Below are 72,089 nucleotides of genomic sequence, written 5' to 3' on the forward strand. Positions count from 1 at the left end.
TGTGTAGAATTGTTATATATGTATATAATTCCAAAAGTGGTTGCCAATTTACACCCCCTCCAGCAGTGTATAAATGACATTGCCTTTTAATTTCTCATCCATCTAAAGAGTACACAAATGTTATCACGATATGGTTTTAATTTGCATTTCCCTGAGTATTCTTTCATATATTTGTTAGCTATTTATATTTTTTCTTCTATGAAAAGCCTATCTTTGTCTTTTGGCCATATTCTTTTGATTGATTTGTTTCCTTCTATTTGATTTTTAGGAGCTCTCTGCATATTCTATATACAAATTATTTCGTGACTACATGTAAGGTACTTATCTTTGTTTGATGCTTGTCTTTTCACTCGTGGCCCTGCCTTTTTTAGTTAGAAGGTTTTTTTTTTAATTTTTTAAATGTTTTTATTTTATTTTTGAGAGAGAGACACAGTGAGAGTAGGGGAGGGGCAGAGAGAGATAGAGACACAATCTGAAGCACGCTCCAGGCTCTGAGCTGTCAGCACAGAGCCCGACATGGGGCTTGAACTCACAGACTGCAAGATGATGACCTGAGCTGAAGTCAGACGCCCAACTGACTGAGCCACCCAGGCGCCCCTAAAAGTTCTAAATGTTAACAGTCGGGGGCCGCCTGGGTGGCTCAGTTGGTTGAGCGTCCGACTTTTGATTTCAACTCAAGTCATGATCTCACAGTTTCACAGATTTGAGCCCTGTGTCAGGCTCTGTGCTGACAGCATGAAGCCTGCTTGATATTCTCCCTCTCTGCCCCTCCCCTGCTCTCTCTTTCAAAATAAAGAAAGTTAAAAAAATTTTTAAACAAATTTATGAATCTTTTCCTTGGAGACTGATTGCTTCCCATCGTGGGGGTCGAACTCACAACCCTGAGATCAGGGGTCGCATGCTCAACAGACTGAGCCAGTCAGGTGCTCTTTTTTTCCTATTTATTACGTACTATGTTTCATTAAAGTTTTTTTTTTTTTTAAGTTTATTTATTTTGAGAGAGAGAGCGCGTGCACAAGTGGGGAAGGGACAGAGAGAGAGAAGGAGACAGAATCCCAAGCAGTGCAGAGCCTGATGCGGGGCTCAAACTCCTGAATCGCAAGGATGATTGATGACTTGAGCTGAAGTCCGACGCTTAACCGACTGAGCCACCCAGGGGCCCGTGTTTCATTAAAGTTTTAAGAAGATTGCTTCACAAAGATCCTACATATCTAAGATTTTATTCATTTACACTTTTGATGCTACTATAAACAGTATCTTCTAAATCACATTTTATCTGTTGCTGGCATGTAGAAACACAGCTGCAAACTTGCTAAGTTCTATTAGTTCTTGTAATTTATAGATTCTTTTTTTCCAGAGAATCATACTGACAATTTCGTTTCTCCTCTTCTGTATCAATTTTCCACTGGTGTATGACAAATAATGTCAAACTTAGTGGCTTACAACAACACGCACATTATCTCCCAGTATCTGTGGGTCACTCAGCTGGGTCTCCCTTCAAAGTTTCACAAGGCTGCAAGCCAGGCGTCAGCTAGGCTGTGTGCCTTTGCAGAGCTTAGGGTCCTGTTCCACGGTTGTTGGCAGAGTTGTTATTGGAGGCTGTAGAACGGATATCCCCATTTCGTGGCAGGCTGTCAGCGGGAGGTTGCTCCCAGCTCCTGGTGGTCCTGCAGTTCCCCGCCATGTGGCCCATGCATAGGCCTTTTCATGACATGGCAGCTTCTTCAAAGCCAGTAGAATTCTCCCCCAGTTGGCTAACAAGGAGTCTTACGTAATGTACTATAATCACAAGAGTGACTAATTCTTTCGCTTTTGCCACAGAACATAACCCAACGAAGGGAGTCACCTTTACCATAGTCTATTTGCTAGAAGCAAATCTCAGGTTCTCTCCACACTCCACTGTGAACTGATGTCGCTCATAAATCGTAAAAATTTTGCATCCATGAACTATCCAAAGACGAATTCTGACCCATTTCTCCTTTTTTTTCCCCCTTCTGGAAATCTGATTGCACAAATACTACTTTTTTTTACTTTTTTAAAAGTAGGCTCCATGCCCAACATGGGCCTTGAACTGAGATCAAGAGTCGCATGCTCTACTTACTGACTGAGCCAGCCAGGTGCCTAACAAATGTTGCCTTCTTATACCAATCTTTACCTTGCTTTCGTACCTTTCTCTTTTCTTCTCTCTACTACATATGGATTTCTTGAGATCTATTTTCCAGTATCTAATCTGTTGTTACACTTCTTCACTAAATTTTTTTTCCAAAATCCAATCACTTTCGTCTCTTGCTCTATACTTTCTTATATATAGTTCATAGTATGAATATTTAAAGGCTTTACAAAGTCTGCTTTTGTTACCTGTTTCTGCTTGTGTGCAATCACGCTGCTTTGTTTCCTTATATGTTTTATAATTTGAATCCTGAGTTTATGATGGGTTCCTTCACAGGATTTTCATTTGCCGGGGGCCTGAAACACTACTAGGCTGGGGCTGCTGTAAACTAAATTCTTGTTTTGAGTCTTTTAGAATCTTCAATCCTTTGAGTTGTATGAAATTGAGTCACACTGCTAAGCACCATAATAGAAAAATAAACAGTTCTAACTTTGGCATGAAGACCTAAAGGGCTAGAGGGGGTTAGAATAAGCTGTTTATTTTTACAAGGTTGCTTCTCGCTGGTGACCCAGACTTACACAAGGGTCATTAATTTATGGTGAAATATATAAAAATATATATGTATATATATTCAAATATATAAAACATATGTGTATGTAGATATACATATTCACAGCATATAAACCTGTCTATAAATCATCTCAACTGTTACAGCATCCTGACATCATCAGATATGTGGTTAATAATTATATTTCAAAGAAGTATGGTCACTGAAAAGAAAAATGTTGGAGAAAGCAGCCTTAAACTTATTACTAATTCTAAGATATTCTTCTTGTTAAGAATTACTAGTTGATTCTGTGAATGTTGACTTTTCTTCATGCAAGAATATTCTTCAGTTACTATATATACTTTTAAGCAATTTAACATTTATACCATTCAAATCAGATGTAATAATTAACATAATATAGGAAAACTTCTAGTAAAATTATTTAATTTAGTTATAGTATCTATCTCCAGCTTGAAACAAAAATTTCCATGGTCTTCAATTGAACTGTATGCCACTTTCTTTTAGAATGTCTTGTTTTTCATTAAAATAATTTCTAAACCACTCTATATGTTCAACCTTCTGTTTAACACTCAGATATGGATTTTTGGAAAGGCCACAGGTCACCAGCTCCATGAAGTGGCGAATTGGTCCTTGTTTTGGAAAATCTTCCAGATATTTATCCAGAAATACATGTTCATGAAATTCTGAACCATCATCATCAAAACCTAGGAAATGAGATAAAAATACATTACAATTTTCATGTAAAACCTCTCTCATAAAATTAAGATTAATGGGTTTACAGTTAAAGGCATGAACTCTGTAGTAAGACCTGGGTTTTCCCACCAATTTAACAACTGTGTGATTGTGCAAATTAAGTAAAGTTCTCTGAACATCAGTTTTCAGGTATAAAATGAGGATTAAAATAGAACCTTCCTCAAGGGGTTTCCGTAAAGATTACATAGACACAAAGCTTATAAAACTCTTTTATAAGGCTTAGCATATAATACATGTTTAAAGGGTAGCAGCAGTTGCTGCTAGTGAGTATTTTAATACCTAAAGCAACTACTAAGAAAACCATATAATTAAACTAAAAAAATTTTACATAAACAAAACAAGATAGAATCCTAAAACATGTTCAAGCAGCCCACAGGAAGCTAAAAAAAAGAGGAATGAGAAATGGAGAAAATGAACAGAAGACAACTAATAAAATGAGAGACTTAAGTCCTAACAAATCAATAATTACTTTTTTTTAAAAAAGATTTTATTTTTAAGATTTATAATAAGTGGGGCTTGAACTCACAACCCCCAGATCAAGAGTCATACACTCTACCAACTAAGCCAGCCAAGCACCCCAATCAATAATCACTTCAAATGTAATGGTCTAAATACACCAATCAAAAGACAGATTGGCAGAGTGGATATAAAAACATACATGCAACTGTATGCTTTCTATAAGAAGCTCACTTCAAATACAACATAGGTAGGTTGAAAGTAAAAGGATGAAGAAAAATATATCCTGTTAACATTAATGTTTAAAAAGAAAAGAAAGCATGAGTGGTTATATGATTATCACATAAAATAGGCTTCAGAGCAAAGAAAATTACTGGGGAGAAATAAAAACATTACATAACAAATGGGTCAATCCACCAAGAAGATACAGTGCTCTGAATTATGTATGCACCAAACAACAGAGATTCTAAATATGTGAAAGAAAAAAATGATAGAAATGAAAGAGAAATAGAAAAACCCACAGTGATAGTTGGGCATTTCAAAAGGCCACCGTCAGCAATTCTGAGAACTGCACAATAGAAAATTAGCCATGACAGAGAAGAAGTGAACAACATCAACAAACGGTATCAAACTGACATCTATACAACACTCCACCAAACCATTTCAGAGGACAAATTCTGTTCAAGCATTCATGGAACATTCACCTAGCTAGACCACATCCTAGGTCACAAATGAAAATAACTGGAGTAATACATAGTAGATTCTCTGATCATAATGGAATCAAACCAGAAATCGGTAAGAGGAAGACAATAGCAAACAGTTAAAACTTAAATATACTTAAAAAGAATTCATAGGTCATAGAAGAAATCTCAAAGATAATTAAAAAAAAAAAAAACTCTGAATGAAAATGAACATACAACATATCACAATTTGTGGGACACAGCTAAAGCAGTCCTAAAAAAGGAAACACACAGCACTAAATGCACTTACATAAGAGGAAAAGTCTCAAATCAATCATCTTTTTTTAAAAAATTTTTTTTCATGTTTATTCATTTTTGAGATAGAGAGAGACAGAGCATGAATGGGGGAAGGCCAGAGAGAGAGGGAGACACAGAATCCGAAACAGGCTCCAGGCTCTGAGCTGCCAGCACAGAGCCCAACGCGGGGCTCGAACTCACGGACCGTGAGATCGTGACCTGAGCTGAAGTCAGACGCCCAACCGACTGAGCCACCCAGGCGCCCCCAAATCATCTTTTTTTTTTAACGTTTATTTTTTGGGGAGAGACAGAGTGTGAGTGAGGGAGGGGCAGAGAAAGAGGGAGACACAGAAATCGAAGCAGGCTCCAGGCTCTGAGCTGTCAGCACAGAGCCCGACAGAGGGTTCAAACTCATAAACCGTGAGACCATGACTTGAGCCAGGTGGCCCACTCAAATCAATAGTCTAAGTTCCACCTCAAGAACCTACCAAAAGAGCAAAATAGTCCCAAAGCAAGCAAAGGAAGGAAGTAAACATTTAAAATCGATAAAACTGAAAACAGGAAAATAGAGAAAAATCAGTGAAACAAATACTTAGTTCTTTTTTAAAAAATCTTTATTTTTGAGAGCAACAGAGAGAGTGCAAGTGGTGAAGGGGCAGAGAGAGAGGCAGAGAGAGAATCCCAAGCAGGCTCCTCACTGTCAGCGCAGAGCCAGACGTGGGGCTCGATTTCAGGAACCATGAGAACATGACTCGAGACGAAATCAAAAGGCAGATGCTTAACCAAGTCGGTGTCTTAATCCACCCAAGTGCCCCCCAATACTTAGTTCTTTAAAGAAAACCAGTAAAATTCATAAGTCTCTATTAAGTCTGATAAAGAAAAAAGGAGAGGAATGAAATAGAAATGAAGAGGGGATTATCACTACAAATCCTGAAATCATTCACAGCATAATAAAAGAATACCACAAACAATTATATACTAAAAATTCAACAACCTGGGGAAGAAAAAAATGGACAACTTAAAAATCGATTAAACTACCAAAGTTCAAACCAAAATATATAACCTGAATACTTATAACTATTCAAGAAATTTGTAGTTTAAAAGGTCTCAAAAAAGAAATCCCTAAGCCCAGATAGCTTCACTTGAGAATCTTATTAAACACCGAAAGAAAAACTAACATCAGTTTTACACAATCTTTTCCAGAAACTAGACCCCTCCAAACTCATTGTATAAAGCCAGTATTACCTGGTTACCAAAACCAGACAAAGACACAACAACAAAACAAATAAAAAGAGAGAGAACTACGAGCCATTATCTCTCATGAACTTAGAGGCAAAAACTTTAAACAAAATTAGCAAACAAATCCAACAATGTATAAAAAGACTTAAATGCCAGGATTAAGTGGGATTTATGCCAGCTATGCAGGGTTGGTTCAACATTTGAAAAACAATGTCATCCATATCAACAGGCTGAAGAAGAAAAGTCATGTGACACAACACCCATTTTTGATAAAAACTTTCACCAAGTTAGAATAAGAAAAACAATTTCAACTTGCTAAAGAGCATCTATAAAAAATCTACAGCTAACATCATACTTCATGGTGAAAGACTGCAGCTTTTCCCTTAAGTTCATGAGCACAAAAACAAAGTCAGCTCTTACCAATCTTACCCAAAACAGTACTAAAAATTTTAGCCACTGCAGTGAGGAAGAAAAGGCACAGAGATGGCAAAGGAAGAAATAAAACCATCCTTATTTGTAGATGACATGTTTGTCTACATAGAAAATCCCAAAGAATCTACAAAAAAAACCTCCTAGAACTAATTAGTGAGTTCAGTAAGGTTACAGGATACAAAATCAACACAAAAAATCAATCACGTTTCTATTAATGTAAATTGGAAGACTCAACCTATTAAGATGTCAATTCTCTCCAAATTTATCTATAGGTTTAATGCTCTTCCTATCAAAACCTCAGTGAGGTTTTGCTACAGATAAGTCTATTCTAAAATTGGTAAGGAAAGGCACAATCTTGACAGAGAAGAATAAAATAGAAACAATAATGCTAAGACTTACTGAAATAGCTATAATAATCAAAAGCAATATTGGCAGAGGGACAGACACACAGATTGATGGAACAGAAGTGAGGGCCAGAAATAGACCCTGTTATGGACTGAACGGTGTCCCCCCAAAATCAACAGGTTGAGGTCCTAATTCCCAATGACTATATTTAGAGATAGGACCTTTAAAGAGGTAATTAAGGTTAGACGAAGTTGTAACAGTGGAGCTCTGATCCAATAGCACTGGTGTCCTTATAAGAAGAGGAAGAGACACCAAGAATGCACAGAGAGAAAAAAAAATCACGCGAAGATACAAGGAGGAAAGTATCTGCAAACCGAGAGGGCCCGGAGAAACAAAACCTGCTGGTACCTTGATCTTGGACTTCCAACCTCCAGAACTATGAAAAAATCAATCTGTTGTTTAAGCGAGCTATCCATGGTATTTTGTTATGGCAGCCCTGCCTGAGTAAGAACAGACCCACACAATTAGGCCCAGTTTTTTAAACAAAGGCACAAAACCAATTCAATGATGAAAGGGTAGCCGTTTCAACAAACGGTGCCAGAGCAACTGGATATCTATTGACAAACACACAGAAAGAACCTCAACCTAAACCTCACAGTTCATACAAATGAACCCCAAATGGATCACGAATTTAAATCTAAAACTATACATCATATAGAAAAAAAATAGGGGATGGGTGCCTGGATCAGTCGGTGGAGCAGGAGACTCTTGATCTCGGGGCTGTGCATTCGAGCCTTATGTCGGGTGTAGAGATTACTTAAAAATAAAATCTTTTTTTTTTTTTTAATGTTTATTTTTCAGAGAGAGAGACACACAGAACATGAGCGGGGGAGGGGCAGAGAGAGAGGGAGATACAGAATCCCAAGCAGGCTCCACACACGGCTTGAACTCATGAACCACGAGATCATGACCTGAGCCAAAGTTGGACGCTTAACTGACTGAGCCACCCAGGTGCCTCAAAAATAAAATCGTAAAAAAAGAACAGAAGAAAACATAGGGGAAAATCTTCTGGTTCAAGGGCTGGCAAAGAACCTGACACCAAAAGCACCATCCGTAAGAGGAAAAACCGGACCCCATCAAAATTAAAAATTTTCCTCTGTCAAAGACCCTGTTAAGAGGATGAAACGACAACTATAGACAGGGGAAAAAATATTTGCAAACCGAATATTCAAGAAAGGGCTAGTATCTGGAATGTATATATAAAAAAAACCTCTTAAAACTCAAAAGTAAGAAAACCAGACACCCCAATTAGAAAATGGGCAAAAAACAGAAACAGACATGTCACTGAAGAAAATAAACAGATGGCAAACACACACATACAAAACACGGTCAACCTCTGCAGCGATGAACGAAATGCAGATTAAAACCATAATGAGCTATTAACACACATTCATCAGAAGGTAAATAAATCTAAAGACAACAAGTGACGACATCAACTGCTGGTGAGAATGAGAAGCAAAGACTGTTCGCACATTGCTGGAAGGAATATAAAATGGCACAGCTACTCTAGAAATCAGTTTAGAAGTTTCTTTAATTTTTTTTTTTTCAACGTTTTTTATTTATTTTTGGCACAGAGAGAGACAGAGCATGAACGGGGGAGGGGCAGAGAGAGAGGGAGACACAGAATCGGAAACAGGCTCCAGGCTCCGAGCCATCAGCCCAGAGCCTGACGCGGGGCTCGAACTCACGGACCGCGAGATCGTGACCTGGCTGAAGTCGGACGCTTAGCCGACTGCGCCACCCAGGCGCCCCTAGAAGTTTCTTTAAAAAGTGAACATGCAACTACCATATGACCCAACAATGTCGCACCTAAGTATTTACCCTAGGGAAATGGAAATCTGTATTCATACAAAACTCTGTCCACGAGTATTTATAGTACCTTTATTCACAATAGCCTCAAACTGGTAACAACCCAGGTGTCTTTTATCAGGTGAATGGCTAAACTATATGGCATATTCAATTAAAACAAACAAACCCACAAACGTACTAATACATGCAACAGCTTGGATACATCTCCAGAGAATTAATCAGGCGGAGTTGAAAAAAAGCCAATCCCCAAAGGTTACACATTATATATGATTCTATTTGTATATATTTTTAAGTCTATTTATTTATTTGGAGAGAAGAGAGAGAAAGAGAGTGCTCGTGCAAGCACACAGGGGAGGGGCAGAGAGACAACCCCAAGTAGGCTCCAAGCTAATGACGTGGGGCTCAATCTCAGGAACCGAGAGATCATGACCTGAGCTGAAATCAAGAGTTAGATGCTTAACTGACTGAGCCACCCAGGTGCCCCTGTATATATTTCCTGAACTGGGAAAATAATAGGAAATGTAGAAGCGTTTTAATGATTGTCAGAGATCCAGGACAAAGGAGGGGAGGCAGTGGGTGGCAAACGGGTGTGGTCATAAAAGGTGTATGTATACAAAGAGCTCCTTGAGTCGGAGCTTGACTGGGGTGGTGGTCACATGACTCTACATGTGATAAAATTGTACAGAACTAAATATGTACACACAAAGGACTACTTGTAAAACTGGTGACATCTGAACATGGTTGAAGAACTATCAATGCCAATGGCCTGGCTGTAATGTTATATGTAGTCTGGTTATGTAGGAAGTAACTATTGGGAGAAAATGGGTAGAGGCTGTCCAGGATATTTATTATTTCTTCAGTGGCATGTAAATCTACAATGATCTCAAAATAGGAGGCTTGAAAAATGCTTTGTGGGGCACCTGGGTGGCTCAGTAAGTTAAGCGTCGACATGGGCTCAGGTCATGATCTCGCGGTCCATGAGTTTGAGCCCCACCTCAGGCGCTGTGCTGACAGCTCAGAGCCTGGAGCCTGCTTCGGATTCTGTGTCTCCCTCTCTCTCTGCCCTTCCCCTGCTTGCACTCTGTCTGTCTGTCTGTCTCTCTCTCTCAAAAATAGTGAACATTAAAAAAATAAAAAAATGCTTTCTAATCACACTTGGAGTTAGTTTATATTTACTGAGAGATTTTTAAAAAATTTATTTGGACATTTAAAGATCTATACATTATTTTTATTAAAACAAATGTAAATAAAAGGGGCGCCTGCGTGGTTCAGTCAGTTAAGCATCCGACTTTGGCTCAGGCCATGATCTCACAGTTCATGAGTTCGAGCCCCGCATCAAGCTCTGTGCTGACAGCTCAGAGCCTGGAGCTTTCTTCAGATTCTGTGTCTCCCTCTCTCTCTGTTCCTCTCCTGCCTGCACTCTGTCTCTCTCAAAAATAAATAAACTAAAAAAATTAAAAAAAAAAAAAAAAAAGCAAAACAAAAGTAAATAAAAAAAAATCAAGGTGGTAGATTAACAAATGGCCACATATCACCCCTATGTTTCTATTCATGCCCTTTACAGTGTGGCTTTGCCATTCTTCCCATAAATAGGTGCAGCCTGTCTCTCAAACCGGTGAATTCAGGGTTGGCCAAGTGACCTGCTTTGTCAATGGGGTATTACTAAACACAGTGCAAACAAAGGCTTGAAAAACACTTACACATCAATCCTTGCTCTTCCTTACTGTTAGGAACTCTACCGCGGCCATGTGAAGAAGCCCAAGCTGGTCTGTGAGATGGTGAGTGACATATAACCCAGGTATCTCCATCTTCCCTGACAACAGCCAGCACCAACAGCCAGACATGTGAGACCAGCCACTCTAGAAGGACCCACCCTCAGCGAAGCTGCCAAAACCATCCAGAAAACCCCAAAATTCATGAGCAGTTCCAAACTTAGTTGTTGTTTTATTAAGTTCTGGGGTGGCACATTATGCAGCAAAAACTTGATACATTTCGGAACACAATTTGGTGGCATATCTATGGCTAAAGAACATTCAAGAGCAAGACTGTTAACTGGGTACTGGTAAAAATATGATTAAGTTTAAAGTCAAAGTCAAAGCTAAAATAAAAATGTTTTTATTATCAATCCAATATAAAATCACTACTACAAAATCTAAGTGGTAATAATGCCACCTAACTGCTCTTGCAAATCTCTATGCTGGCAAAGCAAAACAGAAGGGACAAACCAGTTCTTAAAAAAAAACAAAACAAAAAACAAAACAAAAAAACTGAAAAAAGATACTTCAAATCAGAAAATAATTTATATGTTTTACACGGCAAAACAACAAACCGCAATTTTTTTACATAAATGAAAAACACAACACTGGGAAGCGAAGTTATAAACACAGGACACGTCATTTTGTCATTTTCAGTATTACGTTCAGAAACCGGCATGGCCTGCCCTTAGAAATAAAACCCCTTTCCCCAAAAGCATCAAAGTAAATCTTCATAAAGCTAACTGTTAGTAGAGACAGCATGACGTTTTATTCATCTTAAAATTTAAAAATAAGAATCTAGAAGAATCTTATTGAACTGCTGAGGCTCCAAATTCTAATGCCAGTCTCTTAAAGTATTCTGAAGTTCCTAAGTGTATATTGAGGGAAGTGATCAAAGTGAGAAAGTTTCCACAGTTCCTTTCCTGTTTTTCATTCAGATAACAATTGGCTTAAGGAGCTGGAAATGAGATACCTCCCTTTCCCACCCTGAAGCATCAATAATATGTACCATGTGTATGGAAACTTGTCACATTTATCTCCCCAACCTAACCAAACTACGTGTTTTTTTCCTTTTGTAAAAAATAAACTCTCTTAAAAATCAGGTCAAATTTAAGATAAGTTCCTGTGGAGTATGGACATTCAAGATTTTGATGATCTTAAGTGTTTTATTGATGACAATGTATACCAACCCATACTTTCCTAATACCCTACTTGGTGGTTCCTAGAAAATACATATCCTCACTAATAGTTTAAGATTTAAAATCCTTACAGTAAAATCCTCTCACAATATTGTTGTTGTAGGAACAGGGAATGATGAGGTTGATGATCCTTTACTTGTATAATAACCTCACTTGTTTCTCAGAAGAATCCCATAAAATAAGTCCTATTATTGTTCCCATCATTTCATAGACAGGAGAAGTGAGGCTTAGAGAGGTCAAGCATACAACTCACTCAAAACTGGAACCCTTAACCACTGTCTCTCCTAAATAAAGTCACATTTATTCTACCTCAATATTGGGTTTTAAAACCATGTTTTTAACTGTGAGGACTTGGAACATCCAAATTCATCAAATAATGAAATCTTCCCTTAATATTACATACTGTATTCTGTTAATTTTTTTCTCTAAAATTAAAAAAAAATTTTTAATGTGTATTTATTTTTGAGAGAGAGAGAGAGAGAGCGCGAGAGAGAGAGAGCGCAAGCAGGGGAGGGGCAGAGAGAGAGGCAGACACAGAATCTGAAGCAGGCTCCAGGCTGTCAGCATGGAGCCTGACGCAGGGTCTGAACCCATAAGCTGCGAGATCATGACCTGAGCTGAAATTGGACACTCAACTGACTGAGCCATGCAGGCGCCCCTCTCTGAATTTTTTTAATGTTTATTTTTGAGAGAAAAAGAGCACAAGTGGGGGAGGGGAAGAGAGAGAGGGAGACACAGAATCTGAAGCAGATCCAGGCTCTGAGCTGTCAGCACAGAGCCTGACGTGGAGCTCGAACTCACGAACCATGAGATCATGATCTGAGCTGCAGGTGGTTTCTTAACCAACTGAGCCACCCAGGCCCCAGCTTTTTACTCCTTTTAAAATCCTATGTCCATACAGGAGGGGAAATGAATTAACCATTATTCACATGTCTTATATGCCAAGAACTGTGCTGAGCAAACCAATAACTTTGTTTTATTTCTTATACTCTTCCAGTGAGGTATCTTTAATTTTACAGATGAGGAAACTAAGGTTCAAGAGGTTAGTTTCCTCAAAGGCAAATGGCTAAGCAATGGGAGAGTTCAGATCTGTACTCTGGTTTGTACAACTGAAAAGTCCTTGGGGTTTTTTTTCCTGACACCTACCAGAGTATGGAAAGCATAATACTTTGGCAAATATACATGTTATGTAACAGATGAAACACAGCATCCTTTATTACTGCATATACCACACAAATACACAAAATATTACGAATTTGCTAAAGAATTGTTAAGTCTCTAAAAAGTTTTCCTAAACAAAGTAACACTTCATCAAGATAGAAGACAAAATATTTCTGATATTTAAGTTTCTGTTCCATTTATTAATCCAAACAAATCAAATGTCATCAAAAATAAAATATTAAGGTGACCGTATAATACTACAAAGGTTAAAATATGGACTATACTTTCCCAAGATTTACTGAGGTGTTTGCAACTCCTACCTAATTGTACCATAAGAGTAAACGAACCTCTTCTAATTGAAAATACATCTAAAACATTTAGCTGATGATAATATAAAAAATACCACAAAACATAAGTAGCACAGTAATACTGTTTTCCTTTTGAGTGAGGAAGAGGTGTCATCTCCAGAATAATCTCCAGGAAAGTAGGTAATAGCACCAAAGCATCTAGGTATGCTGCCAGAGTTCCAAGAAATTTCGAAGCCTTCCAACATTTTTGCTTTGAGTGGTTTTCAAGTACAAGAACCTTGCACCTCATTAATGCAATGGTTTTATGAGTAAAAGATAACCAGTTAAGGCTTTGTAAGAGTTGTAATGTTCTCTAAAATTGAAATATGATGTCACTCCCAGGATTAAATGTATGAGATTTTCCAGATAATCCTGGCTGAGCAACCAGAGAACTGTCATCATTTGCAGTCAACACTTTCATGTCACAAAAAGCGATTCATGATGCATTTCTGCCATATAACTTTACTTCTTTAGTTTCCTTATCAAACATCTAGAATTCAGGGAAGTTCTAACATTCCTTTTATTTTATTTTCTAAAGATTTTATTTTTAAGTAAACTCTACACCCAACATGGGTCTTGAACTCACAACCCTGAGATCAAGAGTTGCATGCTCCATTAACTGAGCCAGCCAGGTGCCCCTCTAACGTTCCTTTTAAAAACATTGTGAAATTTCTTTTCAGACACCACGAAGAAATTTATACAAAGTTCTGAAATTCATGTAAGTATCCAGACTCTATGACTGAACACCTGCCAGATTTAATCTCCATCACTGAATTGTATAAAACTCTGAAATTAAGATTTACCTGCTTCGTTGTTAATCGGAAACTCCCACAGTTTCCCCTCTTTGGTCCACTGGATCATCTCTTCAAAACCATTCTGAAGGGGCTGTTCGTTTACCTCAGCTAACTGCTTAGCAAATTCCACATCCCAAAGTGAAGGTGCTGTCTCTGTATAATAAAAACATTTCAAATAATCACAAGTCAATGCGTATATATCTTTATTTTTACAAAAATGTTATAATCAACTCCAAATTGGTGAAACATTTCAGGTCCTGAGGGATATACATAAACAGTATATAACGGAAGGTCATTCTCTGAGAGCTCAAACTGTTCAAAAATGACATAAAAAGCCTGCAGCAACCACAATTGCAAGCCTTGGCTTCTGTTTTACTACACTGCTAGGCAAGCAAGCCCTGAAGTCTCACTGCCCCCTCTACTGGAAAGGAAAAAAAAATATGTATTTTGTTTAAGGATGTTTCCATGAATGTGAATATTTTTTATAAGACATGTGACTTTGATATTTAAAGTCCAGCCTGTTTACCTTTTAGTCTGTCAAGATAAGTCACCAATATACAACTAATAAAGACCAAAGAAATGAAATTAACATAATAACCATACTACTAACGGATACGGAGCACTTACTCTGTGCTAATGCTTTTTCTACATTAGTTCATTTAATCCTCACAACCAACCCTCTAAGTAAGTTAATATCATGTTAGCTTATAACCACCATCATATCACATTTTAATCATCTTATTTGCTTTGGACATGTAAGACACTTTGCAAGAATGAACTGCATTTCCACCAGTCACTGTTGGTGGGAATGTAAAATGGCACAACCTCTTTGAAAAATAGTTTGGCCGTGACTTTAAAAATTAGAAAATACACTTCGCATACAACCATTTGACTCCTAGATATTTACCTGAGAGAAAACATATGTCCACACAGACTTGTATACGAAAATTCATGTACAGCCACGTCTGACTGCACACTGACTGCTAGATATTAAGTATGTTGGCCTAGAACATCTCATACAGAGAAAAGATCATAGCAGTTAGGCTTAATTAGCCACATTTCCAGAGTAATCATAACAGCAAAATAATTATCATAGTCCCATTTTATAGATTTATTCAGTGGACACCGATGAACCTATGTCTTTTCCATGATCATCAACACCATCATCATTACGTTTTTTTCTATTTAAAAAATTTTTTTAATGTTTTATTTTATATTTGAGAGAGAGAGAGAGAGAGAGAGAGAGAGAGGCAAAGCGTAAGCAAGGGAGGGACAGAGAGAGAGGGAGACACAGAATCTGAAGCAGTCTCCAGGCTCCAAGCTGCCAGCACAGAGCCAACGCGGGGCTCGAACTCACAAGCAGTGAGATCGTGACCTGAGCTGAAATCGGACACTTAACCGACTGAGCCACCCAGGTGCCTCAACGCCATCATCGTTGTTGCTAATAGCTGCATCTATGTACTGAATGCCCACTGTGCTCCTGACACTTCAATTACACATTAGTTCATTGAATCCTTGACAGGTATGTATCAGCCCTATTTTATAGATGGAGAAAGGAAAACTCAAAGAGGTCAGTATGCCAGAATATGAATTTGAATAATCCACATCAAATACTGAAACTCCTTCCATTAAGCTATCTGGCCTCTTGGCTCTAGATTACTCCAGGATAAGGAGGAGGGTCTATGACTATATCCTTCGCAGCAGTGGTAGGAACATGGAGGGAGCAAAATGCGGGAATCCTGGGATAGAAGAACTCATTCAATCAATCAATAATTACTGAATGTAAATTATATGTCAGGCATTATTTTAGGTGATAGGGAAACAGCAGTGAATAAATGCTAAATTTAAGTCTGCATGTTGCTGCTACTGTATTTAATTGGGAACAAAAGACGTTCTTTAGACTCATGCAAGTATAACTTATTAAACAGTACCTTCATTAGAGTAAATTTTCATAAATTTGCATATTACTTTCCTTATTAAAGTACAATCATTTTATACCGTTTTATAAAATTTCAGTACTTCCTTGCCAGCTAATTTCAGTTTTAGGAACAGGATTTCTGATCAAAAAAAGCAAATTGGCTTCTTCAAGAACACAAGTGCCTCTTCTGGTTGTTCATTAGGTGGACAACAGTGACTGCCCTGACAGTAAATTCCCTTTAAAAAAGAAAAAAAATGTTTATTTATTTATTTTGAGAGACAGCAAGCTCAAACAATGCAGTTTTCACATAAGAGAAAGGAGGTTGTTCTCTTAGCTTTCTTTTCAGTTTTAAATGAACAAACACTGATTGATTAATGTAAATATCATATTAAAATTAGATAAAGTGATCTCATATCACTTGAGTTTTCCTCTATGGATAGATATTCTATAGCTCAATTTGTTCAAAAAAAAGCATTTACAATTTAACATAACTAATTCCTATGATCTGTAAGCCACTTGGCTAGGTGCTGCTGGGTACACAAAAGTCAGTGAAACCTAGGCCCCAACATCTAAAGGTTTATTGAATATTGGGAAAAATCAGATGTTTATATAAGTAAGTGATAGATTAAATGAGACACTGGAGGCTGGCCTCAGAACTTAAAAATCAATTATAAAATTATTTCTATGAAGTCCCAAAAGCTAACTTAGAATCTTTGGAAATGAAAGTCACTTGTAAGCTGAAGACCATTTGCATTGAATTTTCTCATCTATTTTAAGTTATCACTAAACCATATTTAACGTCAAGCAAGAGGACGTCTCGTATCTCTTTGAATTAGACTTCAAATGATGAATTTGAAGGATCGGACTTCTTACCCAAAGAAGAAAGGGGGAAGAATAAAGAACAAGGACTAACTATGTATTAAGAAAAAAACATGAGACTGCTAAATAGATCTCCTGAATGCTCTTCTTCCCAGCTCCGAAACGATCTCCAAATCACCTCACTAAGTTACTTCTACAAATGCTATCTCCTCTTCTGGACAGCAAGCTGCTCTAGGGCCGAAGCCACAGTTTAGCTTTTGTGATAGCACAGCTGCAAATGGTAGGTGATCATTAATGTTCTAACCCAAATCAGCAGCCAACTGATAGCTCTGGATTCAGGAAGCTGGTAGGAGTTACCTCCCGCTGTCTCATAGCATGCAACATTTCAAGGGACACACGTGACCAAGACTGGCAATGTCAACAACTACGTTCATAAGCAGGACCCAGGTCAATGACAGGATGGCTTATTAAAATACTTGACATTATGTAATCAAAACGTGAAGGACGTTGTTGAAAGATGGAATGTTTGTCTACTTGAGAAACAGTGTTATTCTTTTTTTATGTTTATTTTTTTTTTTTAGAGAGTGAGCGAGGGCACGCGTGCATGGAAGAGAGAAAGGGAGAGAGAGAGAGTCCCAAGTAGGCTCCGTGCTGTTAGCACGGAGCTTGATGTGGTGCTTCATCCTGAAAACTGAGAAATCATGACCTGAGCCAAAACCAAGACTTGAACCCTTAACTTATTAACACCCCAGCACCCTCCAATGGTGTTGTTCTTAACAAACCTGTTTCGGGTGCCTCTTCAGTAACGGCCTTAAGGTCAAAAATATTAAGTCTCTTCCCCTTGAGTATATTTTTCCTAAGGCTGGAAAAGAAAAAACAATTTAAGTTAATATTTTTATACACTGCCAACAAAAAATTCTTTAGAAAAAGAAAATTGTATATGAAATACTCAATGTAGAAGTTTAAAAATATTCCACTGACTCACACCCAGACATTTTAACTAAATTTCTGCATCTTTAGAACTGACAACGAAAAACCGGAACAAATGCACTTGAATTTTTGCATCATGATACAATAAAGCGGGTTAAGTAGTTTAATGTCTAAAACAGCTAATTGAAAAGATTAGTTTGAATTGCCATAATTTTTATGTGATCCATTTCATATTAAGGTTTTAGAAAACTCAACATTAGACAGCTATTAAAATATGCTAAATTAAAAGTTGTTGAAGTCAACATTTGTCTTAGTTTAAGGGCAGAAAACACTGCATGTTTAATTACAAACTATAATTATAAAAGATGGCACAGATAAATCAAAACATTCCCACTTATAAAGCAATCATTCTGTAATTTTAACATAATGATTAACTTTCTTTATATAACATTTTTAATTAACTATTGAAATTAATGTCAGAGAGTTAACAGATAACTTTTCCTTGTATATTTTAATCAACTGCTTCATGTATCAACTTACATTCACACTTACATAAATTTACTGGCAGATTAAAAGCCAGTTTAAAAAATGGACAGTTACTTTTAAAATACTTTTGAATACTTTTCTGGATCACATTACTTTTTTCTACAATATCACACTAACTGAAAAAATGCAAATACCATATTAAAATTAGATAAAGTGATCTCAAATCACTTCAGGTTTTCGCTAGCAGGTCCCCAAGTATTTTAAACAAAGGTATTTATGCTCCAGAACCATCCTCAGGGCTTGCATTCTTCTCTGCGCCCAGCAGTCCCCAACTTTGCATCAGGTCAACAGGATGATGGATTAAGGTGACTCATGGTAAAGAGGGAATCATCTGGTAAAGTATGGAATTTTAGAAGGTACTAAAGGGGAAAGGAAGGGAACAGACGTTTTCATTGCATCTACTATATAGAGTCTGCACATTCCTTTCCTATTTCTCTAGAAAGCCATTTAAGTTGGCATCTCCTAGATGAGGAAACAGACCAACGAGGCTATGCAAGTTGCCGCAGTCCCAGGATTAGTCTAGCACAGTGCCAAGACTCTGAGGTATGCTAGGGCCAGTGGTCTGTGCCTCACACTTCTCTGTTCTCTTACTGAAGGAATCAGCCCAGGGCATATTAATGGTGGATTGTCTCAGGCTGTCCCAGGACAGAGCAGGGAGAACAACTTGGTGTCTTACCACTGCTTTCCCTAACTCTAGAGTCCTTCAGTCAGTTTTTTAATATAGCCATTATATGCACATAAACCCCTGTCCCACTTTTTTAGCTATTCCCTTCCCACTTTCTAATTTTTCTTTTAAGATTTTACTTAAAAAAAATTTTTTTTTAATGTTTATTTTTGGGAGAGAGAGAGAGAGAGAGAGAGAGCGCGAGCAGGGGAGGGACGGAGAGAGAGGGAGAGACGCAGAATCTGAAGCAGGCTCCAGGCTCTGAGCTGTCAGCACAGACCCCGACATGGGGTTCAAACCCATGAACCATGAGATCATGACCTGAATCCAAGTCGGACACTTAACTGACTGGACCACCTAGGTGCCCCTGTAAGATTTTACTTTTAAGTAATCTCTACACCCAACTCGAGGCTTGAACTCACGACCCCCAGATCAAGAGTCACAAGCTCTACTGACCGAGCCAGTCATGCGCCCGCCACCTTCTAGTTTTTAATGACAGCTAATATCATTAAGAATCAAATTATGATATAGCATTCTGACATAATTGCATGGAATCATGGAATCATTTCAACAAAGAATGATTCAAACAAGACTGAAATTAAATATTCTTTTTTAAAGTAAGTTCTATACCCAATGTGGGGTTTGAACTCATGATCCCAGATCAAGAATTGCATGCTCTACTGACTGAGCCAGCCAGGCGCCCCTGAAATTAAATATTCTTGAGGAATCTTAAGTAAAACTCCAAATACTCATTCTATTTTATCTAATAATATGTCATAGGTATAAAATCACTTTAAATTAGTAATTCAAATAATTTCCCAAAGTCACTGTAACCTCTTGAACTTCCTTTGTTAACTGCTGACCATCTTTTACAATTTTCCTGTACAAATTCATAGTTTAACTTCTGAAAAGAGCTAACTCAAGTTGCTGGAATTATAATTAAAAGAAAATCCACGGAATACATAACACATCAAAAATACTCCACTGTAGGCACCTCCTCCTACAAAGATCAGTTAGTTTTTGTCACAGCGTGCTATAAATATCTGGTTCCCTGTCCCCAACTTTCACTTTATGGGCTTGAAGGAGAGAAAGCAGAAACTTCATGTGAATACAGACAGCTTTGTATTATAAAATAATTATGTAAAACATGGCTTAGCATCTTCAAGTCTGCAAATTACCAAATTCAAATTGCCACAAATAATCTACCACTTTCAGATATTATAATGGATCTTCCTTTCTTTCTTTTTTTGATGATGGCTTATTTCACTAAGATATGAATAATGATAATTATATAGATAAATATAAAGGTTATATGAATATACATTGTTATGTATGAATCAGAATGAAAAATAATGCTTCTCACAAAATGTTCATTTGTTCAGCATTAAATCAGCTCCACTTATCCTAAATCAGGAGACCTCTATTCATCGTGGGTAAATGGGAGAAAGGGCCCAACTTGATTAATGGTATAGAAAAGCATAAGACTGCTAAACCCAGAACACCTTTTCCTCTGTAAGACATGGTACACGCAGAGTGAGAAAACAGATATAATTGCATCTATAATGCTCAAACACCTATCAGCAATAACAGGCACAGAATAAACTAAACCTACAGAGAAACAAACAAAACCAAAGAGACTGCAAAGAGCCTGAATACCTTTTTTTAAGATCATTGGTCTTCTTCTGGCCCACGTAATCGTTAGATCCTTCATCAAACTGAATTTGATGCACTGGTCTTGTACTAACTCTAGCTGTGGAAGATTTGGCAATTTTCATATCTGATATTATGTTACTGACACTGAAATAAGAAAAAGGTCAGTTATTAGAAATTTTAGCTACAGAATAGTAAAAAACTTTCTTACACATGAGATTCATATCACTTTGTTTATACTTCACTTCTATGCAGTAATATAGCATTAAATGTTATGTTTAAATGAAAGATTTTTTTTAAGTTTATTTATTTATTGGGTGGGGGGCAGCAGAGAGAGAGGGAGAGAGAGAATCCCAAGCAGGCTCCACGCTGTCAGTGCAGAGCCCAATGTGGGGCTCGAACCCACGAACTGTGAGATCATGACCCGAGCTGAAATGAAGAGTCAGGTGCTTAACCGACTGAGCCACTCAGGTACCCCTTAAATGAAAGATTACATGTCACACACACATTATTAACATTCACACTCCACAGACCACCGAGATTTATGTTTCCTTCTGAAACCTAACTTTTGAAGGTGTTCTTCAGAAATGTGAATTTAAAACATGAATTAAAAGTGTTGTTTATTTAAAAAAAAGTGTCACTAACGAAAAAGTATCAAACACCTGAAGCTGTATATCGACTTCAAACAGGGCATCAAGTATGAGACGAGAGGATGGATGGGAAGGTGTCAGCTAAACGTAACGATAAGAGCAAAAAAAACTGAAGGAAACAGGCCTGAAGACGATCGCACTCTGCACACGACCAACAGATTATTCAATGGAAAAAATGAATCTTCTCAGAGAAACTGTCTTATTCTGTATTTGTTTTTAATAACATTACCGAATTTACAGTTTCTTTTTTAGGAACAAGAAATTGTATCACTTGGCAGAAGAAAATTTTAACCATCCCATTGATCTTTTACAAACTGCAATCTTACTTCAGATCATTGTTAAAAAACCTAATTACTAATATTCCACTTAAGAGAAATATTTTATATAAAATATAAATGTAGGAATATAATTGCGTATTACTCACCACTCACATGAAAACAGCCTATTTTGAGAAACCAGCATTACTGACAGAACTATTTGATCCACTAACCTAATTTTAGCTCTTTCTCCATCCTTCTGTGCCTTTGAGACTTCCTCGTGCTGCTGGAGCTGCCTGAGCAGCTCTGACTTGGTCATCTGCTTATCGAACGGGAGAACATCTGCAACAGCAGCTGCGGCTGCTACCAACTCAGGACCCAGGGACTTGGTTCTGACAAAGCAAAGGAAACGCAAGTGAGAAAAAAAGGAGGCATTACTTACTATGCCATTTGTTTAGTGGGAAGTAAAATGATTTTTTTCCAGAGAAAACTTTTCTGTCATTCAAAAAAATGTCAGGGGCGCCTGGGTGGCTCAGTCGGTTAAGCGTCCGACTTCGGCTCAGGTCATGATCTCACAGTTTTTGAGTTCGAGCCCCACATCAGGCTCTGTGCTGATAGCTCAGAGCCTGGAGCCTGCTTCGGATTCTGTGTCTCCCTCTCTCTCTCTGCCCCTCCCCCACCCGTGCTCTGTCTCTCTGTGTCTCTCTCTCAAAAATAAATAAGAACATTAAAAAAAATCAATTTCTGGGGCACCTGGGTGGCTCAGGCGGTTGAACGTCTGACTTTGGCTCAGGTCATGATCCCATGGTTTGTGAGTTCAAGTCCCACATCGGTCTCTGATCCTCTGCCGCCCTCTCACTCTGCCCCTACCCTGCTTGTGCGCTCTCTTTCTTAAAAATAAAACATTAAAAAGAATCAATTTCTAACAAAATCAAGAATTTGTAAATATTAGGTGTTAGTTTTATATAAACTTTAAAATGTTGAAAGCTGAAGTTACTGGATACTTGTTGAAGCACAAGTAAGGAAAAGAAAAATAAAAGGGGGAGGGGGAGGGATCAGCCTTAATTATAATTTGCTGGATTTTTATTTTATTATTTATTATTTTAAAATTTTAATGTTTTATTTATTTTTGAGACAGAGAGAGACAAAGTATGAACGGGGGAGGGGCAGAGACAGAGGGAGACACAGAGTCCGAAGCAGGCTCCAGGCTCTGAGCTGTCAGCACAGAGCCCGACGCGGGGCTTGAACCCACGGACCATGAGATCACGACCTGAGCTGAAGTCGGACACTCAACCGACTGAGCCACCCAGGCGCCCCTTTTTATTATTTTTTTAAATGTTTATTTTTGAGAGAGTGTGCACAACTGGGGAAGTGGCAGAGAGACGGGGACAGAGGATCCAAAGCAGGCTTCGTGCTGACAGCAGCAAGTCCATGATAATCATGACCTGAGCTGAAGTTGGATGCTCAACCGACTGAGCCACCCACGTGCCCCAATTTATGGATTTTTAAATGAGACGCCAATGTATTTCAGAAACTATACTGCAAGAAAATATTAACGTAGCTAAACCTATTCGCACATCATGATAAGTTCATATGATGGAATAGTTCAACTCACACCTACAACGTGAATGAAACAATGAAAAGTTACATTAAAAAAAAAAGAGTATGCATTGTACGATTCCATTTACACCAAGTTCTAGAATACGCAAAATTAACCGAAGGTGAAAAAAGTCAGAGTAGTGGTTGTCTCAGGACAGAAGTCTACTGACGGAAAGACAGAAATGAGAAACGCTCTGCATCTGATAAGCACATGGGCATATGCATTTGCCAGAATCCTACAGCTAAGATGCGTACACTTCAAAGTATGTAAACTTTACCTGAAAAAAAAACCCAAAAACAAAGCCCAGAAATCATCGTTATCATCTAGCAGGAGACGCAAAGTAGGTGAACACACAGATGACACAAGAATGGCAAAATGATTACTGAAGCTGCGTAACAGGTAGGTACACTTTGTGTATGTCGTGTAGTTTAGGTACAAGTTTATTACATTTTGTTTCAAGTTTTCCGTAAGAAAAAGCTAAAAAAAAACCAAAATGCTACTCTTTAGTAAATTAGGGTAAATTAATAGAAAACTGTGCTAGACATAAAAGGAAATTGTCTACATTATTTACATATTAACTAAGAATTGCCATCTCAATGAGTGGGATTCAAGTTAACGTTTTACTATACTTGACTTTCTATATAAAGATCTGCTGTCTAATATGCAAATCAAAGTTCCCAAATCCCTGAGGTTGTTGGATAAAGATTTAAGGACTTCGCCTACCAAGATAGGAGAGATCTAGAATCTGACGGCCAAGGAAGAAAAATAGAATAAAAGAGGGACTATTACAATTAGTCAAAAAGAAATGAGCTACTTTCAAAACTGTTGCCAGTGAATAAGGTTTGAACTTCACTCCAAATCATTTTTTCTATTTTTATTTATTTTTTAAAGCTTATTTATTTTGAGAGCAAGAGAGTGCGAGTGGGGAAGGGGCGGGGGGGGGGGGGGGGGGGGGGGGGGGGGGGGGGGGGGGGGGGAGGGGGGGGGGGGGAGGGGGGGGGAGAGAGAGGGAGAGAGAGAGAGAGAGAGAGAGAGAGAGACAGAGAGAGAATCCCAAGCCCGATGCGGGGCTTGATTTCACAACCATGAGATCATGACCTGAGACGAAATCAAGAGTTGGACACTTAACCGACCGAGCCACCCAGGTGCCCCTCTACACAGATTTTAAAAAGGTGATGAGACCTTGTTAAAATGTCTCTTAAAAATCTATTCTATCCTATAACTCAGACTATTTCATGAAAACATACTTTATACCCTTCTGTACTCCCAAAATTTCTTTAATATGAACTATACAGCATACACAATTTCAGAAAAGAAATTCTAATAAGGGGAAGGATACTACTGAGTGGACACAAATCACCGTAACTTTTGGCAATTTGATGACATACGTTAAAAGTCTAAAATACACCCCAATCCTTTTACCCACCAGTTCCACTTCCAGGAGTATTTGTCTAAAGAAAATAAGCAGGTACACATAGAATTGGAGGGATCCTTCACACTCCAAATGCAAGGTCCAAGCAGTTCCAGCCCCTGTGCCTGACAGGCAAAGCATTTCTCAGATATCTGCATTGCTTTATCTGTAACTTTATTTCAGGTCTTTGCTCAATCATTATTCTTCCATGATCCCTTTTTAAAAAACAGCACCTCTCTAACCGACCACTCTTATTTTTCCTCATGTTTCATCACCTAATGTACTACGTGTCTGTGTGTGGCGTAAAAACATCCTCTTCCGCCCCCTGACTCTTCCCCCATTTGTAAGGAATAGAGACTTGTTTTGTTCAGTGTTCTACCTCCATCCCTTTGGACAGTGCCTGAGCTATAATGGCAATCTAAAGTTGCTGAATGAATGAATGATGTTAATCATAGCATTATTTTGTACTAATGGAAAACTAGAAATAATCTAAATTTCTACTAGTGGATTCATTAATTAATAAGTAGCTGAATCCTTCTTACTGGTAGTTGCTTGGTTAAGAGAAAGTTACAGTAGGAGCTAGAAACTGTGGTCACTGCTGTTCTCCCCAGGGTTCTTACTAGTTCCACAACACATTCAGACTCACGAGACCTTGGCCTTGCACCGGCTCTCACTAGCGCCAAGTGGGGCGGACACAGCTACCTCTGCCTACGCTGCAGAGATGCTGCGGCCAAGCTTTGGGATGGTTTGTTATGCAGCAACACTTAACTGGAACACATTTTGGTGCCTGGAAGTTGGGTGCTACTGTAACAAAAAACCTAAAATGTATGGAGGCGGTTTGGGTATTGGGCAGGGGGTAGAAACTGGAAAGACCTTGAGGCAAGTATTGATGAGAACTTAGGGCCTCAAAGAGACTTAGAGCCTGAAAGCTCTCAAAGCCACTGTGAGGGAGAGCTTTAGGAAAATCAACATTACTGGAAGCTACAGAAAAGGGGACTTCTGTTCAGCAGCATTGTTGCTTCTAGTAAGGTGGGAAACAGGAAACACACCCAATGAACTGGATGAGCCAGTCTAAGGAGACCTCCAGTGTTGAACCTTAGTTGCAGATGGTAAAATGTGAGAAGAGATAAGAAAGAACCGTTCCATATACAGGAGCCAAGACTTGCACATATCCAAAAGAAAACATTTCTCATTCTCAGCCCCTCCAGACAGCAAACGATGCTAAAATTTAAAGTGGTTTCTGAACAGGGGCGCCTGGGTGGCTCAGTTGATTGAGCGTCTGACTCGATTTCGGCTCCGGTCATGAGATGGAGTGCCGTGCTAGGCTACGTACGTATGTAGAGCCTGCTTAAGAGTCTCTCTCCCTCTGCCCCTCCCTCACTGGCTCAAGCTCCTGCACTCTTTCTCTCTGAAAAAAAGAAATGGTTTCCGAACAGAAATCAAATTCAGTGCAGTGTCAGGAAAACTATAGGCATGACTGCAAAACCCTCTGTTAAGATCTTAGAAAGATTATTTTTTTGAAGATTTTATTTTTAAGTAACCTCTACACCCAACCTGGGGCTTGAGCTCACAACCCCAAGATCAAGAGTTTCATGCTCCACCGAATGAGCCGGCCAGGCACCCCAAGATTTAAAATGCTGCCTCAGAGAGTCTTTCAAACAAACAGGAATTCTAAGAAACTTATGGGTTTGGTCCCACAGCCTTGCACAGGGAGCTCAATGTAGAATACGATCTTGGTTCCCAAACTATGCCCTAAGGAACCCTGGAGCACTACAGGGAAATACAGCAATCTGTCAGTGACTGAACTACTAAGGCAAGGTAGTCATGGTTTTAACACTAGACTACCGCACGCCTTTTGCTGACATCATCTTTGTGAAGATGGGTTTTCTGGCAGTTGCTATGATAAAAAGCAAGTACCCCTCAAAAGTCAATATGAAACAGGAAATGAGAGTGGCAGTGTCCAATCTGATTCCAAGGCTACATCATAAAAACAATACAAATTCCTCCCGGCTCCCTTTCTCTTGGGACACTCGCCCTAGGAACCCAGCCACCATGCAGTGAGGAAGCCCAGGCCACACAGAGAGGCCACAGGTAGGTGTTTCTGGTAACAGTCCTAGCTAAGGTCTCAGCTAACAGCCAGCTTCAACTGTCAGAGCAATGAATGAGCAAACCTTCAGATGATTCCAGCCTCTGGACTTGCAAGTCTTCTGAGTAAGGACAGCACGGAACAGAGATTACCCTTCTCCACTGTGCTCTGCCCACAATGCTGACCCACAGAATCCATGAGCATAAAAAAATGGTTGTTTTATGCCACTAAATTTTGGGGCAACTGTTATGCAGCCACACTAACTATATCAATGGGGGTTCAGTATATAATACAAATAAAAAAACTAAAAAACAGGCCGTGCATAGAGCAATGACAGTCATCATGAATCGAAGATGATTTACCCAATTCTGTGCATCTGGGATCCCTTAAAAAAAAAAAAAAAAAAGAGTGGGGAACAAAATCATTAAAAGATACATTAAAATTTTTTTATTAAGTAAACTCTATATCCAATGTGGGGCTTGAACTCATGACTCTGAGATCAAGAGTCGCATGCTCTACCAACTGGGCCAGCCAGGCACCCTAAAAGATTCATTTTTAAAAACTCAAAACAAATAGGTCTCGTTCACCAATCTTTTTTTTTTTTTTTTTTTTTAATTTTTTTTTTTTTTTTGGACAGAGAGAGACATAGCATGAACGGGGGAGGGGCAGAGAGAGAGGGAGACACAGAATCGGAAACAGGCTCCAGGCTCCGAGCCATCAGCCCAGAGCCTGACGCGGGGCTCGAACTCACAGACCTCGAGATTGTGACCTGGCTGAAGTCGGACGCTTAACCGACTGCGCCACCCAGGCGCCCCCACCAATCTTTTGATGTAGGACCAAAGCCTCTTTGAATAGAAGTTCCAACATATATCTCTTATATATACACTGTACCCATAGTACATCCTCCAAGAGTTCCAATTCTGGTTTCTTTAAAGCAGAAACATGCAGCAAGAACTTAAAAATGCTTACAAAGCAGCCTGAATGCAGAATTTTCTCACATTTTTCTACTTGTCTCATTCATACCTAGTTGGAAAGGAATTTTTAAAATTTCCTTTCCTGAGTCTTTGCAAAACATTCAGCTCATTTTAACCATTTCTATAACAGATAATTAAATTGTATAATTATAACAAAAGCACAATGGGTCACAAACAGGTCTGCAAGTTTAAAAAAAACTCTTGGTAAGTATTTTTATACATGTGTGTCTGTATTATCTAATTCTGTGTACTTAAAAAAAAAAAAAAAAAGGGGGTGGGGGAGGGGCACCTGGGTGGCTCAGTTAACCATCTGACTTTGGCTCAGGTCCTGATTTCGCGGTTTGAGTTCAAGCCCTGTGTCGGGCTCTGTGCCGACAGCTCAGAGCCTGGAGCCTGCTTCCGATTCTGTGTCTCCCCCACTCTCTACCCCTCCCCTGCTCGCACCCTGTCTCTGTCTCTCTCTCAAAAATAAATGTTAAACAAAATTTAATAACAAAAAAAATTTTTTTAATTTTTATTTGAGAAGGAGAGTGTGTGTGTGTGTGCACGTGCAGGGCAGAGGAGTGGAGGGAGAGAGTGAGCAGTGGGGGGAAGAGGGGAAGAGAGATAGAAAGAGAGAGAGGGAGAGAGAGAGAGAATGTATCTTAAGCAGCCTCCAAGCTCAGCACAGAGCCCAGTGTGGAGCTCAATCCCATGACCCTGGGATCCTGACCTGAGCCGAAATCAAGAGCTGGTTGCTCAACCAACTGAGTCACCCAGGTGCCCCTAATTCCATATACTTTTATGTAGTAAAGTTTTATTTTGTTTCTAAAAGGGAGGAAGAGGATGGGGTACCTGGCTAGCTCAGTAGAGCATCTGACTCTTGACCTCAGGGTTATGGGTTCAAGTCCCATGTTAGGTGTAGAGATTATTTAAAAAAAGTAAAGAGAAGGAGGTAGCTTTGATGGCCACTCATTTTTTGAACTAGCTTTTTTCTTACCACCCAATTATGCTTTCCAGAGGTAGTTTTGATACAATATGATAGAGTATAGAGACAAGAAGTTTCATGAAAATATTAAGTCGTTCTGGAAGATAAGGAATCTACATTATCTGTTGATTCTGCTAAGAGAAGTCAGAGATGGGGATCTTCAAGCCACATACCTTATTACTTGATTGATGTAAGAAACACCATTATTTATCTATCATTAAAACAAAACACTGTCATTGAAACCACAACACAATGCTAAGATATTACTGATTGCACTTAGAATCAATGAAGTATAATACTCTTTTGACAAGCACAAATAATTACATGTTAAGGAAATCATGTAAGTAGAGAACACTGATAATTACTGGTCAAAGGAAATCATATACAACAGTTGTAATCAACATGCTTACATTCTATCCTAGGTGGAATTTTTTAAATGGAAATTTCAAAGAAACAAGTCCTTCAGAGACACGAAGCTACTTCCAAATCAGGATATAAACAATTTGGTAATTAACAGTTTAAAGAGGCAATTAAGTGACAGTTAATAACACTGATGAATATGTAAAAGAATATGTGGAATTCTCAATTAGATCTCTACTTTTTCCTCTCTAGATTGTATGCACATGTTCCCTTCCTATTTAAATACAGAAGGGTAATAGTATCTTTCAAGGAAGTATTAAAGTCTCCGTGTTGACAAACTGATAATCTTCATGCAGTATCTCCCAGATCCTCTAATTTAAAATTCCTTTCTAAAAGAAAAAGGAGTTTCAAAAAGTACTTTCAACGCAGTTGAAATTCCATTCAATTTACCTCTTTTTTGGGGCATCTTCCGGAACTTTGTGAAGCCTGCCAGTTGTAGCCTCTATACTCTTAAGTTGTCTTCTATTGGGTGGCCTTGTTGTTTGTACTTTGGCTGTGCTTAATTCAACTCGCATGCCCTTAATAATACCTAACAAGTCTTTTTTTGTGTTCTCCTTCACACTCTCTTGGGTCTCTGTTTCCTTGGAAATATCACGTGTTGGAGCAGACTGCTCATCTTTCTTGTTACAGATCACGTTGTTCGTGCCAAAATATCGGTGGACTTCATTTTTTGTCCTAGAAAGATGCATTAAAGAAAAAAATGAAAAATACAATGCAAAATAATAAAGTGACTCAAAACCACTGCTTCTGTTTTAAAATTTTTCCAATTCGAACCCTTCCCTTTTGCTTTTTATTATTATTGTCAGCAACCCTAATGAAGCAATTTTAACATTTATTGAATACAGAATATGTGCCTAGTCTGGTGCAACATGTTTTATGTACATTTTCTCATACCCACATCAACTCCATAAGGCAAGTATTATCCCCATTCTAAAGATAAGGAAACTGGAAACCAGAGAAGTGAAGCGATTTACCCAAGGTCATGTAGCTTAAAGCTCACTAAGACCTAAGACACGCTGGTGAGTCACAAATGGGTACAGATGTGCTGAGATACCGATTGATCACCTTGTCCTTGCGGTAGCTGAGGGAGGCCTGGGCTGCTGGTGCACCTAACTGTTGCCTCCCTCCATTTACCTCAGGGTTTGATACAAAGATCATTGTCTATTTGTTCCATGACATTAAAAAAGGTCGCAACTTTCTGATCCGCTCTTGGCAGCGGAACGACCGCCGAGCTGCAGATTTTTGTGAAAACCCTTATGGGGAAGACCATCACTCTCCAGGCTGATCCCTCAAAAAGAAGAGAAAATGGAAAGGCCAAGATCCAGGATAAGGGAGGAATTCCTTTTGATCAGTGGAGACCGATCTCCACTGGCGGGCAACTGGAAGATGGATATACCGGGCCTGTCACAACATTCAAAAGGAGTCTACCCTTCATCTTGTGTTAAGACTTCATGGCGGTGTTAAGAAAAGGAAGAAGTCTTATACCACTCCCAGAAGAATAAGCATAAGAGAAAGAAGGTTAAGGTAGCTGTCCTGAAATACTATTAAGTGGACGAAAATGGCAAATCAGTTGCCTTTGTCAGGAATGCCCTTCAGATGAATGTGGTGCTGGAGTTTTTAGGGCTAGCCACTTTGATAGATATTGTGACATATGCTGTCTGACCTATTGCTTCAACAAATCAAAAACAAGTAATTGTTTACAGGTTAACAAAAGACAGGAACTAACATTTAAAAAAAAAAGGTTGCAAAACACTGACAGGGTTAGTAAATTTCAATTTATTATTTTCAAACCCCAAACTGACTGACTGCCATGTCCTTAACATGATATAATAATACCTCTTTGAAAGCTATAAACATTTCTATTAACAAAGAAAGGTTACTTTCTTTAAAAAACATGTCTGGATAGGGGCTCCTGGGTGGCTCAGTTGGTTAAGTCCACCTCTGGATTTCAGCTGAGGTTATGATCTCCCCTGCATTGGGCTCCACAATGCAGAAGTGTGCTTGGGATTCTCTCTTTCTCTCTCTGCACCCCCTCCCTCCCTCCACTCCCCCCCACACGTGTGTTCTCTCTCTCTCAAGAATAAATAATTGTTTAAAAATAAAAAAATGAAAGGGGCGCCTGGGTGGCTCAGTCAATTAAGTGGCCGAGTATTGATTTTGGCTCAGGTCATGATCTCATGGTTGTTGAGTTCGAGCCCCACGTCAGGCTCCACGCTGCAGTGTGAAGCCTACTTGGGATTCTCTCTCTGTCCCTCCCATTTTCTCTCTGTCTCTCTCTCTCTCAAAATAAGTAAAATAAACTTAAAAAATAAAACAAAAGCCATGTCTGGGTATTATTCTAATCTGATTAACTATCTCCCTGAGCTGCGTGTCATTTAACCAATCACCATTTGTAAACTAAGCTAAAATGGAACAAAAAAAGGATATTCAGTGGCTACTTTCTGCTTTCTTCATTAGATACATTTGTGAAAAAGAACAACACAAATGATTACATCTATTTCAAATTCGTGCAAAAGATTTGCCAAATCTAAGTAACCCAAATAGCTAATTTTATTTTGTGATGTTAAAAACCTTTTGATACTTGATACTGAAGAACTTTAAAAACTAATCAATGTGTTAGATTAAGAGAGTATAACATATGAAAAGTCATTCATTAAACACAATGAGCATCTACTTTGTGCCGAGCGCTACCCTACACACTGGTGATACATTAGTAAATAAGAATTTCATGGTCCCTATCTTTATGAAAATAACAGGTTAGAACACTGTTTCTCAAACTTCAATATGCTTAAGAGTTACCTAAGTGACTTTTAAAAAACAGGTTCTGTGGTCCAACCAAGGAACTGATTCAGTAGCTTTGAAGAGGGACTCAGAGTTTGCATTTCTAACAAGTTTCAAGTAACGCTGATGCTGCCCATCAGAGGACCACATTGGAGGAGCTATGCTACGTATGTCATTTAATCCTTACAATCTTATAGGACCGGTTTTACTATTTGTATTATAGAAGAAGAAACTGTATTATAGAAGAAACTTAACACTCAAAGATGTTAAATCAGTGGCTCTTAACCTTTAGGGATCATATGAATTACATAGGGAGCTTATTTAAAACATATTCCTGAGATTCTTAGTTGCTAAGTTTGAAATGGGGCCCAAGGACATGCCTGCATTTAACCAAGATGCCAGGTGATTCTGATATAACTCATCTCAAGACCCTACATCAGACCCTGGGTTACTTATTATACCAAGTTCTCAAAGCTTGCAAATGCGAGTACCAGGCTAGGGACTTTTTAATGAAAGACAAAATGGCTATTTCCAAAAATGTGGAACCAAATTATCTGATCCTACTTATAAAAATTTCAGAGGTGGGGCGCCTGGCTGGCTCAGCTGGTGAAGCATGCAACTCTTGATCTCAGAGTCGTGAGTTCAAGCCCCACGTTGGGCACAAAGCCTCTTTTATATATATGTGTGTGTGTGTGTGTGTGTGTGTGTGTATATAAATACACACACACACACACACACACACACACACACACAAATACACGCATGTATGCCAGAGGCTCAGGTGTGTGGGTGGCTCAGTCAGTTAAGCGTCCGACTCTTGATTTTGGCTTAGGTCATGATCTCAGGAGTTCATGAGATCGAGCCCCACGTCAGCTCAGTGCTGGCAGCACAGAGCCTGCTTGGGATTCTCTCTCTCCCTCTCTCTCTCTGCCCCTTTCCTGCTCCCATGATGCTCTCTCTCTCTCAAAATAAATAAATTAAAAAAAAATGACAGAGGCTATCAAATCAGGCACTTAACAACTAGAATGCAAAACCAGGCACATAACTAGCATCCTCATAATCAGTACACAGGACCTTCATCATAATATCATTCACCATGTGCTACAATTCAATTTAGGAAAATGCTCTATTATTTTGTATGTACAAGTTAAATTAACATTAAAGGTGTTATAACAGAAAGGTGTCAATCAGGAGAATGAATCTCACATATAACCTCCCTCCTTCAATGTTTCCTTCCAAGGCTGTTACAAGGCTACAGAAAGTAATCTGTGTTTATTACAGGAAACTCAGGTACAGGCAGCTAACTTCATAACACTAAAATAATAAAACTCCAGTCGTAACCTCCCACTTGGGCTTGTTTCTGCTGAGAGCCTCCATCTCCTCAGCACTTCATTTAAGAAAAGAAAAAGTTGTTTAAGTTTATTTATTTTGAGAGAGACAGAGACAGCGCAAGTGGGGGAGGGGCAGGGACAGAGGGAGAGAGAGAATCCCGAGCAGGCTTCGTGCTGCCAGCACAGAGCCCAATGCGGGCGAAGAGTGAGATCGGGCGAAGAGTGAGATCGTGACCCGAGCTGAAACCCAGAGTCGGGCGCTTAACCGACTGTGCCACGCGGGCGCCCCTCCATAGCACTTCAAATCCAACACATCCAAATCCACCTTCAAGAGTCCCCTCTCCTACTGACTTTCCATTTTCACCCTTCTGTGCCGAAGGGGCTCCTTCCCATAGTAGATATTTTGTATTTTCAAAACCGTGACGTATTTTAAAAAGGCTTCTCAAAGCTGCTCCTCATTCTTCTGTTAACATTAATGGTACCCTAATCCTCCAAGGCAGCCAGCTGAAATCTTTTCACTACCTTACCCTTATTTCCTCATATGTCACATCATACCAATTCTACCTGTGCAATTTTTCTCCTCCATCCAGCTGTTACTTTCCATCCCCACTGCTACGAACTTGCTTAGAGCTGCACTTAACCAGACTGGCCCCAAGTCGTTCTGCAGGGACTATAATGCAGTAAAATTAAGTTTTCATCATGATGAGAGTTCTCAGAGAAGAAATACCAACATAAAATATGCATAACTAGCCTCTGTTGCCTGGCTAGCTCCAACCCTTAGTTCCCCTCCACAGTTTATCAGATTTCTTTTCCAGAAAGGATACTCTGAACCTTTCTTTCCTACAATGGTTAGCTGTCCCGACTTGCTCACCCAGCGGTTACTTGTATTAATAAAGCAGTCTGTGTTACCTACACCATCTCAGCTTTACTCCACTGTACTTGAATTGCCTGCCTGGTGGAACCATAAGCTCCGTGATGGCAGGATCGTTTTTTATTAGGGACTTAACAGCAGTATTGGTACATTGTAAATACTTTCAATAATGAACCAGAGGATAAATGGAGGATGGAATGAGACCACTATACTCTCGGCAAGTAATAAAATAAAATAAGACAACTTTACTTCTGGAGGCTGGATTGAGTGAGGGGAGAAGTGTCAAGAGGTACGAGGCGCGGTACGTAGTAGAGAGCACAGGACAGACCATGCACGTATCCGTAGCTCTGTTTCTCACTCACATATGACCTTGGGCAAGTCATTTTACCTTTCTGGGATTTCCCTTTCCTCAGATGTAAAGCAACGGCTTTTAGGACCTCGCGGGTAGTAACATCGACCCCAGGAGAAAGATCACTGAATACACCGGTGGGAGGCCAGGGGTTGCCTGAAGACCTGCGGGGCCCACAGCGCCGAAATGCGGTACCTGACCGTTCCGTGCGGAGCACCGAGTCGCACAATCGCAGCCGCCGGTGCCTCTGAGCCTCCAGGGCATAAAGGGAAGGGGGAGAGGAGGCGAAGAGGTATGATCGCGGAGACTCTTGGAAACATCGCCGAGAAGCAAACACAACCGCACACACAACGGAGTGGCGGGTCCCTCTGCTAAACACATCCCTCGCCCTCTCTTCCGTTCCCCAGCCTGGCGCGTTCCTTCTCTTCCGGTTCCGGTGGGCAACAGGGGCGGGTAACTGCGTTCCGGACTCGCCCGCGGGCGGCCACGTTGCGTGCGCTGCTTCCAGGCGATTCTAGTCGAGGAGGTAAAATCGATGCCTGAGTTCAGCTAAGATAAGCTGGTTGAGGCAGGACCCAGATGGAGGAGGGAGGGTGTGGGGGGGGGGAGGGGAGTTACTGTGCAAATGCTACTGTGGGGGCCAGTAAAAGGAGGCGGAGAACTGACCTTACTGGGCGGTTTTGGGGGAGAGGATCCACAGCGTTCATCACATCCTCTAGATGATCTGTAGCCACCAAGGTTAAAAAAGAAAAATTACCATAGGACACGCTGCCCGATAAATTAGTATTTCTTTTCAGGCACTGTTCTTGATGTAGAGTCAAGACACGTGAGACATACATGTTTCGTCTTTTCAAAAATGGTTTTACGGATAGAAATCTGCAAGAGAAAGGCTTGACTTTTTCCTGCCCTTCGTGAAGGCAGTGAACAGTGGATGAGCGGTGATCAAACCTGGAAGTGCGTGAGCATAAACCCTCTGGGAAGATGCCAGCTAATAGGTCACATGGGAACCTCTGGCTTAATGTTTAAGTTTATCATTTTTTTCAGTTAAAAAAATTTTAATGTTTATATTTGAGAGAGAGAGACAGACAGAGCATAAGCGGGGGAGGGGAGAGAGAGAGGGAGATACAGAATCTGAAGCAGGCTCCAGGTTCTGAGCTGTCAGCACAGAGCCAGATGCGGGGCTCCAGCTGTGAGATTGTGACTTAAGCCGAAGTTGGAGGCTTAACCGACTGAGCCACCCAGGTGCCCATATTTTTTTAATTAAAAATTTATATTTTATTTTATTTTTGAGAGGGAGGATCAGAGAGAGAATCTTAAGGAGGCTCTGCACCGTCAACGCAGACCCCCAACCAGGGTCTTAAATTCACAAGCCCGTGAGATCATGACCTGAGCTGAAACCAAGAGTCGGTGGCTCAACTGGCTGAACCATCCAGGTGCCCCTATTTATTTATGTTGAGAAAGATAGAGAGAAAGCTTGTGCACACACTCCAGGGGCAGAGAGAGAGAGAGAGAGAGGGAGGGAGAATCCTAAGCAGGCTCTGCGCTGCCAGTGCTATGGGTGCTGAGCCCAACTCAGAGCTGGAACCCAGGAACCTGTGAGATCATGACCTGAGCTGAAATTAAGAATCAGATGCATAACCAGCTGGGCCACCCAGGCACCCAGGAACCTCTAGCTTAGAGTTACACATGGGCAGTTGAATGCTGACACTATCTTTTCCCCCACAACTTCAAAAAAGAATCAAGATTGGTGGCAAATTTTTTGTAAGCTGAAATACAGAAGCGTGCACAAATCATAAACATGTTGAGGAAAAAGTGCTTAATGAATTATCTCAGAATGAATTTGCCCATGTGAACCACCACCCAGATCAAGACATAGAATATTATCAAGAGAGTATACTTAATTTGATATCACTTGATATCTGGTTGAAAATCCATCCATGAGTGTAATAGTCCATTAAAATCACATTAAAATTTTTTTTAATGTTTATTTATTTTTGAGAGGCGGGGGAGGGGCAGAAAGAGGGAGACACGGAATCCAAAGCAGGCTTCAGGCTCTGAGCTGTCAGCACAGAGTCTGATTCGGGGCTCCAACTCACAAATCGCAAGATCATGGCCTAAGCCGAAGTTGGGCGTTTAACCGACTGAGCCACCCAGGGACCCCCAAATCACATTTAATAGTTACTTCATCCTTTTTCCAATTTCTTATAATAACCCTAACTTTTTTTTTTTCTTTTAAGGTTGACAAAGGGGACTGAAACCGCCATCTCAGATTCACAGCTTCTCTGGAGGTATATCCTGTCCCAATTATCCTGATCCTAGTCAACTCTACTGCACTATCCATCCTGTACATTCCTTAACCTCCTTCATTGGGGCAGATAGGCTGTGACCTGTATGAGAGTACCGGGCTGAAGGTCACAAGCAGGGATTGAAATTCAGCCTTGCTCAACTCTCTGACTCCTTCAACTGTCACTTTCCAAAAGAGGCCTTCTTTGACTTCTGTAGCCTCCTGTGCCATCCAGTCACACTCTCTGGCAGGGATTACTGCTGTCTACCAGTCCCCGTTTGCTTCTTCCTCTGGAGCTTTAAGCTCAACACATGGCCACAGCAGAGACCTCATTTCCCAGCCTCCCTTGCAGGCAGGTATGTCTGCATCTAATCAATAGAATGTGAGTAGAGGTGATGTGCCCTTAAAAATGGGCACAAATTCCCCACAACCTTTTTCTCCTTCCTCCTAATTGGAATATAGGCCAGATGATAGGAGCTGAAGCAGCTAGGGGATGGAGAGATGAAGGATTTCGGAGATGAGGATGACAGCCATCCTACCTCTGTCCTTACCCACCTCCTCCACACAGTCACAAAGAAAGGGGAGGGGGGAACCACTTCCATGTTATTTAAATGTATTTTTGAGTTTCTTTGTGGCAAGTAGTCTAGATTGTACCTTATCTAAGGTACCCTCTATGTCAAAACCTTGTTTCATTTTCTACAGAGTATCACTAAGTGAAATTTATCCCATATTTATATGCTTAAATGCTTACTATCTCACTCTGACAGAATGTGTGTTCCATGAAGGAATGGACTTTGTCTTAGTCACTGCTGCAATCCCAGTTCCTAGAACCATGCCTGTCATATAATTGATGCTCACATTCGGTGAATAAATAATTTCCAAGTGCAAAGGAAAAAAAAAAGGTGCGGAGAGTTTAAGTAATTTGCCCAACTTTCTGCAGCTAGTCAATGGCAGAGCTAGATTCAAATTCAGAGCCAGTTAACTCTGATATTCTTGTTCATTTTGGAATACTTGACAGTTTAGGATTTTACTCACGCATAAAAGTCACGTGGAGGCACTTACTGATATACATTACTGAGTAGCTCAGAAGATCTGAATCTGAGATTCAGCACCTCAGGTGATTCTGGTGCTGGTCTGCAGACAAAACTTTGAGATATGCTGCAATGACCCTGTGGCATATTTAGCTGTTCATAGCTCTGTATACACTTAAAATGCACATAAAGAAAAAGTGTTGTAATTGGTGCAGCATTAAAGCAACTAGTCAGATTATTACTTTGCAGGAACATCAGAGTCATTATGCTGTGTGAACAGAGTCAGATCAAAGAGACCGCACTGTATGATTCCACTTATATAACAATGTGAAGAAGACAAAGCTCTAGGGACAGAAATCAGATCGAAAGTTACCAGGAATTGCAGCCACGCTGGAGAACAGGATGGAGGTTTCTCAAAAAACCAAAAATCGAACTGCCCTATGATCCGGCAATCGCGCTATCAGGTATTTACTCAAAGGGTACAAAAATACAGATTCGAAGGGGTACGTGCACCCCACTGTTGACAGCAGCATCAGCAGTAGCCCATCTATGTAGAGAGCCCAAATATCCATCGACTGATGAATAGATAAAGAAGATGCAGTGTGTACAATGATATATTACTCAGCTATCAAAAAGAATGAAATTATGTCATTCGCAACGATGCGGATGGAGCTAGAATGTATTATGCTAAGCGAAATAGGTCAATCGGAGAAAGACAAACGCGGTGTGATTTCACTCCTGTGTGGAATTTAAGAACTAAAACAGATGAACGCACGGGGGGAGGGGGGGGAGGGAAGAGAACAGAGAGAAACAAACCATAAGAGACTCTTAACAATAGAGAACAAATTAAGGGTTGATGGAGAGAGGTGGTTGGGGGATGGGCTAGATGGGTGATGGGTACTAAGGAAGGCACTTGTGATGAGCACTGAGTGTTGTATGTAAGTGGTGAATCACTGAATTCTACTCCTGAAACCAATATTGCACTGTATGTCAACTAAAATTTAAATCACAAAGAAAAAAATAAAATAACAATGGTAAAAAAAAACATTACCTCGAGGTGGAGCTGGGAGGAGATGACTGAGTATGACAGAATATGACGGAACCTTTTGAACTTATTGAAATATTGTATATCTTGACTCTGGTGGAGGTTGTAGCTTTTCACAGTTACCAAAACTTAAAAACTTGTACACCTAAAATGTGTGAATTTTGCTGTGTATAAATGATACCTCAACAAACCTGACTTTAACACAAAAGGTAATTAAAGCAGTTCTAACTGGCCACAAATTAAGCCACAGGAGAATTTGAGTACATCCTAAGAAAAAGAAAAATAAACCTATCCTTTGAAGAAACATAACTTGTGCAATTGTCCAGAGCAGTCATTTATGAGAGCAACAGAAATGTAGCCTGACAGTAGAGAATGTTTTCCCTCCTTCTTCTATTCTGGCATTGACTCACCAGTCATTTTCTTCTCAGTGCCTCCTTGAAATGCACTTTCTAGAACACTGTACCTTTGGCAAGAGAGAGCAAATCAACTGAAATAGGTCCTGATATACACCAGTGACTTCTTCCTAAATGCCTCATGAAATTCTACACTAATTGACTCAATAAGCCTTCCATGAAAAGAAAAAACAAAATTATTCTATATTTCAATTATCAATTGCTGCATAACAGATCGCCCCAAAAAAGTGGCTTAAAACAACAGTTTATTCTCTCTCACAGTTCTGTGGCTCACTGGGCTCAGCCGGTGTTTTCCACTTGGGGTCTGTCATGTGGTTGCAGTCAGAGAGCAGCTAGTTTGGGTTGGATGTCCCAGATGTTGTTTTTTTTTAATTTAAATGTTTGTTTGTTTATTTTGAGAGAGAGAGAGAGAGAGAGAGAGAGACAGCGCAAGGGGGAAGGGGCAGAGAGAGAGGGAGACACAGACTCTGAGCTGTCAGCACAGAGCCAATGCAGGGCTTGAGCTCACAAATCATGAGATTATGACCGGAGTTGAAGTCGGATGCTTAACTGACTGAGCCACCCAGGCATCCTTGCCCCAGATGGTTTTTTTTTTTTTTATTCACATAGCTGATGGTGCAGCTGGGATGGCTGGAAGAAACAGGGCCTGGCTGAGTAATATTCTCTCTGTCTCTCTCTGGCTTGCTGTCTCTCCACATGGCCTCTGAAGTGTAGCAGAATATGCTACCCTAAAATATGCCACTTCGGTAAAAAGATCATCTTGAGCTGTGGACACTTAAGAAGCAAATCCAAGTGGAGCTCTCTACCTTCCCCCTACTTGCCTAAAAACAAGGCATAAATTTGTGAAGGTGTTCCCCCTTCCTTCTCTCCCAGGAAGGACAAAAGTTAATCACTGAATACAACCCTAGACCCTGGTCAGCCCGGAGAGGACGCTGAAGAAATCCACATAACTGACTGTACTAACTAGCCCTTATCTTACGTGAGCTCCCTCACGTATTTGCCTTTTTATGATTTGCTGGCCTAGAAAGGCCTAGTCCTTTGCCTTGGTGTTGTCACTTCTCTGAAATTGCACTGCTGTTTAGTTAACATGCTACCTAAGCCCAAATTCTAACCACACCTTTGAGTTACTCATCTCTGAGGGCTCCCATGTGTATGTGTAGTATACACATTAATAAACTTCTATTTGTTTTTGTCTTCTTAACCTGTCTGTTATCACTCTAATTTACAGGGTCCCAGCCATTGAACCTAAGATGAGTAGAGGGAGAAGAGATCTTTTTCCTCCCCTACCCTCTCTACCTGGCTAGCTTGGGCTTCCTTACAGCATGGCATCTTAGAGTATTTGAGTTTTTCACATAGAAACGTGCTTGCCTTACAGTGTGTGTTCCAAGAGACCCAGGCTAACTCTGCACAACTTTTTAGTACCTAGCATTGGAAATTACATAGTATCACTTCTGTGACATTCTGTTGGTAAGAAAAGAGTTGCAGGGCCACCTGATTCTAAGGAAGGGAACTATACTTCCCTTTGAATGCCAGGAGTGGCTCATTGGGATCACCTTTGGGGACTTGCTTCCACCTCCTGACAAACTTTTAATTAAGTCCATTCATTTTATCAGCCTACTCTGCTGTCCTGTTTAGTCTTTTTTTTTTTTTTTAATTTCCAACCATCTTGATTTTTTTTTTAAGTTTATTTATTTATTTTGAGAGAGAGAGGGACAGACAGTGTGAGCAGGGGAGGAGCAGAGAGAGGAAGAGAGAGAATCCCAAGCATGCTCTATGCTGTCAGTGCAGAGCCCGATGTGGGGCTTGAACCCACAAACCGTGAGATCACGACCTGAGCCGAAGTCAACAGGCAGAGGCTCAACCGACTGAGCCACACAGGTGCCCCCTGATGGTCTTCTAAGAACTTCGTATTTCAGTTTATATAAAATTTTACAATGAACGATCACATACATTATTTAATTTGATTACCGTGGTAATAATTGAGTCAGGCAGGTCAAGGGTTTTATGCCCAGTGTTCTAATGGGAAAAATGAGCCTCAGAGAAGTTAGGGGACTCACCCGAAGTCATGTGACTAGTAACTGCCAGCCTGGAGCCTGCTGACTAACCAGGGCTCTTGGCTGGCTCTCATGCCTGCTTAATGGCATGTTTGTGTTCCTTTGGCATCTTTCCAGGCTGAATGTCAAAGTCCACTTGACAACATCCAGGTGCTGGTGTCAGCAAAGCCATGCTTCTGGATTAGTGTGGTAAGACAAATTTTATTTTTTTTAATTGTTAAAAAATTTTTAATGTTTATTTATTTTTGAGAGAGAGACACAGAGCAAGAGCAGGGGAGGGGCAGAGAGAGAGAGGGAGACACAGAATCGGAAGCAGGCTCCAGGCTCTGAGCTGTCAGCCCAGAGCCTGATGCGGGACTTGAACCCACGAATCGCGAGATTATGACCTGAGCCGAAGTCGCTCAACCAACTGGGCCACCCAGGTGCCCCTGTGTGGTAAGACAAATTTTAAAAAAGCAAAGGAAATTTTAGGGACCTATCCACTAGAGACTGTCCATTTTAATGAAAATGTACTTCCAATGAAGATTGTAGGTGTTGATTGTGCTATTTAAAAGAAAAGGCTTCTTGATTTTGATTTTGTAAAATATGAGATAACCCTTTTGAAAAAAGTAGCAGTAAGTTTGCCATTATGCACTAATGTTAGAGCTGATGCCAAAGTAACCTAAAATAATACATAGGCAAGTCATGAGTGCTCAAAGGGTAGTGAAGAAAATACTCTGCCTTTTGAGGTTTCAAATATTTGTTTTTTTGTTTTTTTTTTTTAATTTTTTTAACATTTTATTTATTTTTGAGACAGGGAGAGACAGAGCATGAACAGGGGAGGGTCAGAGAGAGGGAGACACAGAATCCGAAACAGGCTCCAGGCTCTGAGCTGTCAGCACAGAGCCCGACGCGGGGCTCGAACTCACGGACCGTGAGATCGTGACCTGAGCTGAAGTCGGACGCTTAACCGACTGAGCCACCCAGGCGCCCCGAGGTTTCAAATATTTGTATTGGTGATATTGTTTAGTGTTGGTGGTTGACAAGGCCAAGCAAATGTCAAAGTCAACAAAAAAAGGATATTCTGTTACATGTTACAGAGTTAACTTCATAGGTCTCCTTACCTCCTTAATACCCGGAGACAGCTGAGACAGGGCCCGGTACTATAAGCAGATAAAACTATTTGAAATGTGCCATGAGACATAGACCACCCACAAAATTCTCATAATTAGAGAAAAATAAACTCTAATACACATATTTATACTCTTCATAATTTTCCCAAGAAATTGAAAGTATAGAAATGGAGAATAAAGCAGTCACACTTAAAACTCTATAGCTCAGGGTATGCCTGGCTGGCTTAGTCGTAGAGCATACGACTCTTGATCTTGGGGTGTAAATTCAAGCCCCATGTTGAATGTAGAGATTAGTTAAAAATAAAATCTTAAAAAAGCACAACTCTGTAGCTCAGGTATAATAGATGCAGCGGAATATAACGGTTCTGGGATGGGCAGAGTGAGGGACTAGGCTCTGCCCCTTTCTTTGGGACCTTGGGCAAGTTTTCTTACCCTCTTTGGGCCTCAGGTGCCTTATCTGTGGAAAGGGAATAATAATAGCATCTATCTTCAAGGTGGCTGTGAGGATTAAGTGGGTTAAAACGTGTATAAGTGCTTATAACAGTGCCTAGCACACAGTAAGCACTACAGAAGTATTTGCTACTCTCACAGTAAAATTTGAAAAGTAATATCCTTTGAAAATTTAAAAAGCAAAGAAGCTGTGCAGAAGACAAGTCTTGAAGACATTTTGTTTTGTGTTTGTTTTGTTTTTTTTGTTTGTTTTTTTAAAGTAAGCTTTATGCCCAATGTGGGCCTCAAACTCACCACCCCAAGATCAAGAGTTGCAGGCTCTACCAACTGAGCCAGCCAGGCACCCTGACAATTTTTTAAATGAACTTTCTATGTTTAAATAATTGTAGACATAATGAAAAAAATTGTAAGAACAGTACAAATATTTCCCTTATGTCATTAACCCAGACTACCCAAATGTTAACAATTTATCACATTTGTTTTTATCATTCTCGTTCTGTCACTTAGTATTTTTTCACAAAACACTTGAAAATCTATTACAGAGACACTTTGCTTTATGTCTACATAATTTGGGAGTATATTTCCTTAAAAAAGGACATTCTCTTTACATAAGGACAGTACAATTTTGAAGTTAGGAAATTAACATCAATACAATACCATAATTCAATCTACAGACCTTATTTAAATTCTATCAACTGTCACAGTGATGTCCTTTATAACAAAAGAGAAAGAAACTCTTTCTGGTCCAGGACCTGATCAGAAATCGCAGGTGGCATTTAATTCTATGCCTCTTCGTCTACTTTGATGCAGTTAAGTTCTTCAGTCCATCTTTGTCCTTCATGACATTGACTTTTTTTAAATTGTAGTTGATACACAATGTTAGAGTAGTTTCTGGTGTTTGACCTTGACAGTTTTGAAGAGTTCAGGCCAGTTATTTTGTAGCGCACCTCAATTCTTTTTTTGTTTCCTAATGATTAGATATAAGTTATTAGTTTCTTAGTGGGAGAACCGCAGAAGTGAAGTTATAGTGTTCACTGTGCTTTATATCAAGAGGCATCAGTGTTTATCTGTCCCATTACTAGTTCTGTTAAAAATGAACAGCTGGATGGGATGCCTGGGCGTCTCAGTCGATTAAGTGGCCAACTTCAGCTCAGGTCATGATCTCGTGGTTCGTGAGTTCAAGCGTCAGGCTCTGCTCTGACAGCTCGGAACCTGGAGTCTGCTTTGGATTCTGTGTCTCCCTCTCTCTCTGTTCCTCCCCTGCACACGCTGTGTCTCTCTCGCTCAAAAATAAAAAAAGTTACAAAAATTTTTTTAAAAAATGAACAGCTGGATTAAGAGGTACATAGGGAAAGGTCTAGAAGGGTCCTGAGCACAGGAACTTTTGTCCCTTTGGCTTGGAGTGTACCCCCCTCCTGGCACATAGATGTATTTGCCAAGTCTGAAGCTCCTGCAGAAAACCATTTTGATTGAAGATGTTAAACTATCTAGAAGTCTAATCAGCACTGTTCTTTATAAGGATGTCTTCTGATTTCAAATGTAGCACTCCTAGAGAACACCAAAGGCATTTTTTGAGCAATTACCACTTCTGGACTTAACAGTGAACTTTCATGAGTCAACTCATACCAGAGAGTCCAGGGAGAATATATGGTTATTGTTGTTAAGAATTTTAATACATTAACACATACAGGTGATGAAGAAAAGGGAATGAAATAATTTTAAGGAATAAGGAGAATACTCTTTCCAGCCAACACATGGTGCTGCAGATCTCTGGAATCTATGATTCAAAGGCAGAAATCTAAGTAAAAATATTACTGATGTTGTATTTTGTTTTTTATTTTTTAAAGTTTATTTGAGAGAGGGACAGAGCAGTGGGGCGCGTGTGAGTGGGGGAGGGGCAGAGAGAGAGAGGCACTGTCAGCACAGAGCCTGATGTGGGGCTTGCTCTGTCTCAAGAACCATGAGATTATGACCCGAGCCAAACCAAGAGTTGGACACTCAACTGACTGTGGCACCCAGGCACCCTGCATTCAGCTGTATTTTAAAGCAGTATGTACACTTAGCATTGGATGTTGAGAAGACCTCTTAAAATATTCTGAATTGCAGCACATCCTTGGACAAGGCCAGCCTGAGAGTTTAGGAAGGGTCGTATCCTGAGACATAGATAGATATTCTTGGTTCTCAGCAATACGAGGGCAGACAGGAAGGTCCAGGGAGGAGAATTAGACCTTCCTCAGGTGTCACAGAGGTACAGAAGGGAAAGGATTGACCCAGCTACCAAATGCAGTATTTGAGGCCTATGCTTACAGCTAACTAGAGTACAGAATGGTAATTATATTTATTGTCATAACACACACACACACACACACACACACACACACACACTCCTCCCAAATTTTATATATCTAAAGTGCTCTGATTCCAAAGCACTCTGAATAAATGATCATTGAAGTTTTTTAGCTAATGAGTTGGAAGTGGAATTCAATGACTAGTGGTTCACTAAGCTGAAAAACAATGTTGGACATAATATTAGTTATACCAAGATATTAAAAACAGGTGGAATTACCCAAAGTTACAAAATAGCAGCAAAGATATTTAAATAGCAGGTCAGCTTCATGGTAAAGGCGATTTCACCCCATCATAATGCACTTACTTCCCATGCTATCGAATGTACCCCAGATTGATTTCATACATTATTTAACTACTGTGCTAATTCTAAGGAACACCTTAGATCTAAGTAAATAATACATCGTTGAAAAACTTAGAAATACTCTGCCAGTCTGCTGTTTGCTACAGATCTGTTCATGCTGGTGGACCACAACAGGGCAAATAGAGAAGCCACTTGTCTCCGGCGGGACAGGGAAACACAAACGTCAGGGCACAGCTTCTGTGGCTGCTTGCCTGTGCCTTCATCAAAGTGTTTGCTGCTAGCTTTATTCCGTTGTCCATCACACTTGCTCTGTCTGTATACACTTCATATGCAATCAAGTTTCATTTATTTATTTAAAAAAGGTGTTAATGTTTATTCATTTTTGAGAGAGAGACAGAGTGCGAGGAGGGGAGGGGCGGACAGAGAGGAAGATACAGAACCTAAAGCAGGGTCCAGGCTCTGAGCTGTCAGCACAGAGCCAGACGTGGGCCTCGAACTCACGAAACATGAGATCATGACCTGAGCCAAAGTCGGACGCTCAACCGACTGAGCCACCGAGGTGCCCCTCAAGTTTCATTTATATTGTGAGTTACTTTTCAGTCACTAGCATTACCTGTATACGTGATTCGTTTTCCAATAAATATGTTGCTTTGTTGTCCATTTTATACCGGTGTTTGCTGATACCAATGTATTTATTTTTTAGCGATAGATTTTATATTTTATCTTCAGCGTTGGTAGATGTTACTAAATATCCAGAATTTATGATTCCATCTATCAATAAAAGAGGGTTATTTTACGTGCAATGCTTCAGTGTAAAAGAGTGCATAAGCCTTTTTCCAACAAAACTAGGAGGTACCATATGTATCTGCAATATGGTAACTGGTGATAATAACAACACTAACTGCCATCACTGAGCACCAAACAATCTATAGGTCTCATTTAATTTTCTGAGTGACATCAGGATTATCCAACGCAAGGTAATTATGTGCCACAGGAGAAGGATGGCACCATGTAAGAAGGAGTCCAGGAAGAGTCAATCAATATTTGGAACTCCCAACCAGCCAGGCTGGCCGTGGTATTGGTTGGTACATTAGGACTGTTCCTTGTGAAATATGCCTGCAGAATAAATCCACTTATCCAGCACTTTTAGCTAGTCATTTCAACTTACTTGTGATCCCACCAGCAAAAGTAGCAAATTATTATGAACACCTTTGCCAAGACGATGTACTGGCTGAAAGTTCAGAGGAGAAATGAGCCTAGCTCATTTGGGGCGTAGCTTGTCACGACGTTTCCCGATTTGGGTGCAGGATGGGCGGGTGTGTATGGCAGAATGTCAGATGTAATAGTTCCCTTCTTTTTTCATAGATGGCGGAAGAGCTCTTTTGTTACCACACCTTCCTCAATAGGAATGTTTATCTCTCCCTACTATATAAGTGTATTTCCAGCTAATCTAGGCTATAAACCTAGTCAAATAACAGTATCAAACACAGCCTAAAATAGATGAATGTATGTGTTTATATAAAATAAATGTAGATGTATGGTATTAGTATAAATATGTAATACTTAACTATGTGAAAATCAAGTTTTGGTCTTAGAATACAAAGATGAGTAAGATCATCCATGCGTCCAGGGGCTGGTGACCTGGTCAGACTCACAGATAGGTTAACAGATAGTGCAACGGTATTTACAAGGCATTACGTTCAAAGCTGCACAGTCACGGTGAGGGGGTGCGGGGGGTGCTGTGGGGGCCCAGGTGGAGGAGCTCCTGGGTCACGGTCACCTCTTCACTAGGACTTTAGTGCCCAAAGCTGAAGGACAGTGTAAGGTGGGAGGGGCAGGGAGGCACCTGCAGCAGGACACGTATGGGAAACGGGACAGAAGAGGAAGTGGTTTTGTGCCCTTCGGCTCAGACTGTCTAGATGCTTTGCTTTTCCCTCTCTATGTAAAGTGATTCATTCTCAGTAGATTTATGTGTAAAATTGCTTTCGATCTTAAGTTTATCAAAGAGCAGGATCATGTCATTCTAACATGGATTGTGCGGCATAAGACATAGAAACACGATGAAACGGTGCTTAGCAAATAATTTCTGGAGACGACAGAAATGTTTCCAGGCAGAACTGTCCTCAGCCCAAATTCTGAAGCATCTGAAAATTCCTTGGTTGCCCCACTCCCACCCCTTGCCTTTTCTTTTATATATATATATATATATATATATATATATATATATACATACATGTATTTATTTTTGATAGACAGAGAGAGACAAGTGGGGGAGGGGCAGAGATGGAAGGAGACACAGAATCCGAAGCAGGCTCCAGGCTCCAAGCTGTCAGCTCAGAGCCCGACCTGGGGCTCGAACTCACAAACCCTGAGATCATGACCTGAGCCGAAGTCGGATGCTTGACCGACTGAGCCACCCAGGTGCCCCCCCCACCCCTTGCCTTTTCATTCTGTCCCTGGGGCTGTGTCTATGCTGCCTTCCGTTCCTCAGAGCCTCCCTGCTCTGGGCTTCACCCAGACCTGGCCCTCTGGCTACACCTCTCAAAATTAGGCTTCTTCTCTCCTCACCTACCTGTCAAACTGCCTCTCTCTCATTTATGCCCCAGAAGGACAGCTATATAATTCGACTAACTTACACCAACGGATGAAAGCCCAAATTGGGGTTTATTATAAAGCCGTTGCAAGGAAATTTAATTTTTGAAAGAGATTTTACATCCCAATAAACAAAGACTGTAGCTCCAGATGAGATGGCCTTTGTTTTTGCTTTCCTGGCCCTCTCAAATTATGTCCTAGGGAAAGGGCCTCTCTGCCCTTGGGATGTATTTGTAAGGCTCAAGTGCCCTCTGGAGGCAGAAATAATCTCATGCTACATAAAACATTTATGCCCTGGTGTGGGTGTGGGTGTGTATGTGGTGCTGTGTGTGTGGAGGTGTATTTGTGTGGTGTGTGGTATTGGGGGGGGTGTATGTGAGTGTGTGGTCTGTGTGTGTTGGTGTGCATCTGTATTTGGTATGTGGTGTATGTGTGGTATGGTGTGTGGTGTGTGAATGTACATCCCCACCCAAGACTACAACTGATTGGCATCTGATCTGGGGGTTCCCTCCTACCTCCACCTCCCGCTCTAGGCCCCCAGTCCAAGCCACCATCGTCCTGGGCTTTGACCATTTTAAGTCACCTAACGGGCCCCCTTCCTGTCACTCTCACTCTCCCGCAATTTCTTCCCTACCCAGCCACCAAAGCGATCATTAATAACTTAATTCAGACCACCTTTTTCACCTGTTTCAAATCCTGAACTGGCTTCCCATTGCACTTTGACTATTTTTCCCCCAGAGGGTAAGATTTCCCTTCATGGTCACATCAGTCTGACAAATAAACCTAACACAGCCCGGAACACTGAGCAGGTCAAGCGCCAACGCAGAGGCCTGCCAACAGCAGGAGAGAGGAATCCAGTCTGTCTCCACGTCCCCAGCCTGGAAAGATAATTCTATAGGACAAGAGCGAGGGCAGCTGACAAACACAGTAATGCACTCTGTAGACATTTCGAGCGGAGGAATAGAAAAGCTTCCCAGGCGATTCTGTGCAGGGCAAGGAAATGGGTCTAAGTGTCCTGAATGCCCAGCTCTTGCCTATGGCTCCCACCTCCTGCCCCAACTCTCTCCTCCCCTCACTCGCTGCATGCCAGCAACTTGGGCCTGTTCTTCACAGGCACAACACAGCTTTGCTCTAGGATGTTTAGCTTTGGCACGGAATATCCTTTTGCCTGGAACATTCTTCTCGAAGGTTGTCCCATGATTGCCTCCTTCACCTCTTTCCAACTTCACTCAACAGCCACCTTGTCAGTAGCGCCGCATCGACTGAAGCCAGTCTTCCCACTCCAGCATGTTCCCACTCCATCATGTTGCCTGGTTTCACTGCCTTCCTAGTGCTCATCACCTTCTGAAACGATCTCTTTTCATCCACTCGACACATTCACTGAGTGCCTACAGTAGGCTCTGCCTCATGCGGTGGGGCTCCATCAGGGCCAAACAGAGAAGCCCTGCCTCGTGGAGTGTACACATCTTGTAACCCTTTTGTTTACTTATTTATTGTCAGCCTCCCCCACTAGAATATAAGCTGACAGCAGAGACCCTGGGCCGCCTTGTTCAGCGATTTATTCTTAGAGTCTAAAACTGCCTAGCACGTCATTCATGGTCAATCAATATGGGTTGAAGGAATAAAATGTTTAGATTTTTATTAGGGTACACGGACAACATTTTAAATTCCTATCATTGTGGCAAATTTAATTCATTCAGTTAGTATTTAACTATAAAAGTAAGGCAGGGACACCTCGGTTAAGTGTCTGTTGATTTTGGCTCAGGTCATGATCTCACAGTTCATGAGTTTGAGCCCCGCACCGGATTCTGTGCTGACAGCACAGAGTCTGGGATTCCCTCCGTCTCCCTCTGCCTCTCCCCTTGCTTGTGCGTGCCCTAACTTGCACTCTCTCTAAATAAACAAACATTAAAAAAATAAGGCAAACAAGAAACCTAAGAAACCAACGACCTATAATAATTGTTAGCACTTACTGACCACTTACTATGTGTCGGGCACTGTAGCAAGTGCTTTATATTTCTTGCCTCATCTTACCTTCACAAAATTCCACTACACAGCTAGGATTGTTCTCCCCTTTTGCAAGATGAGGAATTTGGGGCTTAAAGAAGCTGTCCACCTTCACAAAGCCGTCGAATGAGAGCCAGTCTTCAAGGACAGAACAGTCTGGCTCCATAGTCCATGCCTTCAACCTCCTCTCTGCTCTACACCGTCCACATTTACATCACAAAGAATGTCTATTCACTGGCTCCCTCTACCACTCTCTGAATAAACTCAACACGCTTAGCAGGGCATATGGGACCCTCGGAGATCAGCCCTGCTCCTTGCTAGCCTCTTCTGTTACCCTCACCTCCTATCCTGCACTGAACCACTGGGGCTCCTAGACTGCCATGCTCTTTCTCCTTTCTTTTCTTATAATTGTATGGTTTGTTCCCTCCTTTGAAACTCCTACTCATAACTCCTTCTCATACTTTAAGACTCAGCCATTACCTCCTCCAAATATGGCCTTCCTGGTTCCCTGGGCTTGGTTATGTGCCCTTTCCCTGTTGTTCCCTGGCATTCTGAACATGCCTCTACAACACTCAGCCTTCCCTCGCTGCAGTCCCAGCTATTTGGGAGATGAAGCTTCCCTCTTTGCCTCTAAATTTTCAGTGCTTAGCACAAAGCTTGGAACAGAGATGTTGGCTAAATGCTTTGAATGATGGTTATTCATTTGGGGATTGGCTGAATGCCATGTTTACATGGCAGGGAAAGAATCCTATTATAAAGAGAGGGTTAGGGGCGCCTGGGTGGCTCAGTTGGTTGAGCGTCCGACTTCAGCTTAGGCCATGATCTCATGATTCGTGAGTTCGAGCCCCACGTCGGGCTCTGCGCTGACAGCTCAGGGCCTGGAGCCTGCTTCGGATTCTGTGTCTCCCTTTCTCTCTCTGCCCCTCCCCCACTCACATTCTGTCTCCCTTTGTCTCTCAAAAATAAATAAATGTTAAAAAAATTTTTTTAAAAGAGAGGGTTAGAACGTGACACGTGGAAGTCTTCATTGGTGAGATCACATGGGCATTGGGGATAGTGGGGATGGGGTAGTACACAGAGCATCAGTGGTAGAACCATATCTCTCCCTCATTCTCACCCCAGAAGATTTATTCTAATCATCCAGCTGGTAAAATAGATGCTGGGATTTTCCCCTCAGGCCATCTGACTCCAGAGCCTCCAATAATCTCTAGGCTATGTTGCCTCAAATATACTGGGCCTTCCAAAGAATGGGTGGATCCCTTTATTTATCCTTTCAGTGGTTGTATCTGTTTTCCCAGAACAATTTTCTAAAAGCACTTTTTATTTTCGCTTTTTAAATTAAATTTAAAAAAAAATCGAACCCAGGCATCTTTTTCTCCTCCTCCTTGTCCTCATCGTCCTCCTCTTCCTTCTTTCTCCTCCTCCTCGCCCTCCTCCTCCTCCCTCTCCCTCTCCTTCTTCTTCTTTAAAGTTTATTTATTTATTTTGAGTGAGAAAGAGAGCCCACGCACATATGAGTGGGGGAGGGGAAGAGAGAGAGAATCCCAAGCAGGCTCCACACCACCAGCACGGAGCTGGGGTGGGCCTGGAACCCACAATCTCTGAGGTCATGACCTGAGCCAAAGTCAGATGCTTCACCAGCTGAGCCACCCAGGTGCCCCTAAAAGCACTTTTTAAATGTTTACAAATGACAAAGTGTCTAGTGATGGGTGCACAGAAAGATGAAATGATTTACCCGAGTGTATACACTACTGATAATAGAGCAATTTGCCTCTAGACTCTTAGACTATCTTGTCTTAAAAACAACTCAGCCATTCATTCAATTACTCATTCTACAAATATTTATCGAGTGCCACAGCATGCCAGCTATTGTTCTAGACCAGCAATGTTCAATAAAACTGTCAGTGATATTGAAATGTTCCTTATCTATCTTGCCCAATATAGAGGCCACTAGGCACATGTGGGTATTAAGTACTTCAATGTGGCGGGTGCGACTGAGGCCATGAATTTACTTTATTTCATTGTGAGTTCAAGTTAAGTAGCCACATGTAGTGACAGGGTGCCGAAAGGGACAGTATCATTCTAGATGCTAGAGAAATCAGTTAAAAGCAAAGATCCTTGATCTTGCCGAGTTTACATTTTGGGGTGAGGGTAGAGGTGAGAGGGAAAGAGAAAGACAGTGAACAAGAGACATAATAAATAAGCATATACAGTGCAGTATGGAGGAGCTGGCTTGCATTTTAAAGCAGAGTGGTCACATCAGTCTTAGAACTTTCTGATCCTTTGGTTAGGATAATTAGGTGTGATCCAATTTCAGCTCCAATTTCTCTCCTTCTCTCCTCCCCTTCCTCTTCAGAGTTCAGCTCCCCAAAGATGAGGCAGGAAGGCGACAGAAAAGGCAGGCTTGTCTTTTGAATTGGCCTTGCTCTGGGTCCAGCTGATGCTGCTGATCTCTGCCCGGGTGAGGGCCCTTCAGGGAAAGTGGGGTGGGGTTCTCTAGGGGATAGTGTGCAGGTTTTGTCTGGCCCCCTCCATGGTGGAGCACCCCCTCAGACAAGGGCGGCCATACTTCCCTTCTGCTGCCATTAGCCTACCCCCAACGCCTCCTTCAGGTGATGTATTACCTCCTTTGGCTCCCTGGGCAGCCTTTCTGTAACCATATTCTCCTTCATATGCAGCCAGGGGAATGGCTGAGAGCCCCGATGTCCTTCACCAGGCCACTATCCCTGCAAACCAGCTGGCCAAGCCTCCCTACCTTCAGAAATCTATGAGAAATAGGCATCAGTCCTTATGTCTGTGAGACTTGTACACTCCTGCTGCCCGAGGACACACGGCAAGCCCTTCCGAGACTCCCTCATCATGCTCACCTCTGCTTGGACAGTAACTGCACCATGGAGGGTACAGACTTGACGGCTCACAAGCCACCAGCTGGGGAGAGAACTAAATATATTCCCTTCCATTTTTTAAAATGTTATTTACTGTTTTTTAAATCTATCTATCTATCTAGAGAGAGTGAGAGAGCATAGGAGAGGGGCAGGGAGAAAGAGGGAGACAGGGAATCCCAAGCAGGCTCTGCACTATCAGCATAGTGCCTGACCCAGGGCTTGATCTCACAAACCATGAGATCAAGACCTGAGCAGAAAGCAAGCGTTGGATGCTTAGCCAATTGAGCCACCCAGGTGCCCCGATTCCCTTCAAACTAACTGGCTGGCTCAGTTGTTTAAGCGTCTGACTCTTGATTTAGGCTCAGGTCATGATCTCAAGGTTCATGAGTTTGAGCCCTGCATCGGGCTCTGCGTTGACAGTGCAGAACCTGCTCGGGATTCTCTCTCCCCCCTTCCTCCCCTGCTTGTGCACTCCATCTCTCAAAATAAATAAATAAACTTAAAACAACTTAAAAAAATTACTATTGAAGTGTAGTTGACATACGGTGTTACACTAGTTTCAGAGGTACAGCATAGTGATTTGACAATGCTATGCCTCACACAACACTCAAGTGTTGTCACCGTCTGTCACCATACAACGTTATTACAACATTATTGACTCTATTCCCTATGCTGTACTTTTCATCTCTGTGGCTTATTGATCTGATAACTGGAAGTTTGCACTTCTCAATCTATTCCTCCCACCCCTCCCTGCAATCTTTTGGCGACCCACATGATTTTGTGAGGGGAAGGACAGGCATCTCGACAAGCACCCTGCACTCTCCCTGCACCTCTCAGTTTGTCTAGGACTAATGACAGACATGTCCCTGCTACCCAATCCATTTCTCCCCTGGTTCAGACTGTGACAGTGGAGCCTGGACAAGGACAGCTGGGCTGATGCGTGAGAAGGCAGTGGATCGTGCCACCTCTCGGTCAACCCTACGAGGAGGTGGTGCTATTCACTCATCATGGCTCTGTCTAGAAGGCATGAGGCTTAGCACCTCTTCTTAGAGTCTTAGCACCAGTTTAGGACAAGAGGAATCAGCCTTCTCTTACTCTTCCTGATGTTAAATCACAAGTGTAATTTGTAACAATATATTAAGTGATCAGTTGATACAACATCCCTGGCACTATAATATAAAGACTTCTTTTTAAAAAAAGTTTATTTACTTGTTTTTGAGACAGAGAGAGAGAAAGGCAGAGAGAATCCCAAGCTGGCTCCGCACTAAACCACCCAGGTGCTCCTAAAGCTTTCCTTTTTTAAGGGGCACCTGGGTGGTTCAGTCGGTTAAGCATCTGACTCCTGACTTCGGCTCAGGTCATGATCTTCTAACTGGGAGATCGAGCCCCACGTTGGGCTCTTTGCTGACAGCACAGAACCTGCTTGGCATTCTCCCACTCACTCTCTCTCTTTTTCTCAAAAGTAAATAAGTAAACATTAAAAAAAGATTATTGTTCATTCTGGCTCTCAAGCCATATTTTATTCTTACTATTTTCAAAAATGGTTATGATCTGACATCTAAATGAAAGTATCAGTGAAGAATGTGTAGGTGTCTCTAAGAGTTAGTAACTACATACTTCCCATGTCTAAAACAAATTAGCCTATAGAAAAGTATCCATTGCAGATAGGCCCATTTGTGGGGAAAGAAGATCCCAGACACAATGTTCATCGTGGTAAATTGTATGACAGTGATGCAATCCAACAAATTTATTGCAACGATTCATTTAAAAAAAAATTTTTTTTTAACGTTTATTTATTTTTGAGACAGAGAGAGACAGAGCATGAACGGGGGAGGGTCAGAGAGAGAGGGAGACACAGAATCTGAAACAGGCTCCAGGCTCTGAGCTGTCAGCACAGAGCCCGACGCGGGGCTCAAACTCACATACCGCGAGATCGTGACCTGAGCCGAAGTCGGACGCTTAACCGACTGAGCCAACCAGGCGCCCCTGCAACGATTCATTTTGACGAGAGTGCCTTAAAACCCACCATGGGCAAAGCCCAGGCCAAGTGAGGAATAAGTCACAGTTCTCGTGCCTTAGCAGGGGACACTAAGTAGATTCCACTACAGGGGCCCTCAGGGCTCAGCAGGTGGCTCCTCCCACCCATCCGGCTGAATCTTCCAGCACCTCTCAGAGCCAGACTGCTGCAATTCTCCAAATGAGTTGTGTTGCTTCCTGCTTTGCTGCCTTTGGACACGCAGTCTCCTCTGTTAAACACACACACACACACACATCCAACAAGCCCCAACTGGAATCATTTGCCCCCCAGGACAGCAAACTCAGACTTAATCACAGTCTCAGCTTATCCCAGGAATGTGACCTTTCAACAGTCAATATGAAATTTCCTAATCAGCACTAGCAAGGTGATGTCTCCATGTTAAACCCTACTGTTCCATTTCCCCATAGAAGAAGATTACCTGGGCTGAAACAATCCTTTCTTTTCTTTTGCAAGTAACTTCTTGCGACACCTTTCTTCCTATAGAAACCTTCCATTTTGCACAATTCCTCGGAACTCTCCTCTACTTGCCAGATGGAATGCTGCCTGATTCGTGAATTACTTAAAGCCAATTAGGTCTTCAGATTCACTTGGTTGAATTTCGTTTTGTAACACCTCTGATGGGAATGCTCAGCCTGTCTGAAGTGGACATGTGTCATGTTCTCTGGCTGCTTGGCATTGTTTTATTTATTTTTATTTTTTAATATAATTTATTGTCAAATTGGCTAACATGCAGTGTGTACAGTGTGCTCTTGGCTTCGGGAGTAGATTCCCATGATTCATTGCTTACAGACAACACCCAGTGCTCATCCCAACAAGTGTCCTCCTCAATGCCCATCACCCATATTCCCCTGTGCCCCCCCCATCCACCCTCAGTTGGTTCTCTGTATTTAAGAGTCTCTTATGGTTTGCCTCTCTTCCTCTCTTGTTTGCAACTATTTTTTTCCCCTTCCCTTCCCCCCATGGTCTTCTGTTAAGTTTCTCAAGATCCACATGAGTGAAAACATACGATATCTGCCCTTCTCTGACTCATTTCACTCAGCATAATACCCTCCAGTTCCATCCACGTTGCTGCAAACGGCAGGATTTCATTCTTTCTCATTTGCTTGGCATTGTTTTAAAGCCCTGTCTACATTCAGGGAGTTTCCTACCAAGTGACTCCTTCCTCTTCAAGACAAGCCAGAAGTCTCGCGTTCCCAGCCCCCTTTGCAGGTCCGGGTACAGGCACGTGACTCAGGTTCCACCCATCAGCTGTATCTACGTGATTTATCAATTTGGAAATGAGCTAGACAAGGCGATGGACATGGTGTGGCAGTGACCTGTCAGGCAAAACTGGCGGCAAAGGTGCCCAGCAATAGTTCCCACGCAGAGGCCCTGGCACAAAAGGGACAGTGGTACAGACTACAACATCTAGAAGCTCTGAAGGAGGTGCGCCGTGGTTTCCACGGTGGAACACTTCTGCGGTGTGTTCTGGGATTTGTTTCAAGAAGTTCTTCAGGGTACTCCATCTTCTCATCCAGAGATGGTGAAAGTCACCCAGCATCCTTTTTTTTCGTTTTTGTCTTTTTTTTTTTTTTTGAGAGAGAGTACATGTGCATACGTGTGCAAGTGGGGGAAGGGTAGAGAGAGAGGGAGACAGGATCCGAAGTACGCTGACAGCAGAGAGCCCAATGTGGGGCTCAAACTCACCCAACTGTGAGATCATGACCTGAGTCAAAGTCCCACACTCACCCAGGCGCCCCCACCCAGTATCCTTTTAATAAATTGTTCCTGTGCTCCAGAGCTGGCTTCTGTTGATGGCAACTAAGAGTTCTGAGTGACATATCAACAGGCTTTCCTCCTAAGGGGCCATTTGTCTTTCAAAACCCACCCTGACATGGGGGGGCCCCTGGGGGCCTCCCTGGAAACCCTCTTTTCCATCATTTATTCCCTTCTCTGGGATGCCGTGCTACCCACACCCCTCTCGCTGCATATCCTCCCCAAATTCTGTGTTCCTTCCTCCTCTCCTTGGATGGAGGTTTCTCTGAGGCTGGCAATTGTCTCTTTAATTTCTGTATTTCCAGCACTTAGTGTGGGTTGACACAGAGCCAATCAGTGCTAAATGAACATTTGTTACTGATAGGAAGCAGTGAACGGATTTGTTTGGGAGAACTAGGGATCATGAAAAGGCTTTTGAGGTGCCTGTGTCTAGTACAGGTCTTGGTAAATACCCGGGGGGGGTGGTTCAACAGGTGGAAATTGTTGGGACTGTCCAATTGCAGCCCATGGGAACATACAGTGTGCTCTTTAAAAATTATTATATCCCTAAGCAGTTCCCCATATGCTTACTATGCTTTGGGGGAGATTCCTGATTACCTAATAGAAATCTGCCCTCCCCTTCCCACCTGGGTCTGCAGCGATGATGTTTCAGGCAAGGTGGGCCTCTCACACAGTCCCAAGTGGTTAAGTCATCATTGGTCAAAAAAAGGGGTCGACCAACCAAAGCCTGCTAGCCAGATCTGGCCTGCCATTTCTTTTTGTATGGCCCGAACCGTACAAAATGTTTTTTAAAGTTTTAAAGTTGAAAAGAAGCAAAATAAAATAATATTTTGTGACAGGTAAAATTACATGAAATTCAAATTTCAATGCTCATAAAGTTCTTCTCTGACTTATTTGGCTTAGCATGGTACACTCTAGCTGTATCCACATCATCGCAAATGGCAAGATCTCATTCTTTTCGATGGCTGAGTAATATTCCATTGTATATATATACACCACTTCTTTATCCATTCATCAGTCGATGGACATTTAGGCTCTTTCCATAGTTTGCCTATTGCTAGCGCCGCTATAAACACCAAGGAGCCTGGAGCCCTTCGAATCTCTCTTTTTGTATCCTTCGGGTAAATAAAGAGTGGTGCAATTGCTGAGCATTCGGAGGTCACTTGTTGTGATGAGCACCGGATGTTGTACGTAAGTGATGAACCACTAAATTCTGCTCCTGAAGCCAATACTGCACTGTATGTTAACTAGAATTTAAATAAAAACTGGAAAAGAAAAATAAAAACTTTAAAAAAGTTCTATTGGAACACAACCTACTTACCTCTTTACCATGTCTGTGGCTGCTTTTGTTTACAACAGCAGAGTTGAATAGATGTGACAGGGATTGCATGCCCTGCAAAATACTTACTGAAATATTTACCGGCTGGTTGGTCCTTTTCAGAAGTTTGCTTGCTGACCCCTGTTCTAAACCAATATGGTAACTCCATTCTCTTCCCAGTGTTTATGTTTGGGCAAGCATGAGACTCAGTTCTGGGCTAATACAAGGGGAAGCGTAACAGGGGAACTCTGGGAAGGATTTTTTGTGTGATAAAAAGGATATGGAGAAGGCTTCCTTCCTGCCCTTGTGTGTTGCATGTGAAGGTGTAATAGAGCTATGGCAGCCACTTTGTGATCATGAGTCAAGAGAATCACAGAGAAGCTGACCGAGATACTTTTGAGCCATTAAATTAACCAACTCTGGAACTTCCTATTTCTAGATTTCTTTTTATATGCAAAATAAATATATTAATAGTAGCTGGGCGTTCTTTTACTTGTGGCCAAATATACCCTAAAACATATGATTTAAGAAAATTATTTTTTAAATTATGTCATAGTATTTCCTCTTATTGATGATCCATTGAATCGTATCCATTTATGGGCATTTATCCTAAGTCTTTGCTATTATAAATTATGCTTTTAAAAATATTTATGTGACAAATTCAAATCTAAGACTCGTGAAATATACATCTCAGGTGATTTTCTTTCTTTCTTTCTTTCTTTCTTTCTTTCTTTCTTTCTTATACCCTTAAAAGCTGTCAAGGAAAAGACAAAAGAAATTCCCCTACCCTTAAAATATTGTCTTAACAAAATCTTTCATGGGATACAAAGTACCCTCTTATTCCACATAGATGAAAAAATCCAAATCCATGTTTTTTTGCAAATACAAACTCTACTTGATTCCAAAAAAGATTTGAGAGAGTCTTCAGTAAATGTTACATCAGCAGCCAACCGTATTCAATGGGATTTGTGTAATGGGAGTTGTGTAACCAAAGCATTTTTTCTTCATTCTCATTAATTAAAAGTACCCTTGAATCAGAGATGATTTACATTTTTGAATTATTTGCAACTCCAATGAACACTTTGTTCAAACACATCCACATGGTATTAGGGCCAAAACGCTGTAAATAATGAAATTATTTCTCCTTTTGGTATCATTAACTAGTGTATTGTGAAATACTGTTGAAATAGCAAAGTCTCCCTTCTCCACGTTAGCCACTCTGTCCCCTCACCTCTGACTTGCGTTACACCTGCCCCCTCAGCACACTGTCAGCTGCACTAATGCCCCTGGATTACACAATCCCCAGCGCAGCAAACAACCACCGGAGCAAAGGGGTCAGTGCACCGACTTGCTTGTTGTTTGGAACCCAGATCTGAGATGCCACTGGGTGAACCTACCTATATTGACAGCAGGGATGCAAGAATCTAAAGTCCTTGTTCTCAAGAGGCCATCGGATTCCTGGGGAATTACCCTCAGAACAAAGTTCGCGCGGTCACTTTCATGATTTAATGCCAAGCAGGTGATTTTTTTCCAATCAGTTCTCTCTCAGCTTCTGTGAGCTGTTAAGCTTTTCAACATCTTGTAATTGTGCCTCTATTCCTAAAGCAAAGATAACAGAAGGAGCCACTCCTGTGAGGGATTTTCAGCTGCGGAGGTGATTTTATACACTATCATGCAGGGAGACTTATTTCAGGAGAAAGAACTGGTTCCTGAAACCCTCTGGCTTTTAAGAGGAAGCCTTCTGGGAGGTATTACTGTGGAGGGTCACAGTTACGAACATCAACTTCAGATTGGACAGAACTTTGTGGAGTCCCAGCTCTTTCATTAGTACCTATATAAATTTGGGCAAGTGTTGAGCCTCACTTTCCTTCACGAGCATCATTGGTGCCAGCCACGGGGTAAGGCACCAGGATACAGCAAGGAAGACAACAGGGCAGAGGCTATCGGATGAGAGTTTGTGCAAAAAAGGTAACTTCATAAATTAGGGGTTAAAATGTTGCACAAATGTTTCCTGGTTGTTTCTCTTAAGTTCACGGGAATAAATGGAAGCTAAGGTTGTTGAGGAGAGGTGAGGGAGAGAAGAAATGTAGCAGGAGTGAGAAGAGCCTGGAATAGCCTTTGTGAGAGTAGAAGAAGGGGCTCAAGGGAGACAGGACAGAGCATGAGACTGGCTGGGCGCTCAGCAAGGGTGCATGCGGTGAACTGGAGAAGCCTCTGCCCTCACGGTGGATTGCCCCAGCAGGCTCCCAAAGCAGCAGTGGCCGACGTGGTGGACTGTTCCTCCAGGATCACAGAGATCAGAGGCCGTGACGCTGTCGCGTGAAGGCCGGGGTTTGAAAAGGTTAAATGGCTCATTAAAAGTCATACAGATTTTTACCCAAGTATGCTGGCTCCAGGTTCAGTGCTTTTTCCAATCTGTAACTGTGGATCTGGATCTGCCCTTAATTAGGGTTCCTTTGGACCTCATTCTAGTTTGCAAAAGCCACTGGACCAGGGGATACTGAAAGTCCCTTAGTCCTATGGGGTGTTCTAACTGCAGGTTCTGCTCCTTAGTCTGCTTCCCACCAGTTACGTCACAAGCCACTTTGGACAAGTATTTCAAACTCCCTGGCTTGTTTCTATAATTGCATTCTGTTTCAGAAGTTTGACTTCTAAAGTGCTGATTCTGTGAAAAGTCAGATTTGTGCTGTTTTGAGGAGTGCCCCCATTGATCAGGGGTCTGGTACCTTCATGGCACCACCTACCACAGGAAGGTCTAGTCCCTCCTGCATTCACCTTAAGCACTAACACAAGTCACGTGGAATATTTGAGTCCCTGCCTCCTGCCCCCATCACTTTAACTTACATTGGCATTAGCCACATGCCACATCCAAACAGGGCAAACACAGATTGTAAAAGAAAAAGACAGCATGGTTTAAGGAAGAAAACAGTGTAGAAAATGAGAATAAATGCATGAAGACGGAACCAAAGGAATAGGAAGGCTATGACCGAGTTACACTCAGCAGCTGGAAGCAACGCTAGACCAAGTTGTTTCCAATGGAGCAGGTGTTCGCTCTTTGGTTTAGGACACTAGAGAAAATTCCTTTACTCCCAGTATAAAAGATTCCTTGAATAGTGCTTTTTCATAAAATGTCGGAGAGCCATAGAAATAGCCTGTAATTCATTAGAACTAAAAGATCAGAGAGGCCGACTGACAGCTAGCTTTCATCGGTGGGTGTACTTTCTCCAATGTCATTGGTGAAAGTGGAATTCAGTGCGGTAGGCAGAATGGGAAAAACTGTGTGTGTGTGTTTATGGCAGTAAACGAATGTGTTTTTATCACTACAGTTTCCAGTACTTTTGTACTCAATTACAGTTTATTTTTTATTTATTTATTTTTCAATTATAGTTTAAAATCGAGGCCTTGAGTCCCACCAAGGTAACCCAGCCTAAAGACTCAGTGGGTCCTCCTAACTCCTGACACCCCCAGCCCCCGCCCCGAGGGCCAACTGGGGTCTTGCCTCTCACGAGGGCCCCGGGAACCTGGAAGAAGAAAGGCAACCGGGACTCGGAGACCGCTGCCCGCCCGCTCCCGCGCTCCCGGCGCCGGGGACCCGCGAGCTGCGCGGCCCGAGCGCGCCCGCCTCCGCCGCGGACTTCCGCTTCCCCCGCCCCCCGCCGCCGCCGTCTCCGCGACCGCCGCCGCCGGGGCGCTCCTGGGCCCGCGGGGTCTCCGCCCCGTGTGCTCCCGCGCGGGAGGGCGGGGCGAAGGGCCGGCCTGCGGCCGCCGCGAGTGTTAAGCGGCCGCCCCGAGCCGCGGAGGCAGAGCCGGGAGCCAGCGGCGGAGCCCGAGCACAACGCGGCCAGCCGGCGTGGCGGTGAGCGCAGCCCCGGCCGGCGCTCCGGGCTGCAGGGAGCCCGCGGGGAGGAGGGAGCGGGACGCGGGCGGGCCTCCGCGCCCGGGCGGCGTGACCTTCCCCGGCAGCCGGGCAGGGCTCAGGGGTCCGCGGCCCGGCGCGCCGCACACGTGCCCAGGGACCCGCGGGAGCTGCCGGCCGGGGCTCGCCGGAGACTCGCGGGCTCCGCGGCCTCCTCCCCGCGGTGCTCACCTGCTGGGAACGTTGCCCCCTTTGCTCCCTCCGAGTGTCATCAGGCCTCCGGGCGCCGCGCCGCCGGTGCTCCAGCCCGGGGTGGGGGTTGGGGTGGGGGACGGAGGCGCTTATGAATGGGAGACTCCTGCAGGTTGTTGGGGGCAGAGTCAGCGAACGCTGAAGCTGGGAAGAGAAAGTTGGGAGCGGTCTCCCTGAGCTGCCCCTGTGCCCGCCAGGACCCCGAGCCCCGGAGCAGGAGCACCTGCCTGGCCGGCGTCCCAGCGGCCGGACGGGTGGGCATCGCAGCGCCAGGTGCCCCGGCTCTGGTGACCCGGCGGGCGGGCGGCCTCCTCTCGCGCCAGCTTTGGCCCGAGGCTGGAGTCTTTCCTCAGTGCGCGGAGTTACCTGGCGGAGAACGCGACCTCAGAGGATTCTCCCGACCGAGAAATTAATTTCCCCAGGGAACGAGAGAAGGCCTGTTTGTTTCTGTTGTTTGTCTCTCCTGGAGTCGGGCTCGCGTGTCCTTTGCAGGAGGGGTAAAGGGACGCTGAAAGGATTCAGCTTTTCAACAGGCTCAGGAATGAGTCTTGCCTCCCTCGGGCCGAGCCGTATGTCCTCTTCAAGACTTCTGGAAGCCTTCTTAAGTTACACAATAATTTAAGTCTGTTGCCCACGCGTTCTGAGTTGGTCTGTTCCCATCACTGTTTAGTGTCCTAATCTAGAAGTCGTTATTTGTAGGATTCAACGTGTTTAAGTTTGGCTTACCTGCAGGGGTTGAATTCACACTGATGACACAGTACGGTCTATGCCTGCCTTTCTTTGTGAATTAAGAAATGTCCACACCCAAATAATTGAGAAGCCACATTGGTTGGGCCCTGTGTGACTCTTCTCTCCATGTGCTTCCATTTTTCCTCTAAAACGCAGGGTTCAGTGTTTATTTTTTTCCTTTTTGGTCAGGTTGGAATACTGTGGAATTAAATACTGGTTGGTAAGCACAGACCCAAAAGGCAAGACTTGAGTTGAGTCCACTGACTACTTATAAAACCTTGGAAAAGCCCTTGCTTACTGGCCTCAGTTTTCCATCTGGAAAAGGAGGAGATTGGATTAGGACCCTGATATCCTTCTCGAGGTACCAGATGGCCACCACCTTACCAGCTTTATTTTTTTTCTTAACTAATCCCTATGCCTAATGTGGTGCTTGAACTCAAGACCCTGAGATCAAGAGTCCCCTGCTCCACGGACTGAGCTAGCCAGGCTCCTCCCACTTCATAAGCTTTAGTTATTGATCCTGCCTCTCCAGTCCTGTCAACACAAAACCCATGTCTTGTCTAACTTAGTTGCTTTTTCAAGTCCAGTACTGTGCTTTTGTGGTTGCAGTTTTTGGTAAAGAAATCAAGATTCTTAGTGTCTGGTCATTGGCAACATGCTTCAAGTGGCTAAACTTGTGAGTGGATAAAATTCTTTTCTGCTGATGTTTAGGCTGACATTGGCCTTCATTAATGATCCAGCCGGCCCACCACCCTCTGAGAGGTGGCCTGATGAGCACAAAGGTCTCTAGTGTGATGAATAAAAATTGTTCTTTGTTATTCACAGATAAGTCACTTACATGGTTTGAAAACCACACAGAATTGGTTGCTGAATTGGTTATCTTAATACTCTGTCAATGAGCCACCTTTCCTTTTTTTAATCCCTATTTATAAAGTCCCTCCCTCTGCAATAGGTGATTTTTGTGTAAAGGCAGAGGAGTAAACTCTAGTCCTCCCAAACTTCTTGGGATCTAGCACAAGCCTGCTGAATCATGATCATTAGCACAGAGGCCTGGGTAACTGAGTATTAAGTGCCCCAGTGATTCTTATCAAGCAAATTGAGCACACAATTGACCAGGTGTTACTTTTCAAAATGTGGTTGGGGGCTCAGTCATTATCAGCCTCATCTCACAGCTCGTCATGACTGGTAAGGTTTCTGGTCCCACGTGAGGCCTATCTCATCAGAATCTAGTTTCACGAGGTCCCCAGGTGATTTGTGTATACGTTTATGGTTGAGAAACTCTGGAAGGGACTATGATGATCATGTTTGGTGCTATGCTTCATAGCTCTAAGAACACCTGTCCCATGTCACTATTTGTGATTGCCTTTGTATTATAATACTTCTATTACTCACTTTTTATATGTGGGGACCCCTAGCTTTAGGGGCCCAAGGGGCCACACTGCAGGTGGCAGAGCAGGCGTTCAGACCCAGGCATGTGTCACCCTGTGGTGCTCCTAACCCATTCCTTTACAGACCTACCGTTTCGTGACTTCCTTTTAGGGACCCAACACAGGCTGCTGTCTGAATTTAGAGCTGAGCCTAGTGGACTGATAGCTCCACTTAGGGCTCTGAAAAACTAGTTCGATGTGGCTTGGGTGTCTAGTATTTGGCATTAATTTGTAGGCTTTTCAGAAAGGTCGGTTGAAATGCCCCTCCCCCCACCCCTCCCACCAGTGGCTATAGCATTGATACTCCATTTTTTGACTTGTGAGTTTTTTATGAGGAGGTAGTGGGTGGGGAGAAGGGGAGGCCAATTTCTAAGCTGCACTGACATTTTTGACTGCCTTTCTTTGGAGAAATGTAGAGCTGATCTCCTGGCTCCCAGAAGTTGAGGTCCCAGTAGATGGTGAGCTGCAGAGGCCCCACTGACGGAGATCTCTTGTCTCCTCTCAGGGATATGAGACACCCATCATAAGCTCCAGAGAGTTGCCTTCTACGGAGCCCAGCAGAGGAGTGGGCAAACATGAAGTCCAGTCCTGCCATCCAAGCTGCCATTGACCTTACAGCGGGGGCCGCAGGTAATTCCAGGGGAAACCTCATCCTCTATTCCTCAAGTACCTGCTACGAGTGAGCTCCGGTGAAAGGGCGAAGAAAAGATTACCTTTGTCACTCCAGAAGCAACATGCTTTCGCCTTGGAGTGGATCCATTTAACGGATGTGTAATACTGTGTTCCAAGAACGGCCGAAGGTAGAGTAGTTCCCTTACAGTAAAACTTTGAGTCAGGGTGCAGAGTGGGAATGTCCTCAGTTTACAGCCAGAAACCCTCACAGCTCAAAGCTGAAGTCACTTGTCCATTGTCACATGGCTGGGATATGCAGGTGATATGGGATTTTACTCCAAGCCTGGCAATCAATCTGCAGAGCCCTTGCAGTCCCGGATCACACTGTGCCACCTCTCCAGGGAAATCCCAGTTACTGCCCTTATTACTGCCAACGACAGGAAGGAGGACACCCTTTAGAAATGTCTTTGGTAAATGAGACTGATATTTGATGGTTTCTGCAGCCCTAAAAGGAAAGGAGAGGCCCTAGGATTTGCCAGGGAATGGTGGGCTGGACTGGGGCCGAGCCCCAGAGTTGACTGCAGCCCCATAGGGCACAAGTACTCTTGGGCTGTGCCTGTAACACACAAGCCACTCTCTAGAAAGATTACCTTTGCTCAGCCTGAGGTCAGTAATTGGAAGTGCATGCGTAGTAACTTGGTTCTCTAGGTTCCTGTGTTATTTTAGGGGCAGAGAAGTGCTGGGATGCTATTTCCCAGATGAGAACCCTGGTTTACCCTTGCCCCTTGTACTGATTCTTCTAATGGGTCGCAGCTCCTAGGAGTGGAGAGGCCAAGAGGGGTGGGTTGCCCATTGTCCTCTTATCCAGTGGGACCTCCTGGCTCAACACACCAAGTGGGCTGCCACCTGTCATCCTGTCATTCCCTTAATTGTGAAGAAAGTCACAGTTCTGATGAACCAAGGGTCGACCAAGGTAGGCTAACGAGGAAGGCTATAGACCGTGCATTATAGACACTAGTAAGTGCAGGCACCAGCTTCCAGGTTAGAGACCCCAGGAGGGTCCTGGTCCAGGAGTAGGGGAAACTAAGGGCTGCCTAGGTTTTGCCCCACTGGCCTCTTGGCTGCTGAGTGCCTTTGGGTCGGTCCCTTACCCGACTGCAACCCTTGACCACATGTTCCATCCCCCACCCCACACCCCGTGCCACATTGGGAAGGCACCATGGGAACAGTGGACCCATTTGCCTACCTCTGGCACCCTCTTAACAGTGCTGTGAATGCTCTGGGCTCAGTTTTTGTCTCTGTCATAGGAGGGTATTTAACCACATGAAAAATTCTCAGCTTTTGGAATTAAACGTCCCTCAGTCAGTCTATCAAAGATGTAGAATCTGCTGTGGTAGGATTTTCTTTTTCCTGTGAAGGCTTTTCTGTGTGGACAGGTGTTTGGGTGCCACATTTATAATTTACAGTACATTTTTAAAAAATTTCCTTAAAGTTTATTTATTTTTGAGATAGAGACAGAGCACGAACGGGGAGGGTCAGAGAGAGAGGGAGACACAGAATCTGAAACAGGCTCCAGGCTCTGAGCAGTCAGCACAGAGCCCGACGTGGGGCTTGAACTCACGGACAGTGAGATCGTGACCTGAGCCGAAGTCGGACGCTCAACCGACTGAGCCACCCAGGCGCCCCCCCCCCCTTTTTTTTTTTTTAATTTTTTTTAAAGTTTATTTTTGAGACAGAGACAGCATGAACGGGGGAGGGTCAGAGAGAGAGGACAGTACATTTTAAAGATCTAAGTTGCAAGGGTATTGTTGGGAGTCTAGCGTGTAAGGCACTTGCTGGTGGACATGCTTTGTTTTTAATCATAGTATTAACATGTTTTGGGCCCTTACGTGTATGGCATTTAATTATCCTGATGACTAGGTAGGATTTCTTCCTGCACTGGTAACACAGGGTCACCCCTCACTGATGTAGATTGCCCTGTATTTACCTTTGGAGGACAACAGGCTCCTTTGCAGGGGTCTGTGCTCTAAGCCAGCAGTGCTGGCAGAGGAGGCTCCTGTTAGTGATCTGGGAACTCCCTCTGCTGGGAGGTGCGTGCAGTGCCAGCAGGAGGCCACAGCCCCACTTTGGAGGGGTCTCAGTCTCCCAGTGATGGAGCTAGAAGGGCCTTTAGAAGAGACCATTGGTTCTAACGCTCACTGTATATGTAGAAAAGAGACCCAGAGAGGGACAGTGGATTTGGTCATGATTGCACAGCTAGATGGTGTCAAGACAGCGCTAGGACCTTGGATGCTTGGTTCCTTGACAGCCCTATTGTCTTTGTTTTAATACTATGTAATGGGCCAACAGCACTCCTGGGGGTGGAGGTTAGTCTGGAGCCTTTGCCGCCCGGCTCTCTGGACCAGGACATCGGGCCATCGTGGTCTGAGGTGATCTAGGTGTAGCATACATGTGTTCTTCTCTGTGTCCCTCCTTTTCGCTGAAACAGACCTCTCCCATCTGGCAGGTTTTGGGTCCAGCTCATCTACTGTCAAGTGCTGGGAAGCTGTCACTGCCTGTCAGAAGCTAGTATAGGAGAAATTCCAGGAAGGAACCAAGAACTCTAAGCAGCTAGGGTGGGGGAGGGTCTGGAGAAGATAGTTAAGTAATTGGATGATGTTGAAATGAGGCAGTGTGGAGCTCAAAAGTTAAATTGCCTTAAAGGGTAACCTTGGTCTCCTTTTAAGAATTAGCAGTTTGATGATGATAAAATAACACCTCCTCCCCCCCCCCCCCCCCCGCCCCCCTTGACTGCTCTATTGCTGTATGCCTTAACTAGTGTAGTTTGGGAATGTGACATTTTCGATCATTGGCATTTATCCTCTCAAATGCCAAAATTAAAAATAAGCCAGAAGCCTTTTTTCCTTATTGAAATATGGTTAACATCTATTAATTTCAGGGGTGCAGCATAGTGATTTGACAGTTGTATAGTGTGCACCATACGTGTGGTCAGCTTCTGTCCCCATACAAAGTTGTTAAAATATTATGGACTGTAATTTTCATCTCCATGACTTATACCTGCAAGTTTGTATCTCTCTCAGTCCCCTTACCTGTTTCGTCCACCCACCTCCCCTCTGGCAACCACCAGTTTGTTCTCTGTATTTAAGAGTGTTTGTATGTTCTTTAGATTCCACATATAAGTGAAATCACGTGGTATTTGTATTTCTCTGACTACAATTTCACTTAACAATACCCTCTAGGTCTATCCATGTTGTCGCAAATGGGACGATCTCCTCTTTTATGGCTGAGTAATATTCCATTGCATGTGTGTATATATATGTGTGTGGTTGTGTGTGTGTGTGTGTGTGTGTGTGTGTGTGTATAGGCAATTCACCCATTTTTACTGTAGAAAGAAACATAGGTAAAAGGATTACTTCACCGAGTCCTGCCATTCATAATTAGTTCACACCGAGTATGTATCTTTCCATATTTCTGTGGACATACACATGTATAAGTACTTGTACAAAGATAGGAACATACTATGAATATCTTGGTGTCAGTTTAAACCTGTGTCTTATTGTATGTGCACATAGGTCTGTACGATTAAGACTGCATTCCTTCTGCTGTAGGGATACACCAAAATTTCTTTAATTACTTGTCACTGGACATTTTTGTTTCACGAATATTTACACATTGTAAACTCCCCTAAAACAGTATCTTTGTGGTATAATTATTTCCTTAGGACAAAGTCCTAGAAATGGAATTGCAGGGTTTAAGAGATTATGAGCATTTGTAAGGCTTTATAACCTCTTTGGTGTGTGTCTGTTTTCTCTCTTCCAAACAATTTCCTCTCTGCGGTGAATCCCCAGTCTACAGCTTTCAGTCCAGGTGAAGACAACCCGAACACCCCACTGACACTTGTGTTCAGTCTGTCAGCCTTCAGGTAGTTGAGCAGCCGACACATGACCTGGAATGCAGATATGTTGTTCTCTTGACACCACAGGGGCAATATGGAATATCCTTCTCTTGAGGGATATTTTCACCGAAGATCCAGATGGGTGCAATCCCTCTGCCATATCTGAGAATCTGTTCTGGCTCACGGGCTATTTTACTTATTTATTTTTACTTTTTTTAAATCTTTATTTTTGAGAGAGAGAAAGAGAGAGAGACAGCACAAGCGAGGGGAGGGGCAGAGAGAGAGGGAGACACAGAACTGGAAACAGGCTCCAGCCTCCAAGCTGTCAGCAGAGAGCCTGACGTGGGGCTAGAACTCACAGACATCGAGATCATGACTGGAGCCAAAGTCCGACGCTTAACCGACTGATCCACCCAGGCGCCCCTCAAGGGCTATTTTATTTTTAAACTTATGGAAAATTTTATCTTCCTTGGATTTTTGTTTTGCCCTGGAATCCAATTCTTCAGGTACTCATGGTTCCCATAATTTCTGATTCATTTGCTTTTTCAACAACTTCAGGTGTAATCTCATCTTGTTTCTATTATGATTCCAAATTCTGGAGAAAAGGTGTGGTCTGGAATTGTTCTGTCCAAATAATCTGATTGTGTGCAAGCCTGCTTATGTCCCAGTCTCCAGTCTAAGGGTCTGACGCTCCTTGTGCAATAATGTGCCTTGGGACGTCTGGAGCATGTTTGGGGGCCTACGCAGCCACAAACCCTGCAGAGATGAGCATCAGACTTGAGCGGGAGGCACACAGACTCACCTGTCTCTGGACGAGGTGTCCTCAGAAGGTGGCTCATATGTGTAAAAGTCATTTTTCCAAGGTAGCTGATTTCTAAAAACAATTGCCTAACTCAAAAGCTGGGGCCCAGAATGCGCAAGGGAGCGGGGTGGGGGTGGAGACCGGGCGCTGCGGGGGGCCACGCCCCCTTCACCTTGGCTGGCCCCTACCGTGCGAGACCAGCGCCGCCTTCCTGGTCCTGGCCCAGGAACCGCGGCTGCCCGCTGCGCTGCGTGGGCCTGCGCATCATGGTGGCGCCCGGCAGCAGAAGAGGAAGAGGCCGCGGCGGAAGGCGTCGGCGGCGCGGTCGGCAGCTGGGTGGAGCTGTAGAGAGAAGGCCAGCTCTTCCGGCCCTGGCAGCCCCGCCTCCCACCTTGCTTGGGAACTGCCGGCTGTCACGTGGGCCCTGCCTCCACGAAGCCTAACTCAGGCGGCCGCCACTGGCCGCCACCATGGAGCCTGAGGGGCCACCTTTATCGCCTCCTCTTTGCCTCTTCATCTGCCGGTGGGCGCTTGGGTTTTCCATATCTTGGCTATTCTAATAATGCAGGGAACCTAGGGGTGTATGTATCTTTTTGAATTAGTGTTTTTGGTTTTCCTGGGTAAATACCCAGTAATGGAAAGAATGGATCACGTGGTATTTATGTTTTTAACTTTTTGAGGAACCCACCAACATGCTTTTTTCCCTTGTGGCTGCACTGATGTACATTCCCACTAATAGTGTTTAAGAGTTTCTTCTTCTCTACATCCTTGCCAACGCTGGTTATTTCTTGTCTTTTTGATTCTACCCATTCTGATAGGTATTAGGTCATATCTCGTTGTGGTTTGGATTTGCTTTTCCCTGATTAATGATGCTGAGCATCTTCATGGATCTGTTGGCCATTTAGATATGTTTAGAAAAATGTATATTCAGGTCCACTGCCCTTTTTTGTTTTTAATGTTAGAGAGAGAGAGAGAGAGAGAGACAGACAGACAGACAGAGCGTGAGTGGGGGAGGGCCAGAGAGAAAGACACAGAATCTGAAGCAGGCTCTAGGCTCTGAGCTATCAGCACAGAGCCAGATGCAGGGCTCAACCCCAAGAACCCTGGAGGTCATGACCTGAGCCGCTTAACAGACTGAGCCACCCAGATGCCCCCCCCCCCCATTTTTTAAATTTGATTGTTTTTTTTTTTTTGATGTTGAGTTATAGAAGTTCTTTATGTATTTTGAATATCAACTCCCTATCAATATCATTTGCAAATATTGTATTCTCTTCCATTTAGTAGGTTTTTTGTTTTATTGATGGTTTCCTTCACTGTGCAGAAGCTTTTTTATTGTAGTGTGGTCCCAATAGTTTATTTTTACTTTTGTTTCCCTTGCCTTAGGAGACCTATCTAGAAAAATGTTGCTATGACCAGTGTCAAAGGACTTACTGCCTATGTTTTCTTCCAGAAGTTTTATGTTCTCAGGTCTCACATTTAGGTCTTTAATCCGTTTTTTGTTTATGGTGGAAGAGTTTATTTTTGTGTATGGTGGAAGAAAGTAGTCCATTTTCATTCTTTTGCATATAGCCATCCCTTTCCCAGCACCATTTATAGAAGAGTCTTTCTTTTCCCTATTGTATATTCTTCCCTTCTTTGTCACTGAGTAATTGACTCTATAAGTGTGGGTTTGTTTCTGGGCTCTCTCTTCTGTTCCATTAATCTATGTGTCTACTTTTGTGCCAGTACCATACTGTTTTGATTATTACGGCTTTGTAGTATATCTTTTTTTTAAAAGAAAAGGTTTAATATAAAGATTCAAGATTCACATTAATACATATGATAAAATTAAATACCTTCTTGATAAGAGTTCCAAGTTTCGCATTTTTTTCTATTTATCCTGCCATATTTTTCCTGTGCTTTTTTTTTTTATTACTTTAACCCCACCTCTGTCTATAGTTCAGAAAGTCTACTTCTACAGAAGCTATGATGATTAACATTAATTTTAATATACTCTTTAACTTTCCCAACATCTGGGTAGTATCTATAACATGCTTTTCCCCTACTTCCCAACTACTTTAGCTGTCCATCCTCCTAGGTAGAAATGTGACATTTTATTTTCCAGTTTTCCTTGTTTACTTTTGGTGTGGGAAGAAGACAATGTATATTGTGTGTATTTATAGTCACCCTAGATTGAAAGAATTGTTGGAGTATATACTTTAGCAAAGGGGGGGGGGATGCAAGAAATAAACTTTGTGGATGCTTTGGTATCAAAACATGTTCTTGTTTTACCTTCAACGTCAAATGCCAGTTTGGCTGGGTATGGCATTCTAGGTTTAAAGCCTTTTGCCTGAAGAACTTTTATGATATTGCTCCATTTACTTCTAGCATCCAGAGTATTCAATAAGTCTGCCATCAGTCTGATTCTTGTTCCTCTGTATGTTCTCTCTTTCTGTAAGCCTTTATGATTTTTTTCTTTATCATTGGAATTCCAAGATTTCACCGAGATGTGTCTAGGAGCAAGTCTGTTTTTGTCAGTCTTACTAGCTACTTGGAAAGCACTGATCCTCTCAAAACTTGAATCTTTCTTTACCTCTGGAAAGTTTTCTTTAATTATTTCCTTAATTATTTCCTCTGCTCCATGCTCTTCATTATCTTTTTTCTGGAATTCCTGT

General features: G+C 42.2%; 2 protein-coding genes, 1 long non-coding RNA gene and 1 pseudogene across 3 annotated transcripts in view; 3 read left to right on the plus strand and 1 right to left on the minus strand.

The window, feature by feature from the left end:
- Window positions 1-1,204: 1,204 nt before the first annotated feature.
- MRPS31 (mitochondrial ribosomal protein S31) lies at window positions 1,205-34,612 on the minus strand. The gene is made up of 7 exons (XM_049646856.1): window positions 34,424-34,612; window positions 29,287-29,571; window positions 21,672-21,830; window positions 20,538-20,678; window positions 17,524-17,603; window positions 14,014-14,157; window positions 1,205-3,382 (listed from the first exon to the last, which is right to left on the minus strand). The coding sequence occupies exons 1-7, from the start codon at window positions 34,546-34,548 to the stop codon at window positions 3,153-3,155; spliced, it is 1,164 nt and encodes a 387-aa protein (XP_049502813.1). The 5' UTR covers window positions 34,549-34,612; the 3' UTR covers window positions 1,205-3,152.
- Window positions 30,099-31,427, plus strand: LOC125934205 (ubiquitin-40S ribosomal protein S27a-like; annotated as a pseudogene).
- Window positions 34,613-34,691: 79 nt separating the features above from the next.
- LOC125933735 (uncharacterized) lies at window positions 34,692-41,388 on the plus strand. The gene is made up of 3 exons (XR_007461087.1): window positions 34,692-34,754; window positions 36,466-36,516; window positions 41,173-41,388. It is a non-coding gene; the product is annotated as an uncharacterized LOC125933735 (long non-coding RNA).
- Window positions 41,389-61,637: 20,249 nt separating this feature from the next.
- The window catches only part of SLC25A15 (solute carrier family 25 member 15), a 37,910-nt gene continuing 27,458 nt past the window's right edge, over window positions 61,638-72,089 (plus strand). The window contains exons 1-2 of the mRNA XM_049646860.1: window positions 61,638-61,718; window positions 64,632-64,756. Of these exons, the coding sequence (XP_049502817.1) occupies window positions 64,702-64,756 (55 nt within the window). The 5' untranslated portion in view covers window positions 61,638-61,718; window positions 64,632-64,701. The remainder of the gene's footprint in view (window positions 61,719-64,631; window positions 64,757-72,089) is intronic.

This window comes from Panthera uncia (assembly GCF_023721935.1).
Source record: "Panthera uncia isolate 11264 chromosome A1 unlocalized genomic scaffold, Puncia_PCG_1.0 HiC_scaffold_16, whole genome shotgun sequence".
NCBI classification, from domain to species: Eukaryota; Metazoa; Chordata; class Mammalia; order Carnivora; family Felidae; genus Panthera; species Panthera uncia.

Coding starts and splice junctions, on each gene's coding strand:
- MRPS31 (XM_049646856.1), bottom strand. CDS start 34,548: ATGTTTCCAAGAGTCTCCGCGATCATACCTCTTCGCCTCCTCTCCCCC. Junction 21,831..29,286: donor GAAGATGCCCCAAAAAAGAG/GTAAATTGAATG, acceptor TTGCTTTGTCAG/AACCAAGTCCCTGGGTCCTG. Junction 14,158..17,523: donor TGAAGAGGCACCCGAAACAG/GTTTGTTAAGAA, acceptor TTTATTATACAG/AGACAGCACCTTCACTTTGG.